The following is a 72,089-nucleotide window of genomic DNA, read 5'->3' as shown; positions in this document are numbered from 1 at the left end:
CTAGAGTATGTAACTGAAAGGTTAATGGTTGATGATCCGCATACTGAGTTATGATGATTCAGGGCTATCCCTGATGGATGTAATCAAAAGTTGTCATGGACAGTTGGATGGCCATACTGTTTCGTTGTCAGATGTTTTCTAAAAATGAATGGTGACTTGAAATGTGACTTTGACTTGAATCACAAGCACAACAGAGTTGTGGGAATGACACTAATGTTCCCACTTGAGTAAGTCTAGGTAAATAAAGAGTCTTGGCTAGTAAGTGCTTATGAAATAAAACTGGTTGTATGCAAATGAACCTAGAGCTTAGAACCCCTTTACTATAGTTGATAGTGCATACACTAATATTAGTTTGCGAGTACTTTAAAAGTACTCATGGCTTTGTCCCTGGCTATTCAAATGTCCAGACTATGAAGAGGAGCGCCAGTACCAGGAAGGTAGACAGCAGGACGTCTATGATAACTAGGACTACCTCCTGACGTCAAGCGTTGCCCGTGGAACAGATGGACCGCTACTACGTTTCTTCCACTTTGTGTTTTGTAATTGATCATTAGATCAACTATTATTGTAATACTGGATCATGTGATCCCTTGTTGTAAGACGATTATGGTTTGTAATGAATGATGTTCTGTGATATCAATTGTTATGTCTCGCAAAAACAATATTCCTGGGATTGCGATGTATGGCATAACAGGCATCTGGAATTAAAAATCCGGGTGTTGACAAGTTGGTATCAGAGCCATTGTTTGACCTTAGGAGGCCCTAGTTAGAATGGTGATGAGGACATCCCTACTACACCACTACCTCCGTCATTACCAAATGAAGATGAACCTGATGTGAAGCTCAAGTCCAATGAAGTTCGGATTGGACCTATTACAAGGGCTCGTGCGAAGCTACTTAAACAACATGTGAACTTGTTCCGAAACGATACCTTGATTGATGAGAACTTTATACTGCCTAAGTCATGTTACTTATGTATCATCAGGTATGAAGAGGAGAGAAGCATCGCACGAGGAGGAGAGAAGCAGTTGGACGTGAAGAAGGACGTGAAGCTGGACATGGAGCTGGACATGAAGATATCTCATGGACGCGCGAGGAAGGAGCGGGAGGCATGCGCGAGAGGAGAAAAAGAAGTCCAGGCCGGCCCAGCACCCGGTCAGACCGGCCGCCATGCAGGCGTGCCGTCCCTGTCCCGGTCCAACCGGGCGGCACGTCGGATGCGTCCCGGCGCCAACCAGATGCGACGCTGATGCCAACCGGGCGGGTTACTGCAGAGCAATTCCCGCGCCTGGTCAGCACCCGGTCACTGGCCCGGTTTGAACCGGCTGGCCCGGTCCCAGGCCCGGTCAACCGGCCGCCACGCTGGCCGTGTCCGAGTCTGTCTCGACCAGATCTATTCTGGGTCGGTTATTTTTGTATCTTTTCGACCAGAAGTCGTCTGGGACGCCTATATAAGTGCCCATGACGCCCCCTAGCTATTTTAGACCACATTTAAGATAAACCCTAGTTCTTAGTTGTTTGCTATGCAAAACTATTGAATCCCAACTCTCCAATTCGTTGCGATCTGGAGTTTTATTGCTACTGAAAGTTTGTGTGATCTGCTATTCCATTGGGGATTAGAAGATTGCAATCTACCGCTTCGTGGTCGGCGGCTACGTGCGCAAGTGTGTGGAGTTGTGAATATCTGGCAGGGTTGAGAGTTGTTGCATTGGCGACAAGAATCAATCGAGAGACTTTGTCGGCGTCATACAAGTTATCCTCCTCAAATCATCGATTCCATCCACTGCTACCATCGCGCGTTCATCACCACCCGTCGCTTACTGAGAAGATTGGGCAATCCCTTATCATCTTGGTATCAGATATCCAGTTTTCCTCGGTAAGCCATCCACAATCCACCCCATAGTTGAGTTTTGAGTGTTTTCCTATCCAGAAAAAGCCATAAAAAGTTAGGGTTAGGGTTTGCCATAGCCTTAGATTGTACTAATTTTGAGTTTTAGTTGCTTTTCGTAGTTGTTTTTGCGTATCTTTTTCTTCCATCTAGTATTGTTAGGGTTTGAGTCCACTATCATCTAGTGTCAGTTTTTGTTATTCCGAGTCCACATAGCGTACAGTGTGCTTGTTCCCAACCATAGACACAGCCTTTCGATATAAAGTGATTAGGAACTTCCCCATAAGAGAGTAGTTTTACCGCTCGACAGGCTGCTCATTAGGTTCTTGGTGCTTTGCAATTTTTGTTGGCCGTGTTATCAAGGAGTTGTGTCATAAAATCAAAAAAAATAGAAAAGAAGCAAAAAGAGCTACATAGCTGCGTGTTATACAAAAAGAAAATCCAAAAGGAAAAGTGAAGTGCCATAAGAATCAAGTGAAGGCCTCAGTTTACTTTACTGCACCCGTAGTTGAGCAATCTTGTGCCTGTTTCGTTGAGCTTTGCTAGCGTCTCTCTAGTGCATTGCAACCTTTCCTACATATAGTTGCATTGCCACATTTATCGCCTTGTGTGAGTATCATTGGTTGTCTACGGTCAGCGTTAGAGCTTGTTATTGGTGCAAATAGGTAGCCCACCTACAACCCCACATATATCCTGCTTTGTCGTGTGATTTGTTCTTCTACCCTTGATATTCGCTTCGCTACATCCGTGCACTAGTTCGTTAATCCACGTTGGTAAGAAATACTAATTCACTTTGGAGCGGTAAGATTTACCTTTCTTATCAGTTTTGAGTGAGTTGTGAGAGTACCACCAAAGATGTTTGTTTAGTGCACTAACCTACTAATCATGTCTTCTGAGGATGTTGATATGATGCAGAAAAAGGATCCAGCTGCAACAGTTACTTGGGTGGAATATGAGGCACTTCGTGATCATCTACAAAGAGAAATCTGTGTTGCTAATAAAGCATTGGATAAAGATATTCAGAGTGTCCACTTGAAGGTCGATGAAGCTACTACAGCGGTTAACACCGTTCAAACATCGATGACGACTCTTCAAGCATCTATACAAACGTTGACTAACACCGTTGGTGAAATACGTACTATGGTACAACCACAACAACCACCACCTGATGAAGATGGCAATGTGCAAGGTGACAATGCGGACGCTACTAATGCTCAAGGACGTGGTATGGGTCGTGGTATTGGCCGTGGTGTTGGTGATAATTTCTGTGGTCGTGGTTTTGTCCCCGTCGGAGCCCAACGTATTCCACAACAACAAGAAGATGATTTGGGTAAGCCCAAGTTCTCAATTCCCAGATTTGAAGGAGGTACTGATGTTGAAGAATATCTCACATGGGAACTGAAGATTGAGAGATTATGGCGTTTACATCCTGACTATACTAAAGATAGGAAGAACAAGCTTTCTTCCTCTGAATTTGATGGCTATGCATTGCGTTGGTGGGATGGACTTGTTCGTGCTCGAGAAGATGATGGTGAGCTGCCAATTATCACCTGGCGTGTTATGAAGGCGTCAATGAGAGCTCATTTTGTGCCTACCAATTACTTGTGTTCCGTCTTTGACAAGTTGACCCAATTGAAACAAGGTGTCATGACGGTTGATGTTTACTACATGGAGATGGAGATGCTTATGCAACGTGCCCGTGTCCCTGAGTCTCTTGAGATGACACTACAACGTTTTCTGCATGGTCTCAGGTTTAACATCAAAGGTATTGTGCGTCATCACAATTAAGCTACTATGAATGAGCTACTACATCATGCAAGAGAAGCTGAGTCACAGTTGGCTGAAGAACTGCAAATGAAGGGCCGTGATACAGGCGCTGGGCGTTACATGCCTCGGATGTCGCCCTCCATAGAGCCATCATCGCGTCCTGCGGATGTTTCTACTTCGTCTAGCAAGCCGGTTTCCAATGTGTCAACCACAAAGAAGCCCGTTCCTGCAACAAGTGGAACTAGTTCTAACATGTCGACATCGCGCAATCGCGATATGGCTTGTCATACATGTGGTGGCAAGGGTCACTTCAAGCGATATTGTCCTAACCGCAAAGTTATGATCATTAATGAGGACAATGAGTATGAAACTGGAGATGATGTTGATCCCAATGCTCCAGATGAGGATGATTACGACAGTGATGGTTATGATGCTTTTCCTTCAGAAGCTCAAACTATTGTTGTCTCGCAGTGTGTTCTTAATGTGCAGTCAATTGCATCTACACAGCGCTGTAATTTGTTCCAAACAAAGGCACTACTTGGTCCTGACAAGGCTTGCAAGGTCATTATTGATGGCGGGAGTTGTCGTAATTTAGCAAGCAAAGAGTTATGTGCCAAGCTGAAACTGAAGTATCTATCGCACCCGCATCCATATTATATTCAGTGGTTGAGCAATAATGGTGAGATGAAGGTGGGCCACATGGTGCGTGTTGATTTTGAGATTGGGCCGTATAAGGATTCCATTGACTTTGATGTGGTTCCTATGACGGTATGTCACCTGCTGTTGGGCCGGCCATGGCTCTTTGACCGTTCTGTGCAACACAATGGCCGCGCCATTACATATCACTTGGAGTTCAAGGGCAAGAAAATTAACTTACATCCTATGTCACCGCAGCAAATTGTCAATGAGTCTCGTCAGAAAATTGAAGTAAACTTGGAGGATGCATCTATAGATAGGAGAGAGAATTGTAATGCCGTGAGTGATATAACAAAAAGTGAGAGAGTGAATTCCTTAGTCTCATTAGCCACCAAACAAGACATGAGAGAATTTAGTGAGGACCCTACAGCCATGCCTATTGTGCTCATGTACAAGGGTACGGTTTTGGTTTCTAACGACATGACCCCTCTTCCTCTTGGTGTTTCTAATGTTTTGCAGGAATTCCATGACGTGTTTCCGGAGGAGGTACCCGCGGGACTACCACCATTGCGTGGTACTGAGCATCAAATAGACTTGATCCCCGGCGCCTCGCTGCCCAATAGGGCGCCATATGGAACGAATCCCGAAGATACGAAGGAGATACAGAAGCAAGTACAAGCGCTACTCGACAAAGGTTATATCCGCATAAGCCTTAGTCCTTGTGTTGTTCCTGTTATTCTAGTTCCTAAGAAAGATGGTACATGGCGTATGTGCGTAGATTGTAGAGCGATAAACAACATTACTATTCGATATCGTCAAACTATTCCCCGTTTAGAGGATATGGTAGATGAATTGACTGGTTCTTCTATTTTCACTAAAATTGATTTGCGTAGTGGTTATCATCAAATTAGGATGAAAGAAGAGGATGAGTGGAAAACAGCCTTTAAAACAAAATTTGGTTTATATGAGTGGTTAGTAATGCCTTTTGGTTTAACTAATGCACCTAGCACTTTCATGAGACTGATGAACCATGTTTTGCGTTATTTTATTGGCAAGTTTGTGGTTGTGTATTTTGATGACATATTAATCTACAGCCGTAATGAATCTGATCATACTATACATATTCGACATGTTTTGCAAGTGTTGCGTGATAGTAAACTCTATGGTAATCTTGAGAAGTGCACATTTTGCAAAGATAACGTCATATTTCTGGGTTATGTTGTCTCTAAGCATGGAGTAGAAGTAGATGTGTCTAAAATTGAAGCTATTCAAAATTGGCCTACTCCCATGAATGTGAGTCAAGTAAGAAATTTTCATGGTCTTGCTGGGTTTTATAGAAGATTTGTGCCCAATTTTAGTACTTTTGCTGCACCTTTGAATGAATTGACTAAAAAGGGTGTTGCATTTGAGTGGGGCATTGCCCAAGATCATGCTTTTGATGAACTAAAACGATTGTTAACTTCTGCGTCGTTGCTTGCACTTCCTGATTTCAATAAGCAATTTGAGATTGAATGTGATGCTAGTGGTATTGGAATTGGTGGTGTGTTGATGCAAGAGGGTCGCCCAATTGCATATTTTTCTGAGAAACTTTCTGGTGCTAAGTTGAACTATCCTATATATGATAAAGAATTGTATGCTTTAATTAGAGTTCTTGAGGTTTGGCAACATTATTTGGGGCCAAAGGAATTTATCATACATTCTGATCATGAAGCTTTGAAATATCTGAAAGCCCAATCTACTTTGCATAGGCATCTTGCTAAGTGGGTTGAGTTCATTGAGTCTTTTCCATACATTATTAAGCATAAGAAGGGAAAAGATAATATTGTTGCTGATGCTCTATCTAGGAAAACTATGCTATTAACTCATCTTGATGTTAAAAACCTGGATTAGAAGTACTATGTGATTTGTATGCCACTGATCATGATATTGCTGAACCATACCGCTTGTGTGTTTTGGTAAAGCATGCGAAAAATATCACATACATGATGGGTTCTTGTTTAGAGCTAACAAACTATGTGTTCCAGAATCGTCTGTGCGTTTGCTCTTATTGCAGGAATCACATGCTGGAGGTTTGATGGGTCACTTTGGGCGTGATAAGACGCTACTCATGCTAGCTGACAAGTTTTATTGGCCAAAGATGAGGCGGGATGTGGACAGGTATGTGAAGAGGTGCATTACTTGCAACAAGTCCAAGTGCAAGCTGAAGCCTCACGGTTTGTATACTCCTTTACCGGCACCTACTACACCTTGGGAGGATATTAGTATGGATTTTGTGTTGGGTTTTTCGCGTACTAAAAGAGGCCATGATTCTATATTTGTGGTAGTGGACAGATTGTACGACTACATATTGCTAACCTGTTTTTCAGGGAGATTGTACGACTACATGGAGTCCCGAAGACTATTGTTTCTGATCGTGATGTGAAGTTCATGAGCTACTTCTGGAAGACACTTTGGGGAAAGCTGGGGACAAAAGTTACTTTTCAATACTACTTTTCATCCCCAAACTGATGGTCAAACTGAGGTGGTGAATCGAACCTTGTCACAACTGTTGAGATCCATGATCAAGAAGAACCTGAAGGAGTGGGAAGAGTGTTTGCCGCATGTGGAGTTTGCTTACAACAGGGCGGTACATTCTACCACGGAGCTGTGTCCTTTTGAGGTGGTGTATGGTTTCAAACCCATTACTCCACTTGATTTGTTGCCTTTGCCCATACATAAGCGAGTTAATATGGAGGCATCCAAGAGGGCAGATTTTGTGCGAAAGATTCATGTGAAGAGTAAAGAGTTGATAGAGAAGAAAGGCAAGAGCAATGCTGCAAGGATGAACAAGAAGCTCAAGGAGATGTTGTTCAAGCCTGGTGATATGGTCTGGGTACATTTTCGCAAGAATAGGTTCCCGAAGCTGCGGAAGTCCAAGTTGCTTCCTCGTGGTGCTGGTCCTTACAAAGTGATTGCCAAGATCAACGATAATGCATACTCGATAGATCTTCCACTTGATGAGTTTGGTGTCAGTAATTCTTTCAATGTTGCTGATTTGACACCATATGACGGAGAAGACCTTGGAGCATCGAGGTCGATGCGTTTTGAAGGGGGGAGATGATGAGGACATCCCTACTACACCACTACCTCCGTCATTACCAAATGAAGATGAACCTGCTGTGAAGCTCAAGTACAATGAAGTTCGGATTGGACCTATTACAAGGGCTCGTGCGAAGCTACTTAAACAACAGGTGAACTTTGTGGCACCCCCGGGATCAGGGTTAGACAAATACCAGATCTTCGTCTGATATAAGCGTAACCTAGAGCTCGAGAGACTACAGTGAGAGAATCGGTAACACAACAGTGACTGTACGACTTAAGAACTAATACTAGCCCATAACTGAGCGAAAAAAAACCAAAGTATTACAAGCAGAGGTCACTAACCTGACATACATCAATCAACGGAAGCAAAGTTATGCTATTAGACATAGCAAGATAGCCAAAAAGGCCTAAGAGGCCAGTAGCTTAACGGTGACGTCCCAGCCCATAGATTCCAGGCTGACACCTGGGAACCCCAAGCTACTCGTCGATGTTGACTAGAAACCACCATCTGTCTGAGCGACTTCTTCTGAAACAAAAGCATGCAAAGCTGAGTACAGGGACTCAACAAGACTTAGTACAACCTTTTAGCAAAGCGGGTATGCGGGCTTTCTGTAGAGCTTCTTTTGCATAAAGCCAGTTTTCCTTTGTAAGATAAGAGAGAAGAGAAGCTCGACTACTCAGAACCTTTAAAAGGGGATAAGAGAGCGATATCTCTATCTCTATTAATCAACATATTGTATCCACCAATCTTCATCATCTTGAACCACTATCCTCGGATCACCCCCTCAACACCGGGAGAAGGTATCCGTAAACACACATTGATTGCCAAGTTTTACGAATAGGTTCAAGTTGTCTATGATCACAGAATCCATTCCCAAGTCGTCTGTAACCGTGGACACGGCTTTTCGAAAAGATTTAACCCTGCAGGGGTGCACAACTTTACCCACACGTGCCAACCGACTCTTAATTCCAAGCTATTAGCTCTCTTCCTTGGAAAGCTGGCAGAGGGTGGTCGACCACGACTTTTACCTTGCTGTCGCCGAGACCATGAGTCACGCGCTAAGGATTGTTCCGCCGTAACGGGTCAAGTCCCGAAGTCGGTCCTTAACGATGTGAGGCGAGGTGGGTTTCACCAGGGAATCTAACCCAAGCCACCTCGGCCACGCTTACCTATCTGTATGCTATGCACCTTTTCACAAACCTTTTCGATGCATATGTCCAAATAACACGCAAATTATGTGACTCATGGAATCTACTAGGCAAGTTAGTGAGTCGAGAGGGTACCATAATAGGGCCTCGTGTGGTGATACGTCCAAAACGTATCTACTTTCCCGAACACTTTTGCTATTGTTTTGCCTCTAATTTGTGTATTTTGGATACAACTAACACGGACTAACGCTGTTTTCAGCAGAATTGTTCTGGTGTCTCGTTTTTGTGCAGAAATTCAACTTTCAGGAAAAACCCCGGAATTAATGTCAAAGGGCCTATTTTCCCAGAAGATTCACGGAGCCAGAAGGGCAGGCCTGGGGGAGGCCCAGGGCCCCCACACCATAGGCCAGCGCGGCCTGGGGGGGCGCGCCGCCCTACTGTGAGGCCGCCTTGGCCAGCCTCTGATGCCCCCCTCTGGACTATTTAAGGGTTTCGATCTAAAAACACGAGGGGGGAAATCGAAGTCGCCAGAAGCCATCCAGAACGCCGCCACCATCGCGAAACTCCGTCTCGGGCCAGAAACTCCGTTCTGGCACTCCACCGGGACGGGGAATTGGAGGAGATCATCGCCATCATCACCACCGACGCCTCTCCATCGACCAGCAATGTTTCCCCCATCCATGTGTGAGTAATTCCCCCGCTGTAGGCTGAAGGGGATGGTAGGGATTGGATGAGATTGGTCATGTAATAGCATAAGATTGTTAGGGCATAGTGCCTAGTGTCCGTAATTGGTACTTTGATTATATTGTTGCAACTTGTTATGCTTAATGCTTGTCACTAGGGCCCGAGTGCCATGATCTCAGATCTGAACATGTTATTGTTTCATGATGATATTCATTGTTTTATGATCTTACCTGCAAGTTGTATACACATGTCGCTGTCTGAAACCCGAGGCCCCAAAGTGACAGAAATTGGGATAACCGGAGGGGAAGGCGGTGATGTGAGGATCACATGTGTTCATGGAGTGTTAATTCTTTGCTCCGGTGCTCTATTAAAAGGAGTACCTTAATTTCCAGTAGATTCCCTAGAGGCCCGGCTGCCACCGGCTGGTAGGACAAAAGATGTTGTGCAAGTTTCTCATTGCGAGCACGTACGACTATATATGGAACACATCCTATTGATTGATTAGTACTTGGATACCGTTTTATTACTATATGCAAATGCCCTGCTTTGATTGTTACATGAGTTTCTCTCATCCATGCAACGCCCGTTCATCCATCCCTGTGCCTACAGTATTTTAATCCTGCTGTTTACTATAATCACTACTGCTGTCTTTGTTACACTGCTGCTGTTATTTCACTACTGCTACTGCTATGAAACTGTTACTACTGATAAACTCTTGCGAGCAAGTCTGTTTCTAGGTGCAGCTGAATTGACAACTCCGCTGTTAAGGCTTTCAAGTATTCTTTGTCTCCCCTTGTGTCGAATCAATAAATTGGGTTTTACTTCCCGTGAAGACTGTTGCGATCCCCTATACTTGTGGGTCATCAAGACTATTTTCTGGCGCCGTTGCTGGGGAGCATAGCTTTATTTGGAAGTTCTGGATTGATATTGTTCGCTGCAAATTCTCCATCATGGGTAAATCTCGCGATCCTAAAGTCGCCATATTACCATCCACTATAAGAAAAGGTACAACTCTGAGTACCTCTGCTGCTCTTGATTCACCTTCTGTGATAAGTCAACTTGTTTCACCACCACAAGCTTCACATGCTGGTACTTCTGTTGAATCTGAAAACTATTATAATTTTGATGATGCTTCTGCTGTGCTTGATGATAGTAGTTCATTGGGATCTTTTCTAGATGCTACAATTGCTAGGTCTAGACAAATTGAAAATACTGAAACTCCTAATGAAAATGCTGCTACACCTGTTAATTCACCTGAGTCTGTTGAATACTCTAGTGATGATCCTGATGAGGATTATGTGGAACTTGATAAGGGCTAAGCCCAAGGGTGTGCCCGATCTTCACGGATTCGGATGGGATTCGTGGGGGTGGTGGATGAACACGAAGAACACGGGTGGATTTCGGGATGGATCGAAGATACAAACGCAACACACACACACAACCGGTTGTTCTTCGTTGGCCCGATACACCAACCCAATGGAATTGCAAGAAAAAGACCCACAAGGAGTAGAATCCCTCACAAAAGATTGGCAATAGCAATGGATAGAGTTCCAAAGAGGAAAAGAGTGCAAATAGATAGAATTGCAAAAGCAAAAGATCCACAAACACCAGAATTCCTAGAATGGAAGAGATCCATCACCTAGAAGAATAGATAGCTTCATAGATTGGTAGATCTAGAAGGGTTTCCCACATGGGTAAGAGCAAAGCTCAAGTTTCTTCTTAGTTCATCTCTAACCCTAATCTGGAGGAAGGGGTGAGGTATTTATAGGCCCAGATTCGTACAGGGGTAAAGTCGGCATTACATAAATTATCCTGGTGCATAGATGCGAAATCAACGGTTGAGATGGAGTCAACCGGGATGGGGTCGGCAGTGCCGGTGGGGCCGGCAGTGCCGCTGGTTCGAGGCCGGTAGTGCCGGTCTTGGCTCTCGTCGCGTCTTCAGCTGGAGGGGCCGGCAGTGCCGGGGTGAGCAGGCCGGCAAGGAGCTTGAGGCCGGCGAGGCCGGGTGAGCAGCCGGCAAGCAGCTGGTGCCTGGAGGCCGGCAGTGCCGGCCCTGAGGGGCGTCCTTCAGCTGGAACTCTTCTTCTCCTTCTTCCTTGTCCAGCTTCGGGTCTGCTGCAGCGTCCTTCTCTCGAGGTTCGTATCTGATAACACAGAGTATCGGCCTGAGGTAGCAGTCCATCCAATGGGGTATCGAGATCAAGGGTAGTGAGGATTGAGTTCACCTTATCATGTAGCGCTTTGACTCGAGCCCGTGTCATCGGTCCACTTGGGGGACTTGTTGGTCTTGAGGCGGTGGTGTCCGAAGGCCACCCCGTATCATCTCCCCCCCCCTTGGGAAAGAGTCGTCCTCGACTCGATGTTCTCCTCATCGCCATGATAGGGTGATAGGTCGGACACATTGAATGTGTTGCTCACCAAGTACTTGGAGGTGGGGATGTCGATGACGTAAGCGTTGTTGTTGATGCGTTTGAGGACCTTGAAGGGGCCATCTCCTCTTGGCTTGAGCTTCGAGTTGCGTTCATGAGGGAATCGTTCCTTCCGGAGGTGGATCCAAACGAGGTCTCCTTCTTGGAATATGCGTTCCTTCTTCTTGGTGTTGAGGCGGTTAGCTTGACGAAGCACATGTTTTTGAATGGTAGCTCTTGTTTCTTCATGTAGTTTCTTCACGGCGGCGGTGCGCTTGTCGAAGTCCATGTTCGTCCGCTCATGAAGGGGAAGTGGTAGTATGTCGAGTGCCGTGAGCGGCTCAAACCCGTAGACGACCATGAAGGGACTCCTTGATGTTGTCGAGTGCTTGGCGCGGTTGTAGGCGAACTCCGCGTGTGGAAGGCACTCCTCCCATGACTTCAAGTTCTTCTTCACGAGGATGCGTAGGAGAGAGGAGAGGCTTCGATTGACCACTTCCGTTTGTCCGTCCGTTTGCGGGTGCGAGGATGATGAGAATAAGAGCTTCACTCCAAACTTTGCCATGAGCGACTTCCAAAGATAACTCATGAACTTGACATCTCGATCCGACACAATGCTTTGCGGTACTCCATGTAGGCGAACAATTTCCCTGAAAAACAATGAAGCAATGTGTGAAGCATCGTCGCTCTTATGGCAAGGTATGAAATGAGCCATCTTAGAGAATCTATCCACTACCACAAATGTAGAATCATGACCATGCTTAGTGCGAGGCAAGCCTAGAACGAAATCCATGCTAATATCGGTCCATGGTGCATATGGAACAGGCAATGGAGTGTAAAGACCATAGGGGTTGGAGGTAGACTTAGCTTGTAAGCATGTTGTACACCGTCGGCAAAGGCGCTCCACGTCGTGGTACATTCTTGGCCAATAATAGTGAGTGGAGAGCATGGCATATGTCTTCTCTCGTCCAAAGTGTCCCATAAGACCACCACCATGCGATTCTTGTAAGAGCAAAAGGCGAAGCGAAGACATAGGAATACAAAGTTTGTTGCCCTTGAACAAGAATCCTTGGTGCAAATAGAAATCATCGATGCCCTTCTCACTAGAACACTTTGCAAAGATTGGGCCAAAGAAGGTATCGGAAGCATATAAGTCTTTAATTTCATCAAGACCCAAAACACTAATATCCAAACGAGTGAGTAAGAGGGTGAGTTTGCGGGAAAGAGCATCCGCCACAACATTGTCCTTGCCCTTTTTGTATTTGATTACATATGGAAAGGACTCAATGAACTCAACCCACTTTGCATGTCTTTTGTTCAAGTTGTGTTGACTTTTCAAATATTTCAAAGACTCATGGTCGGAGTGGATAATAAACTCTTTTGGCCAAAGATAGTGTTGCCAAACTTCAAGAACACGAACAAAAGCATAAAGTTCCTTGTCATATATAGGATAGTTGAGGCATGCGCCATCCAACTTCTCGCTATAGTATGCCACGGGTTTTCCATCTTGCATAAGCACTCCACCAATACTGAGTCCACTCGCATCACATTCAATCTCAAAAGTTTTGGAAAAGTTTGGAAGAACAAGAAGTGGTGCCTCGGTAAGTCTCTTCTTCAACTCATCAAAAGCTTTTTGTTGTGCCTTGCCCCACACAAATGGAACATTCTTTTTCGTAAGCTCATTCAAAGGGCAAGCAATGGTGCTAAAATCTTTCACAAAGCGGCGGTAGAAACCGGCAAGTCCATGAAAACTTCGAACTTGACCAACATTGGTAGGAGTGGGCCAATTGTGGATGGCCTCAACCTTGGAAGAATCAACTTCAATCCCATTAGCGGAAATCACAAAGCCAAGGAAAACCAACTTGTTTTGAGCAAAGGTGCACTTGGGGAGGTTAGCATAAAGCTTTTCATGACGCAAGATGCACAAGACCTCTCTCACATGTTGCACATGGTCCTCGAGGTTTTTGCTATAAATGAGAATATCATCGAAATAGACAACCACACTCTTGCCAATGAGAGGACGCAAGATGTGATTCATGAGTCGCATGAAAGTAGATGGAGCATTTGAAAGACCAAATGGCATGACAAGCCATTCATAGAGACCAAGTTTGGTCTTGAATGCCGTCTTCCATTCATCACCTATTGCCATGCGGATTTGGTGGTAGCCACTACGCAAATCAATCTTAGAGAAAATCGTGGCACCACTCAATTCATCAAGCATGTCATCTAAACGCGGAATGGGATGGCGGTATCGAACGGTAATGGCATTGATGGGGCGACAATCCATACACATTCGTTGCGTCTCATCCGGTTTAGGCACAAGAATCATGGGAACCGCACAAGGGCTTAAGCTTTCACGAACATACCCTTTTTTGAGGAGGTCTTGTATTTGACGTTGGATCTCCTTTGTGTCTTCGGGGTTGGTGCGGTAGGCGGCGCGGTTTGGTAGTGGTGCGCCGGGTATGAGGTCGATGCGGTGCTCAATCCCTCGAAGCGGTGGTAGTCCATGAGGAAGCTCGTCGGGGAAGACATCGTGGAATTCCTTCAAAAGAGACAACAAAGATGAAGGAAGTGTTGTTAAGTTGTTAGTCTCCGAGGATGGCCCCTTGCAAATGAGCACGTAGTGCAATATGGTGGATGGGTTGTGGTGCAATTCTCTCATCTCACTTTTGGTAGCTATGAGGACACTCTTCATCTCACTCATATATGGCTTGTGGCGCTCACTTTCCTTTTGGTGGGTCACTCTCTCACCACTCATCGCACTAGTGATGGTAGCTTCCTTAGCCCTCGCTAAAGCCTTTGCATTGTCCGCAATTACTTGGCTAGGAGTCATTGGGCCGGCGTAGGATGAATGTCTTGTCGCCGACCTTGAAGCTATAGGCATTTGTGTAGCCATCATGGCTTGCTCTTTTGTCATATTGCCAAGGGCGACCAAGTAGCATGTGGCACACCGTCATGGGCACTACATCACAATCAACGGTGTCTTCATAGGCGCCAATCTTGAAGGATACGGAGACGGTGTGTTGTATCTTGACATTTCCATTGTCACTTAGCCATTGCACATGGTAAGGGTGGGGGTGTTTCCGGAGTGTGAGGTTGAGCTTGGAGCATAGTTCGGTGCTTGCAAGATTGTGGCAACTCCCTCCATCGATTATAACCTTTATTGACTTGCCATTGATTCCGGCTCTTGTTTGGAAGATGGTGCACCTTTGATCTTCATTGGGTAGTGCATGGGTTGTCAACACTTTGGTCACCACAAGGGATGGACTTGCATCATGCACACATAGGACTTGCTCTTGGTCTTCCAAGTCATCATCCTCAAGATTGGTTGCGGCTTGTACCAAGGCTTCATTTTCTCCTTCACTCAAGTACTCCACATCTCCATCATCTCGAGTTATCATAACTCTTGTGTTCTTGCATTCAAAGGATTTGTGTCCTTGAGCTCCACACTTGAAGCAAGTGATGTTACTAGATCCCGTGGAAGCTTTGGAGGACATAGTTGGTTGATCCGGCTTGAAGCTTGTTGTCTTGAAGGCACTTTTCGTTTGCTTAGGAGGATCCTTGGGAGCAATAGCACTTGTGTTCTTGATGCTTGAGGAGGTGGTTGTTGCATATCTTGCGGCGAAGAAGGACTTTGTTTTTTCACTTGCTAAGTCTTCTCGCACTTGGCGCTCGGCTCTTGTTGCTTGATGAAGCAATTCAACCATGTTGGTGTAAGGTAAGAATTCCACTATCCTCTTGACGGGAATGTTCAATCCATTCAAGAATCTTGCCATTGTTTGCTCTTCTCGCTCATCCACATTGGCACTCATCATGGTCATGTGCATCTCCTTGTAGTATTCCTCAACGGACTTGAAGCTTTGCTTGAGTTGAGTAAGCTTGTTGAAGAGGTCGCGTTGATGGTGGTTGGGCACAAAGCGCTTGTGCATGACTTCTTGCATCTCTTCCCATGTGTCAATGGGCTCTAGATCTTCCTTGTCACGCTTCTTGTTCACTTCTTCCCACCAAACATTTGCATATCCTTCAAACTCGAGTGATGCCATGGACACTTTCTTTGCTTCGGAGAAGTTGTGGATGCGGAAAATCTTGTCAACCTTGAGAACCCAAGAGAGGTATGCATCGGGGTCTTCTTCTCCGTGGAATTTGGGCATGGTGAATTTGAGCTTCCCAAAGATTTCCTCTTCATTGCGGTCATTGCGTCTAGGAGGTGGTCTTGCATCATCTTCATCCTCATTATGGTTGCGAGGTTGTTGAGGTTGTTGAGGTGGATCCTCGTTTCCATGGCGGCGGTTTGGAAGAGGAGGACGCCTTCCATGAGGTTGCCGGGGGTGTGGCATGACACTAGCTTCACTTGAGGCGTCTTCTTCATTTTGGTTCCTTGCTTCACCTTGGTGAGCATGAAGTGCTTGATGAGCTCGATAATTGAGAGGGTTGTGTCTTCTATTGTCCCTATTGTTCCTTCTTGCGCCATCATCTTGCGGAGCATCAATATTGATGATTTGGCGTTCTTGGATCACTTCTTGGTCGACGTCATGAGGTGGGTTCCTTTGAGCATTGGCCACTTGAGATGGGCGCGGTTGCCCTTGTTGTTGACGTGTCTCTTGCTCATGGCGAAGACGTTCTTGCTCACTTGCATGAAGGAGAGCTTGATCATGACGAAGACGTTGTTGTTCCTCTTCGAATTGAGCTTGGCGATGTGCTTGTTGTAGTCTCTCTTGTTCAAGTTGAGCACGTGCTTGCTCCACATCTCGAGCTTGTTGTTGAAGTACTTGAGCATCCACATTATGGTGGTGTGGGTCTTCATTAGAAGCATGGTAAGACGATGATGAAGCTCGGTGTCTTGAACTATGAGAGCGCGAAGACCTTGAGTGTTGGCTTCGGTTGTTGGCGATGTTGGCAATAGCTTGCTCAAGGCGTGCCATCCTTTCTTCTTGCCTTCTCATGCTCGCCATGTTTTGTTGACCTTGAGTAGCAAGTGTGGCCCTCATATCATGGGCTTGAGCATCAAGCTTGTCATGGATGTCTTGCACTTGGACATTGAGGTCCCGTCTTTGCACTTGAGCTCGTTCTTCATAGCGTGCAACGGTCTCATCGATCCTTGCCGTGAGGTCATGGATACTCTTGTTGACGGCTTGAGTAGCTATCCAATGTTGGTGCCGTGTCATCGGTAGTTGGTTCCCCTCTCCACTAGACATGGTTACTACTAAAACAAGAACTATGTTGTGGGGTTATAGGAAAGCTCACAAGTAAGTCAAAGACTCACAACAAAATTGGAAAGGTGTATCAAGGTGAGGAACAACTGGTTACACACACAAAAACAAAACTCTATATGGTGTTAGGTACGGATGTGGAAAGCCAAATGGAAGAACCAAACGAAAAGTCTATTGTCAAAAGTGGGTAAGATCCAAAAGTCACAAGTCAAAGGCGGTGATCACAAAAGGCATACACAATGAGGAACACACGCGTGGGACAAAATGGGGTTAGCGCGACTTGGAAAATGAGCAAGAACAAAATGGTCCTAACGAAGACTACTAGCTCGGTGTCACGCTAACGAAAGAGAGACCGTGGCTTGGTTGCAAAATTGAGAAGCAACAAGATTTGCGCAAGACGCATCTCTTCTCTTTTCTCTCTTTTGCTTAAAAGCTTTGGACTCTTTTTTGTATAGGTGTCACTCACACACTTTCCTTTTTGTATTTCCTTTTCCCTTTTCTCTTTTTTTTCTATGTAAGTATGTCACACTTCTTTTGCTTATCTTTTCACACGAGCTTGCTTCGAAGCTTTGCTCAACACACGCACACCCTCACGGTCGGGACGCTTGCGCAATGCTTTGCAACTCTAGAAAGCCACTCTCGATAGGAAAGATACGCAAAAGACGCTAGGGCTACAAGTTAGGAGCAAGTTATACCACTTGATGATGGTGGCCGACGATCTTGAACTTGCTATGGTGGTGAAGGTGTCAAATGAACCGCTTGAATCCTCGGGGTGCCGTCGTCGTTGTCGATGTTGCGGAAGCTTGTGGTAGCTGAAATGGCACTCAAAACCGAAGACCAAACAAAAATGGGAAGTGCCAAAACGAAAACGAAGAAAGTGTGAAAAATTTCGGGGCCAGCGGCAGTGCCGGCGTTTGGGCGGCGGCAGTGCCGGCCTGACCGGCAGTGCCGGCGATTTTGGGGCGGCAGTGCCGGCCTCAGCTGCTGTTCGTCGATTTGGCGGAAAACTGACCCGAAAATCTTCGATTTCGTGGGAAAATTGGCACAAACTGGTGGGAAAAGATGGGGGAATAGTAGATCAACACCAAAGACAAGTTTCTATTGGAACAAAACCACAAATAACTCAACAAATCGAGAGATCGATCCAAGGCCAATTTGGGGCTATTTTTTGGGAAAAAAATTTTGGATTTTTTTTGTGTGGGCGAAATTGGTGGAATTGGGGGATGTGGGGGTCAAATCCGTGGCAACCAAGGAGCTCTTGATACCATATGATAAGGGCTAAGCCCAAGGGTGTGCCCGATCTTCACGGATTCGGATGGGATTCGTGGGGGTGGTGGATGAACACGAAGAACACGGGTGGATTTCGGGATGGATCGAAGATACAAACGCAACACACACACAACCGGTTGTTCTTCGTTGGCCCGATACACCAACCCAATGGAATTGCAAGAAAAAGACCCACAAGGAGTAGAATCCCTCACAAAAGATTGGCAATAGCAATGGATAGAGTTCCAAAGAGGAAAAGAGTGCAAATAGATAGAATTGCAAAAGCAAAAGATCCACAAACACCAGAATTCCTAGAATGGAAGAGATCCATCACCTAGAAGAGTAGATAGCTTCATAGATTGGTAGATCTAGAAGGGTTTCCCACATGGGTAAGTGATATGGGGTGGCCCGATCTTCTCAGTAAGCTTGCGGTAATGGTGATGATGGTGATAGATAACTTGGTGTCGCCGATGATCTCTCCTCGCTAGATCCCTGATGCCAATGCAGCAGCTCTCTACCCTTCGGATATTCACGACTTCACACACTTGCGCAACGCAGCCGTCGACCACGAAACGGTATAATTGCAATTCACTTATTCCCAATGGAACAGCAGATCACACTTAACTTGCAGTATATAATCTCCAGATCGAAACGAATTGGAGACAGGATTCAAGATGAATGCTTGCAGCAGTCTCAAGAACTAGGGTTTATCTAAAACGTGGTCTAACCCCTCTATGGCGCATCAGGCGCTTATTATATGGGGGGTGCGGCTGGCCAAAGGCAAACCGACCTGACCTGGTCCTCTAACTTGGTTCGACTCAACCAAACGTGATACAAACTGACCCAATGGTTGGGTGCAGCCAACTAGGCGCGCAGGCCTTATGTGTATGGCGCACAAACATGTGGTGGTGCGCCATATGCAGCCTCCTGCGTGATGTCCTCCTCCTCATGCTGGTCGCCGGCCTCCCTCTCCTCCCTCGCGTCCATGTGCATGATCATCACGTCTTGCTCCAGCTCCTCGCTCCCTCGTGCTATGCCTTCTTCTCCCATGAACCTGAGTATGCAAACACACAAAGACTTAGGCAGTAAACAATTCTCATTAACAAAATAATCAGATTCTATTAGGAGCAAATTCACCTGTTGTTCTATTAACTTTGCACGAGCTCTTGTGATAGGTCCAATTCTGATTTCATCATTGGACTTCTTCTTTGCAGCAACTTGCTTGTCATCATCATGAAGTGGAGATGGAACAATAGTAGGGATGTCCTCATCATCTCCCCCCCCTTCAAAAGGCGTCGACCTCGACGCTCCAAGGTCTTCTCCATCATATGGTGACAAATCAGCAACGTTGAAGCTGTTGCTAACGCCACCAAACTCAGCAATAGGAATATCAATTGAGTAGGCATTGTCATTTATCTTGGCTAGCACCTTGTAAGGACCAGCACCACGCGGCCTCAACTTGGACCTTCGCAGCTGTGGGAACCTATCCTTGCGCGAGATGCACCCAAACCATATCTCCAGGCTGAAACAAAACTTGCTTTCTTGATTGGTTTCGTGTAGCAGCAATGGTCTTGCCTTTCTTCTCAATGGCCTCTCGTGTCTTCTCATGAATTTTCTTCACATAATCTGCTCTTTTTGATGCCTCCATATTAACTCTCTCATGCAATGGAAGAGGCAGCAAATCTAGTGGTGTGATTGGCTTGAAACCATACACCACCTCGAAAGGACAAAGCTGAGTAGTAGTGTGCACCGCTCTGTTATATGCAAACTCAACATGTGGCAAACACTCCTCCCACTCACGCAGATTTTTCTTGATCATAGCTCGCAGCAATTGTGACAATGTTCTATTCACCACCTCCGTTTGACCATCTCTGTTTGGGGATGACATGTTGTGCTGAACAGTAATTTCGTTCCCAGCTTGCCCCATAGTGTCTTCCGAAGTAGCTCATAAACTTCACATCCCTGTCGAAACAATTGTCTTGGGCACTCCATGCAAGCGAACAATGTCCCCGAAAAACAGATTAGCTATGTGCGACGCATCGTCGCTTTTGTGGCATGCAATAAAGTGTGCCATCTTAGAGAATCTATCCACTACCACAAATATACTATCATGACCTCTTTTAGTGCGTGGCAAACCTAACACAAAATCCATACTTATATCTTCCCATGGTGTGGTAGGTGCAGTAGTGGAGTATACAAACCGTGAGGCTTCATCTTGGACTTGGACGTGTTGCATACAATGCAGCGCCTAACAAATCTGTCCACGTCACGCCTCATCTTGGGCCAATAAAAATGATCAGCGAGCATGAGAAGCGTCTTCTCACGCCCAAAGTGACCCATCAATCCGCCGACATGTGATTCCTGCAACAATAGCAAACGTACCGACGATTCTCTGGAACACATATTTTGTTAGCACGAAACAAAAATCTATCATGTATGTGGTACTTGTCCCATGCAGTTCTAAGCATACACAAACGATATGGTTCAGCAAAATCATGATCAGTGGCATACAAATCACACAAGCTCTCTAAACCAGGAATTTTAACATCAAGATGTGTCAATAGCATGTTCTTCCTAGATAGAGCATCAGCAACAACATTTTCTTTCCCTTTCTTATACTTGATTATGTAGGGAAACGACTCAATGAACTCAACCCACTTAGCTAGGCGCCTATGCAAGTTAGATTGAGCTTTCAGATATTTTAAAGCTTCATGATCAGAATGTATGATAAATTCTTTTGGCCACAAATAATGTTGCCAAACCTCAAGAACTCGAACAAGCGCATACAATTCTTTATCATACACAGGATAATTCAGTCTAGCACCAGAAAGTTTCTCGCTGAAATAAGCAATAGGTCTACCTTCTTGCATCAACACACCACCAATTCCTATACCACTAGCATCACATTCAACTTCAAATTGCTTAGAAAAATCTGGTAGTGCAAGCAATGGTGCAGAAGTAAGCAAACGTTTCAGCTCATCAAATGCATGATCTTGTGCAGCGCCCCATACAAAAGGCACTCCTTTCTTAGTTAATTCATTCAATGGTGCAGCAATAGTACTAAAGTCTTTCACAAAACGCCGATAGAAACCAGCAAGACCGTGAAAACTGCGTACTTGACTAACATTCATGGGAGTAGGCCAATTTTGAATTGCTTCAATTTTAGATGAATCTACCTCTACCCCATGCGCAGATACAACATATCCCAGAAATATCACTGATGAGGACATCCCTACCTCACTACTACCTCCGTCATTGCAAGATGAAGATGAAGCTGTGAAGCTCAAGTCCAATGAAGTTAGGATTGGACCAATGACACGAGCTCGTGCGAAGCTACTTAAACAACAGGTGAACTTGTTTCTAAACGATACTTTGATCGACGAGAACTTTATACTACCTAAGTCGTATTACTTATGTATGATCAGGTATGAGGAGGAACCAAGCATCGCACGAGGAGGAGAGGAGCAGCTGGACAAGAAGCTGGACGTGAAGCTGGACATGGAGCCGGACATGAAGACATCCCATGGACGCGCGAGGGAGGAGCGGGAGGCATGCGCGAGAGGAGGAGTTCTTCAGGCCGATCCCAGGCCCGGTCAGACCGGCCGTGGCGCCGGGCCACCCGGTCACAAACCGGATTTTGAACCGGTGCCATCCGGGCCACATCCAGGGAACACGGACCCTTCGTCCGGTTTCCGCCCGGTCACAGACCCGGTTTAGGACCGGACCACCCGGTCCCAGGCCCGGTTGACCGGCCCCCAGACCGGCCGAGTCCGAGTCTGTCTCGACCAGATCTATTCTGGGTCGGTTATTTCCGTACTTTTTCGACCTGAGGTCGTCCCGAACGCCTATATAAGTCCCTGGGACGCCCCCAAAGTTGCTTGAGACCACGTTTAAGATAAACCCTAGTTCATAGTTGTTTGCTAAGCAAAACTATTGTTCCCCAACTCTCCAATTCGTTGCGATCTGGAGTTTTATGCTACTGAAAGTTTGTGTGATCTGCTGTTCCATTGGGGATTAGAAGATTGCAATCTACCGCTTCGTGGTCGGCGGCTACGTGCGCAAGTGTGTGGAGTTGCGAATATCTTGCAGGGTTGAGAGCTATTGCATTGGCATCAGGAATCAATCGAGAGACTTCGTCGGCGTCATACAAGTTATCCTCCTCATCATCATCGATTCCATCCGCTGCTACCATCGTGTGTTCATCACCACCCGTCGCCATCGAGAAGATCGGGCCACCCCTTATCATCTTGGTATCAGATTTCCAGTTTTCCTCGGTAAGCCATCCACAATCCACCCCATAGTTGAGTTGTGAGTGTTTCCTATCCAGAAAAAGCCATAAAAAAAGTTAGGGTTAGGGTTTGCCATAGCCTTAGATTGCACTAATTTCGAGTTTTAGTTGCTTTTCGTAGTTGTTTTTGCGTATCTTTATCTTTCATCTAGTAGAATTGTTAGGGTTTGTGTTTTCTCTATCATCTAGTTTATCATATCGTGTCATTTTTTTGTTACTCCAAGTCCACATAGCGTACAGTGTGTTTGTTCCCAACCATAGACACAGCCTATCGATATAAAGTGACTAGGAACTTCCCCAGAAGAGACTAGTTTTACCGCTCGACAGGCTGCTCGTTAGGGTTTTGGTGCTTTGCATTTTCTGTTGGCCGTGTTATCAAGGAGTTGTGTCAAAAAATCAAAAAATCTAAAAAAAAAGAGAAAATTGAAAAGAAGCAAAAAGAGCTACATAGCTGCGTGTGTTATACAAAAAGAAAAATCCAAAAAGAAAAGTGTTGTGCTAGTTGAATCAAGTGAAGGCCTAAGTTTACTTTACTGCACCCGTAGTTGAGCAATCTTGTGCCTGTCTCGTTGAGCTTTGCTAGCGTCTCTCTAGTGCATTGCAACTTTTCCAACATATAGTTGCATTGCCCCATTATATCGCCTTGGGTGAGTATCATTGGTTGTCTACGGTCAGCGCTAGAGCTTGTTATTGGTGCAAATAGGTAGCCCACCTACAGCCCCACATATATCCTGCTTTGTCGTGTGATTTGTTCTTATACCCTTGATATTCGCTTCGCTACATCCGTGCACTAGTCCGTCAATCCAAGTTGGTAAGCAATACTAATTCACTTTGGAGCGGTAAGATTTACCTTTCTTATCAATTTTGAGTGAGTTGTGAGAGTACCACCAAAGATCTTTGTTTAGTGCACTAACCTACTAATCATGTCTTCTACCGAGAATGTTGATGTGATGCAGAAAAAGGACGCCGCTACACCAGTTACTTGGCGTGAATTTGAGGCACTTCGTGATCACATGCAACGTGAAATACGAGTTGCTAGTGATGTGTTGGACAAGGATATTCAGAGTGTTCACTTGAAGGTCGATGAGACTACTACAGCGGTTAACACCGTTCAAACGTCGGTGACGACTCTTCAAGCATCTATACAAGCTTTGACAACCGCCGTTGGTGAGATACGTACAATGGTGCAACAACAACCACCACTTGATGACGATGGCAGTGTGCAAGGTGACAATGCTGAAGCTGCTAATGCTCAAGGGCGTGGTGTTGGTCGTGGTCTTGGACGTGGCGTTGGAGATGCGTTCCGTGGTCGTGGTTTTGTCCCCGTCGGAGCCCAACGTGTTCCTCAACAACAAGACGATGGTTTGGGTAAGCCCAAGTTCTCAATTCCCAGATTTGAAGGAGGTACTGATGTTGAAGAATATCTTACATGGGAGCTGAAGATTGAGAGATTATGGCGTTTACATCCCGACTATATCAAGATAGGAAGATCAAGCTTGCTTCCTCTGAATTTGATGGCTATGCATTGCGTTGGTGGGATGGACTTGTTCGTGCTCGTGAAGAAGATGGTGAGCTGCCTATTATCACATGGCGTGCTATGAAGGCGGCAATGAGAGCTCGTTTTGTGCCTACCAATTACTTGCGTTCCGTCTTTGACAAGTTGACCCAATTGAAACAAGGTGTGTTGACGGTTGATGCTTACTACATGGAGATGGAGATGCTTATGCAGCGTGCCCGTGTCCGTGAGTCTCTTGAGATGACACTACAGCGTTTTCTGAATGGTCTGCGGTTTAATATCAAGGGAATTGTGCGTCATCACAGCTACGCTACTATGAATGAGCTACTACATCATGCAAGAGAAGCTGAGTCACAGTTGGCTGAAGAACTGCAAATGAAGGGCCGTGCTACGTGCGCCGGGCGCTACACACCCAGCGCGCCGCCCTCCATGGCGCCGTCTTCGCGCCCTGCAGATGTTCCTACTTCGTCTAGCAAGCCGGTCTCTAGTGTCACCAACACAAAGAAGCCCGCTTCTGCAGCAAGTGGAACTAGTTCTAACATGTCGACAGCGCGCAACCGTGATATGGTTTGTCATACATGTGGTGGCAAGGGTCACTTCAAGAAGGATTGTCCTAATCGCAAAGTTATGATCATTAATGAGGACAATGAGTATGAAACTGGAGATGATGCTGATCCAAATGCTCCAGATGACGATGATTATGACAAGTGATGGGTTTGATGCTTTCCTTCGAAGCTCAAACTATTGTTGTCTCGCAGCGTGTTCTTAATGTGCGATCAAGTGCATCTACACAGCGCTGTAATTTGTTTCAAACAAAGGCACTAGTTGGTCCTGATAAAGCTTGCAAGGTCATTATTGATGGCGGGAGTTGTCGCAATCTAGCAAGCAAAGAGTTATGTGCCAAGCTAAAACTGAAGTATCTACCGCACCCGCATCCCTATTATATTCAGTGGTTGAGCAATAATGGTGAGATGAAGGTGAGCCACATGGTGCGTGTTGATTTTGAGATTGGACCGTATAAGGATTCCATTGACTTTGATGTGGTTCCTATGACGGTTTGCCATCTACTGTTGGGCCGGCCATGGCTCTATGACCGATCTGTGCAACACAATGGCCGCGCCAATACATATCACTTGGAGTTCAAGGGCAAGAAAATTAACTTACAGCCTATGTCACCGCAGCAAATTGTCAATGAGTCTCGTCAGAAGATTGAAGTAAACTTGGAGGATGCATCCATAGATAGGCGAGAGAATTGTAATGCCGTGAGTGATATAACGAAAAGTGAGAGAGTGAATTCCTTAGTCTCATTAGCCACCAAACAAGACATGAGAGAATTTTGTGAGGATCCTACAGCCATGCCTATTGTGCTCATGTACAAGGGTACGGTTTTGGTTTCTAACGACATGACCCCTCTTCCTCTTGGTGTTTCTAATGTTTTGCAGGAATTCAGCGACGTGTTTCCGGAAAAGGTACCCGCAGGACTTCCACCATTGCGAGGTATTGAGCATCAAATTGACTTGATCCCCGGAGCATCGCTGCCCAATAGGGCGCCATATAGAACGAATCCCGAAGAAACGAAGGAGATACAGAAGCAAGTACAAGCGCTACTCGACAAAGGTTATATCCGCATAAGCCTTAGTCCTTGTGCTGTTCCTGTTATTCTTGTTCCTAAGAAAGATGGTACATGGCGTATGTGCGTAGATTGTAGAGCGATAAACAACATTACTATTCGATATCGTCATCCTATTCCCCGTTTAGAGGATATGCTAGATGAATTGAGTGGTGCTGCTGTTTTCACTAAAATTGATTTGCGTAGTGGTTATCATCAAATTAGGATGAAAGAAGGGGATGAGTGGAAAACCGCCTTTAAAACAAAATTTGGTTTATATGAGTGGTTAGTAATGCCTTTTGGTTTAACTAATGCACCTAGCACTTTCATGAGACCGATGAACCATGTTTTGCGTGATTTTATTGGCAAGTTTGTGCGTGTGTATTATGATGACATAATAATCTACAGCAGCAATGAATCTGATCATATTATACATATTCGACATGTTTTGCAAGTGTTGCGTGATAGTAAACTCTATGGTAATCTTGAGAAGTGCACATTTTGCAAAGATAAGGTCATATTTCTGGGTTATGTTGTCTCTAAGCATGGAGTTGAAGTAGATGTGTCTAAAATTGAAGCTATTCAAAATTGGCCTACTCCCATGAATGTGAGTCAAGTTAGAAGTTTTCATGGTCTAGCTGGGTTTTATCGCCGTTTTGTGCCCAATTTTTCTACTATTGCTGCACCTTTGAATGAATTGACTAAAAAGGGTGTTGTCTTTGATTGGGGCGTTGCCCAAGATCATGCTTTTGATGAACTGAAACGATTGTTAACTTCTGCACCGTTGCTTGCACTTCCTGATTTCAATAAGCAATTTGAGATTGAATGTGATGCTAGTGGTATTGGAATTGGTGGTGTGTTGATGCAAGAGGGTCGGCCAATTGCATATTTTTCTGAGAAACTTTCTGGTGCTAAGTTGAACTATCCAATATATGATAAAGAATTGTATGCTTTAATTAGAGTTCTTGAAGTTTGGCAACATTATTTGTGGCCAAAAGAATTTATCATACATTCTGATCATGAAGCTTTGAAATATCTGAAAGCCCAATCTACTTTGCATAGGCGTCTTGCTAAGTGGGTTGAGTTCATTGAGTCTTTTCCGTACATTATTAAGCATAAGAAGGGAAAAGATAATATTGTTGCTGATGCTCTATCTAGGAAGACTATGCTATTAACCCATCTTGATGTTAAAATTCCTGGATTAGAGGTGTTATGTGATTTATATGCGACTGATCATGATTTTGCTGAACCATACCGCTTATGTGTTATTGGTAAAGCATGGGAAAAATATCACATACACGATGGGTTCTTGTTTAGAGCTAACAAACTATGTGTTCCGAGAATCGTGCGTGCGTTTGCTCTTATTGCAGGAATCTCATGTCGGAGGTTTGATGGGTCACTTTGGGCGTGAGAAGACGCTACTCATGCTCGCTGATCACTTTTATTGGCCAAAGATGAGGCGGGACGTGGACGGGTATGTCAAGAGGTGCATTACTTGCAACAAGTCCAAGTCCAAGCTGAAGCCTCACGGTTTGTATACTCCTTTACCGGCACCTACTACACCTTGGGAAGATATTAGTATGGATTTTGTGTTGGGTTTGCCGCGTACTAAGAGAGGCCATGATTCTATATTTGTGGTAGTGGACAGATTTTCTAAAATGTCACACTTTATTGCCTGCCACAAAAGCGACGATGCGTCGCATATTGCTAACCTGTTTTTCAGGGAGATTGTTCGACTACATGGAGTCCCGAAGACTATTGTTTCTGATCGTGATGTGAAGTTCATGAGCTACTTCTGGAAGACACTTTGGGGAAAGCTGGGACAAAGCTACTGTTCGGTACTACTTGTCATCCCCAAACCGATGGTCAAACCGAGGTGGTGAATCGAACCTTGTCACAACCGTTGAGATCCATGATCAAGAAGAACCTGAAGGAGTGGGAAGAGTGTTTGCCGCATGTGGAGTTTGCTTACAACAGGGCGGTACACTCTACCACAGAGCTGTGTCCTTTTGAGGTGGTGTATGGTTTCAAACCCATTACTCCACTTGACTTGTTGCCTTTGCCCATACATGAGAGAGTTAATATGGAGGCATCCAAGAGGGCAGATTTTGTGAAGAAAATACATGTGAAGACTAAAGAGTTGATAGAAAAGAAAGGCAAGAGCAATGCTGCAAGAATGAACAAGAAGCGCAAAGAGATGTTGTTCAAGCCTGGTGATATGGTCTGGGTACATTTTCGCAAGGATAGGTTCCCGAAGCTGCGGAAGTCTAAGTTGAAGCCTCGTGGTGCTGGTCCTTACAAAGTACTTGCCAAGATCAATGATAATGCATACTCGATAGATCTTCCAGCTTGATGAGTTTGGTGTCGGTAATTCTTTCAATGTTGCTGATTTGACACCATATGACGGAGAAGACCTTGGAGCGTCGGGTCGACGCCTTTTGAAGGGGGGAGATGATGACGACATCCCTACCTCACTACTACCTCCGTCATTGCAAGATGAAGATGAAGTCATGAAGCTCAAGTACAATGAAGTTAGGATTGGACCAATGACACGAGCTCGTGCGAAGCTACTTAAACAACAGGTGAACTTGTTTCTAAACGATACTTTGATCGACGAGAACTTTATACTACCTAAGTCGTATTACTTATGTATGATCAGGTATGAGGAGGAACCAAGCATCGCACGAGGAGGAGAGGAGCAGCTGGACAAGAAGCTGGACGTGAAGCTGGACATGGAGCCGGACATGAAGACATCCCATGGACGCGCGAGGGAGGAGCGGGAGGCATGCGCGAGAGGAGGAGTTCTTCAGGCCGGTCCCAGGCCCGGTCAGACCGGCCGTGGCGCCGGGCCACCCGGTCACAAACCGGATTTTGAACCGGTGCCATCCGGGCCACATCCAGGGAACACGGACCCTTCGTCCGGTTTCCGCGCCCGGTCCTGGAACCCGGTTTAGGACCGGACCACCCGGTCCCAGGCCCGGTTGACCGGCCCCCAGACCGGCCGAGTCCGAGTCTGTCTCGACCAGATCTATTCTGGGTCGGTTATTTCCGTACTTTTTCGACCTGAGGTCGTCCCGAACGCCTATATAAGTCCCTGGGACGCCCCCAAAGTTGCTTGAGACCACGTTTAAGATAAACCCTAGTTCATAGTTGTTTGCTAAGCAAAACTATTGTTCCCCAACTCTCCAATTCGTTGCGATCTGGAGTTTTATGCTACTGAAAGTTTGTGTGATCTGCTGTTCCATTGGGGATTAGAAGATTGCAATCTACCGCTTCGTGGTCGGCGGCTACGTGCGCAAGTGTGTGGAGTTGCGAATATCTTGCAGGGTTGAGAGCTGTTGCATTGGCATCAGGAATCAATCGAGAGACTTCGTCGGCGTCATACAAGTTATCCTCCTCATCATCATCGATTCCATCCGCTGCTACCATCATGTGTTCATCACCACCCGTCGCTTACTGAGAAGATCGGGCCACCCCATATCAATCACTTTATCTTTTGCAAATGTGCACTTCTCAAGGTTAGCATACAATTTAGCATCACGCAGCACTTGCAAAACTTGTCTAATATGCGCACAATGTTCAGATTCAGTGCGGCTATAAATAAGTATATCATCAAAATATACAACCACAAAACGACCAATAAACTCTCGCAAAACATGATTCATTAAGCGCATGAATGTGCTAGGTGCATTAGTAAGACCAAAAGGCATAACTAGCCACTCATATAAACCAAATTTAGTTTTGAAAGCAGTTTTCCATTCATCCCCTTCTTTCATCCTAATTTGATGGTATCCACTACGCAAATCAATCTTAGAGAAAATAGCAGCACCACTCAATTCATCTAGCATATCCTCTAAGCGTGGAATAGGATGACGATATCGAATAGTGATGTTATTAATAGCTCTACAATCTACGCACATGCGCCATGTACCATCTTTCTTAGGCACCAAAATAACAGGAACAACACAAGGGCTAAGAGAAACACGAATATACCCCTTGTCCAGAAGCGCTTGTACTTGTTGCTGTATTTCCTTTGTCTCTTCGGGGTTGGTCCTGTACGGAGCACGGTTTGGAAGAGTGGCACCAGGAATCAAATCAATTTGATGCTCAATTCCACGCAATGGTGGCAGTCCTGCGGGCACCTCCTCCGGAAACACATCGTCGTACTCCTGCAATACATTAGAAACACCAAGAGAAACAGGTTGCATATCATTAGAAACTAACACCTCGCCTTTGTACATAAGCACAAGTGGCATGGCTGTAGGATCCTCTCTAAATTCTACCATGTCTTCTTTGGTGGCTAATATAAGCAAACTAGGCACTCTCTCACTTTTCGTTATATTTTCACTCACAGCTATTACATTATTTTCTCGTGTAGGTGGCTGTTCTAGCTTCACTTCTGTTTTCTGACGAGACTCATTGACAATTTGCTGCGGTGACATAGGCTGTAGATTAATTTTCTTGTCCTTAAACTCCAAGTGATAGGTATTGGCTCGGCCATTGTGTTGCACATGGCGATCATACAGCCATGGCCGACCCAAAGTAGGTGACAAACAATCATAGGAACGACATCAAACTCAATGGAATCCTTGTATGGTCCTATCTCAAAATTCACACGCACCATATGATTTACCTTCATCTCTCCATTATCACTCAGCCATTGGATGTAGTAGGGATTTGGATGAGGTAAATATTTCAGGTTTAGCTTGGCACATAACTCCTTGCTTGCTAGATTGCGGCAGCTACCTCCATCAATGATTACTTTGCAAGCTTTGTTTGGGCCAACTAGTGCTTTTGTTTGGAACAAATTGCAGCGCTGGAATCAGCATGTGGCGTGACACTCAAAGCACGCTGCGAGACAACAATGGTAGGCGCCGGGAAGCAAAGGCATCCATGCCGCCCTCACTTGTGTAACCATCATCATTGGAATCATACGGATCAGCGTCATCTCCAGTCTCATACTCATTATCATCATTAACAATCATCACCTTTCTGTTTGGACACTCTCGCTTGAAGTGCCCCTTGCCACCACATGTATGGCATTGCATATCTCTATTACGAGCTGTAGACATGTTGGAACCAGAGCTAGGCGCAGGAGCTGCTGGTTTCTTTGCATGAGAAACATTGGAGGCTGGGTGAGAATGTGAAGAAGAGGGGCCTCTGGTGGCACCCTCCATAGGCGCTGCAGATTGGTGTGGCGCCCGCTAGAGAACCTCCCGGAAGAAGTATATCGTGCCTTGATTTGAGCCTCTTGACTAGCTGCGATTCAGCCTCCCTTGCATGATGCAAAAGCTCGTTCATATTGTTGTAGGAATGATGCCTAACAATACCTTTGATGTTGTACTTCAGCCCATGAAGAAATCGCTGCATGGTCATCTCAATAGATTCTCGAACACGTGCACGCTGCAGCAACATCTCCATCTCCATGTAATAAGCATCAACAGTCATGGTTCCTTGCTTCAACTGTGTCAATTTATCATAAACAGTACGCAGGTAATTAGTGGGAACAAAACGAGCTCGCATGATCTCCTTCATATTGCGCCATGTAAGAACAGGAAGCTCGTTGTTATCTCGTCTTTCCGTCACAATGCTATCCCACCAACGCAAGGCATAACCATCAAATTCTGAAGAAGCAAGCTTGATCTTCCTATCTTCAGTGTAATCATGCAAACGCCATAATTTTTCAATCTTGAGCTCCCAAGTAAGGTACTCCTCCGCATCAGTGGAACCTTCAAATCTGGGAATCGTGAACTTGGGCTTGCCCAATCCATCATCCTCCTGAAATGGCACACGCCGAGCACCAGGTGGTGGTGGTCGACCCTGTCCTGGAAAACCACGCCCACGTCCATTGTTGCCCATCATGTTTTCATTATCTCCATGGACACTATCAACATCGCCATGGTCCTCATGGTGGCGTTGCTCAACAGTTACACGCAGCCCATTGACGGAAGTTGTCAATTGTTGTATGCTTGTCTGGAGAGCAGTGACTTGCGCTTGCATAGCATTGACTGTAGTTTCAGTGGCATCTACTTTCATTTGCACAGCTTGAATATCAGCGTCAATGTTTTCAGTGGATCTAGTAATAACCCCTTGCAAATGATCACGGAGAGCTTCATATTCCCTCCATGTAACAGTAGCATCATCAGCCTTTTTCTGCATCACATCATCAACACCACTAACAGACATGATTAGTAGGTTAGTGCACTAAATCAAAAATCTTTATGGTGGCACACTCACAACTCACTCAAAACTGACAAGAAAAGGAAATCTTACCGTTCCAAAGTGAATAGCAAATGCGTACCCATTCGGATAAAGGACTAATGCACTGATGTGATGAAGTGAATTCCAGGGTATAAGAGCAATCACACGACAAAGCAGGAGTATATGGTGGAGCTGTAGGTATGGAATCCTAACTACACCAAAGACAAGTCCTAGTGCTGATCGTGTGAACAAAACACCCAAGGGAAACACACACGTGGAGATAAACGTGGCAAAGCAACTATAAAACAGGGAATGTTGCAATGCACAAGAGAGACACTAGCAATGCTCAATGTAACAGGCACAAGATTGCTCAATCTACGAGTGCAGCAACTTAGATGTATGCTTCGGCCGGCTTCTCACTTTTCTGTTTTTGATTCTTTTCTCTTTTCTCTTTTTTTTTCACTTGTTTTTGACTCTCTTTATAAAACCAATTCACGGAGTACTGTAGCTACAGTAAATTTGCACTCAAAAACCCTAAACAGAGCAGCCCGTGGAGCACAAATATGCTAGTCTCAAATAGGTAAGCTCCTACACAATTATATAGTAGAAAGGCTGTGGCTATGTTTATCAAAAGATGCAGAAAGGTACGCTATGTGGACTCGGTTTTGAAGGAAAACGAGAAAAACTCGGATTTGTACCACGGCAGAAGAACGCACGTAACTCGTGCCGCGGCAGACTCGGAGCAAGCTTGCCAACGCTGGACCGGACCAGACAAAACGTGGCGCGGTGTCTGATCGGGAGCGTTCGCTTCCTACGCGCGAGACCAGACAGATCGCGTCTTTTGTCTGATGGCGAGCGATCGAAGTGGACTCGAAACCTAAAACCGACTAGAACCTAGACTCCTACGGAACAAGAAATAGATCGGATCAAAGAAGGAAAACGACCAGCAACTAAAACCAATCTACGATGCAATCTAGGCTATGGCAAAACTATGAACCCTAATTTTTTTTTTTGGCTTTTCTGGATAGGACGAAAATCAAAACTAAACTACGGATGATCTGGTGGATTGCTTACCGAGGAAACACTGGAAATCTGATACCAAGATGATATGGGGTGGCCCGATCTTCTCAGTAAGCTTGCGGTAATGGTGATGATGGTGATAGATAACTTGGTGTCGCCGATGATCTCTCCTCGCTAGATCCCTGATGCCAATGCAGCAGCTCTCTACCCTTCGGATATTCACGACTTCACACACTTGCGCAACGCAGCCGTCGACCACGAAACGGTATAATTGCAATTCACTTATTCCCAATGGAACAGCAGATCACACTTAACTTGCAGTATATAATCTCCAGATCGAAACGAATTGGAGACAGGATTCAAGATGAATGCTTGCAGCAGTCTCAAGAACTAGGGTTTATCTAAAACGTGGTCTAACCCCTCTATGGCGCATCAGGCGCTTATTATATGGGGGGTGCGGCTGGCCAAAGGCAAACCGACCTGACCTGGTCCTCTAACTTGGTTCGACTCAACCAAACGTGATACAAACTGACCCAATGGTTGGGTGCAGCCAACTAGGCGCGCAGGCCTTATGTGTATGGCGCACAAACATGTGGTGGTGCGCCATATGCAGCCTCCTGCGTGATGTCCTCCTCCTCATGCTGGTCGCCGGCCTCCCTCTCCTCCCTCGCGTCCATGTGCATGATCATCACGTCTTGCTCCAGCTCCTCGCTCCCTCGTGCTATGCCTTCTTCTCCCATGAACCTGAGTATGCAAACACACAAGGACTTAGGCAGTAAACAATTCTCATTAACAAAATAATCAGATTCTATTAGGAGCAAATTCACCTGTTGTTCTATTAACTTTGCACGAGCTCTTGTGATAGGTCCAATTCTGATTTCATCATTGGACTTCTTCTTTGCAGCAACTTGCTTGTCATCATCATGAAGTGGAGATGGAACAATAGTAGGGATGTCCTCATCAGTAAGAGCAAAGCTCAAGTTTCTTCTTAGTTCATCTCTAACCCTAATCTGGAGGAAGGGGTGAGGTATTTATAGGCCCAGATTCGTACAGGGGTAAAGTCGGCATTACATAAATTATCCTGGTCCATAGATGCGAAATCAACGGTTGAGATGGAGTTAACCGGGTGGGGCCAGTAGTGCCGGTAAGGCTTGGCCGGCAGTGCCGCTGGTTCGATGCCGGCAGTGCCGGTCTTGGCTCTCGTCGCGTCTTCAGCTGGAGGGGCCGGCAGTGCCGGGGTCTGGAGGCCGGCAGTGCCGGGGTGAGCAGGCCGGCAGTGCCGGGGGCTTGAGGCCGGTAGTGCCGGGGTGAGCAGGCCGGCAGTGCCGGTGCCTGGAGGCCGGCAGTGCCGGCCCTGAGGGGCGTCCTTCAGCTGGAACTCTTCTTCTCCTTCTTCCTTGTCCAGCTTCGGGTCTGCTGCAGCGTCCTTCTCTCGAGGTTCGTATCTGATAACACACAGAGTATCGGCCTGAGGTAGCAGTCCATCCAATGGGGTATCGAGATCAAGGGTAGTGAGGATTGAGTTCACCTTATCATTTAGCGCTTTGACTCGAGCCCGTGTCATCGGTCCACTTGGGGGACTTGTTGGTCTTGAGGCGGTGGTGTCCGAAGGCCACCCCGTATCAGAACTTGATGATGATTTTATTGATAAATGCAATGCTACTACTTATGCAAGAAAAATTAAAAAGTTTCTTGCACAACATACTGTTAGATATAAGTTGTCTCCTGATCCTAAATTTGCCACATCTCCTATAAACATTAAGGGTAAGGATTATGATTTTTCTCTTGATCTATCTCATATAGCTATTGTTGAGAAAACACCCTTTTGTGGTACTGAAAAAGAAAGTGGTGTAGAACACATGAATGAGCTTTCTACTTTGAGTAGCTTGTTTTCTGATGATGTCAAGATGCGTACTTATTTTGTTGCTAAAAATTTTCCTTTCTCATTAAAGGATGATGCTAAAACTTGGTATAATAGTTTGCCTCCTGGTTCTATTGATAGTCCAAGTGGTTTGCTTGATGTTTTCTTTCGGAAATACTTTCCTGCTAGTGCTCAACATATTGCTTTGCAGAAAATTTATAGCTTTGACCAGGAAGATGGAGAGAAATTGCCTGAAGCGTGGACAAGATTTTGCTCTCTTATTCGAGCTCGACCTGGACATGATTTGGAAAAGCATGATTTACTTGATATATTTTATAGTGGACTAACTATTGAGTCTAGGGCATATTTTTATAGTTGTGCTGGTTGTGTTTTCAGGAAAAGAACTCCAGACGAAGCTGAAGAATTATTGGCTAAAATAGGATGGAATCATGATGATTGGGCTACACCTGAACCAGCCCCGACGCCGATATTAAAGAAGAGGGGTTTGATTAAATTAAATGATGAAGATATGAGGGAAGCCAAGAAATCTCTTAAGGAGAAAGGTATTAAATCTGAAGATGTGAAGAATTTACCTCCCATAGAAGATTTATGCAAGATAATTCCCCCTTCATCCATGATTGAGGCAAACTCTCTTCAACGTTTTACTAGGGTAGATATTCCGTATTCAAAACCTCCTGCTCAATGCTTAGATGAGTTTGATAATTATATTGTTAAGCAAGAAAATTTTAATATGAGAGTAGAGAATCATTTAATGGAAAATTCTCAAGCTATTAGTAATTTGCATGATATTGTGGAGAGAACCTCCAATGATGTTAAGATGTTTGTTAAACATTTTCATATGGTTCAAACTCAAATTGATCAACTCACTAAAGTGCAAAATGACTTGTTAAAAAATAGTTCTAGAGAAAAACATGCTTATGAAGTAACAAACTAGAGGCGGTGTTTCCACTGAGGATCCTCTATATCCTGAGGGGCATCCCAAAAGAGTTGAACAAGATTCTCAATGAATTGAACCTAGTGCTCCTTCTAAGAAAAAGAAGAAGAAGAAAAATAAAAATGTTGTAGAATTCTCTGAACCTGTTAATGATCCTAATAGTATTTCTATTTCTGATGCTGAAACTGAAAGTGGTAATGAACATGATAAAGATAATGATAAGAATGATGCTTCTGATAAAGAAGAAGTTGAAGATGAACCTGAAAAGCATGCTAAAAATAAAAAGTATACTAAAGAAGATTTTATTGCTAAGAAACATGGTAATGAAAGGGAACCGTGGGTTCAAAAGCAAATACCTTTTCCTGCTAATTAAGAAATTAAAATCAAAGGAAGAAGAACACTATAATAAATTTTGCGATTGGATGAAACCTTTATTCTTGCAAATCCCTTTGACTGATGCTATTAAATTGCCTCCTTATTCAAAGTATCTGAAAGATAGTGTCTCTAACAAAAGGAAAATTCCTAATGAGGAGATTTCCACTATGCTTGCTAATTACACTTTCAATGGCAAAGTTCCAAAGAAGCTGGGCGACCCAGGTATACCGACTATTCCTTGTTCTATTAAGAATAATTATGTTAGAACTGCTCTATGTGATTTGGGAGCAGGTGTTAGTGTTATGCCTTTTTCTCTTTATAAGAGACTTTATTTAGATAAGTTGATACCGACTGATATATCTTTGCAAATGGCTGATAAATCTACTGCTATTCCTGTTGGTATATGTGAGGATGTTCCTGTTCAAGTTACTAATAACTGCTTGATATTAACTGATTTTGTTGTGTTGGAAATGCCTGAAGATGATAATATGTCTATTATTCTTGGGAGACCTTTTCTTAACACCGCAGGGGCTGTTATTGATTGCAATAAAGGAAAAGTTACTTTCAATGTCGATGATAAGGAGCATACCGTTTATTTCCCCAAGAGGATTGATAAAGTATGTGGAGTTAATACCATTTCTAATGTGAGAACTATCAAAGTGGGAGCTATTGATTGTCCTATATATGAGCCTAAAGAAGGATATCAAAATATTATGATTGGATCCATATCAATACAATTCAAGGTAACATGATTGATTTGAGGTTTATTTCTTCTTATGCTATGTAAAATTTATTTGGTGGCAAGACTTGATCAACCTTGTTAACAAATACATTTTATATGCATAGAGGAGCAAAACAACATTTCTTTCTTCCTCCACTTGTTCTACTTGCTGTAGCACTACTTGTTTTGCAAAGTTCTTTAGTCAATTAGAGATTTCAAAATCTTTTCCTGCTCAGTAATAATAAATTTAATACCCAGAAATGTGCATTTTTCAAAGTTTTCAAAAATTCACAAAAATTATACCGTTGGTCTTATTTTTCGAAGAGGCATCTGGGAGCACCTGGGGATGACCAGTGGGGCACCCCAGGGCTGCACCCCACCAGCCGGCGCGGCCAGCATGGGGGGCGCGCCACCCTGTGGTGTGGGCCTCTCCTTGCCCCACTACTTCATCTCTTTCTCCCATCTCATTCTCTCTCCCGAAAAAACTCGCACCAGCTTTCTCTCACTCGCGTTTCTGCTCAAGAGCTCAAGATTTCTCGATCTCTTTGCTCAGCCCAGATTTCTGTCTGAAATTTGGCACATTTGCTCTCAGGTATGTGACTCCTCCGATTATCCAAGTAGAATTTTGTTTGGTTGAGTATATCTTGAATATTTTGCTACTGTAGGTAACATGTTTAGTGAGCTTGCATGCTTGTTCTAAGTTGTAAAAACTAGTTTTGATGCATGTTTAGTACTCTAGCAAGTTCCTATAGTAGTTTCCCTCAATTATATGTCACCAAATCAAATTTTATAATGTTTGTTGAAAAATTTAAGAAAATGGAGTGGAATAGTCATCAACTAAACAAACAAGAATTGGAGGTGCAACAAGTTATGAGAGTTCACCGCGAAGAGGGAGTATACGCTTCTTACTACCCATGCGTTGATTTTATAAGGAGTGCAGGAATCTTGCAAGATGTTCAAAATTTGATTTCCAATGCAGGGTTGGGAAGTTTTATTGTTGGTGAACCATACCAATATGCAAAACTGACCATGTCTGTAGTGCAAGATTTTGAATTCAATTGGTCTCAATCTAACCCCATGGTTCGATACAAAATTTATAATAAAACTGTCAACTTGCCTTTTGATGATTTTTGTGCAGCAATTAGAGTGCCACAATGGGGATCATGTGAGAAGATAAGGGGACTACCACAAGAGCTCTTGAGTCTTGTCGTTGTGGTGAACGAGCAGATGCCATGGGATGGCTTAAATTGGGGCCGAATGGGCGCAAGAGGATTCGGGGGAGGGTTTGTGATTAGATGGGATGAACTTCCGGATGCTTTCCTCAAGAACTCAGCCAAAGGCAGTGATACAAGAAGAAACACACAAGGAAGAACTCTGCTCTAGATCACTCTCTTCATTGATCTCCACAGGACACAGGTTTTTGGATACAAGGTTCATCTAGAGATCGACCATCCCGGATACGGGTGTGCCCCCTCTCCTTATATAGGGGAGAGGGTGGCTTACAGAGCAAGAAACCCTAATGGCATCTTTGACTGGACAAACTACTTTACAAAGTAACTTTAATCATAGATGACGCCGGGGTCTTCTTTAATCAGGGAGGCTGACGTCCTCCGGCTTCTTTCAGCGTCATCTTCCTCTTTGGCGCCAGGGCTTCGTTTAAAGCTACTTTGCTTAGCTCATCTTTGTCCTCTAGCTCTGAAGAGAATCTTTGACCAGTCCTGCCGACATGCTTTTCTTACCGGTAGCCCGGTGTCTTCTTTATCCGGTTCCGGTATACCCCTCTTGGGAATACCGACTTAGCTTTACTTAGCCAAACTCTTATCTTTGTGCTCCGGTATAAACATTAAACCGGTATCTTGATGGCTCAAACCATCCGGTTTGGCATGCCTTTGGCATACCGGGTGATGAGGTCTAAGACCCCGTGTGTGGCCCGATCTCGCGGATTGACTTCGAAACCAAGGGGGAAGATGGGAAAACGCGAGGAACACGAAGAACACGGCGATGAACACGAGGAACTCCGAGACTCACGCACACACACACCCCGATACACCCGATGCTTACCTCCGTGGCTCGATGGACCACGCCAATAGAATCTCCGAGGAAGAGACACGCGGTAGAATTCCTCGGGGAGAGATTGGGATTGGAGAAGAAGAGCTTGGTGAGGGAGAGAGAGTATCTTGTACTAGAATCTCACTCAACAAGTTCCAAATCAACAACCAAGGTGCCTTGATTACAGAGGGATGATACCCAAGGGAGACTAAGCTCAAATTTAGGTTTGAGTTCAAAACAAGTCTAAAGAGCTAAAGGGGCGTCCTGGGGGTATTTATAGGCTTACAAGGCATCACAGGCCGAAAAGGTAAGTTCGGGCCGAAAATATAACTTAAGTCGTGCAGGCCGGTCAGGAGGCCGGTCAGACCGGGCCTGTGACCGGGCAGGCCGGTCGAGGCCGGTCAACTGGCTTAGACCGGGCCGGCCGGTTTCAGACCGGGCCTGTGACCGGGCGGCGACCGGAGGAGGCTCCGGGTCCCGGGGATGGCGCCCGGATGTCACGAGCGCGAATCCGGTTCTTGACCGGCGGCGGGCGGTCAGAGGCCGGTCAGACCGGGTGATCCGGTCGAGGAGCCGGTCGACCGGGTTCGGACCGGCCGACCCTCTTCACTTCCTTGCGCGCAACGGGCGACTTCCAGTCCAGCTCCATGTCCATCTTCGTGTCCATCTTCTTGTCCAGCTGCTCCTCTCCTCCCTTTGACCATGGCGTATCCTCCTCTTGGTAACCTTGATGCTCCTTGTACCTAATGACACATAACACGTCGGCATGAGGTAGCAATCCATCCAAAGGTGTACCAAGATCAAGGGTGGTGAGGAGCGAGTTCACCTCATCATGGAGTGCCTTTACTCGGGCTCGTGTCATCGGTCCACTTGGGGGACTTGTTGTTCTTGGTGTGGAGGTGACCGAAGGCCACCCCGCATCATCTCCCCCCCCTTGGGAAAGAGTCGTCCTCGACTCTTGCTCCTCTCCATCTTCATGATATGGCGACAAGTCCGCAACGTTGAAGGTGTTGCTCACCAAGTACTTGGAGGTGGGAATGTCGATGACGTAAGCGTTGTTGTTGATGCGTTTGAGAACCTTGAAGGGGCCATCTCCTCTTGGCTTGAGCTTGGAGTTGCGCTCACGAGGGAACCGTTCCTTCCGGAGGTGGATCCAAACGAGGTCTCCTTCTTGAAATATCCTTTCCTTCTTCTTGGCGTTGAGGCGGGTAGCTTGACGAAGCACATGTTCTTGTATGGTTGCCCTTGTCTCTTCATGTAGTTTCTTCACGTCGGCGGCGCGCTTGGCGAAGTCCATGTTCGTCCGCTCATGAAGGGGAAGTGGAAGTATGTCGAGTGGCGTGAGCGGCTCGAACCCGTAGACGACCATGAATGGACTCCTTGATGTAGTCGAGTGCTTGGCGCGGTTGTAGGCGAACTCCGCGTGTGGGATGCATTCCTCCCATGACTTCAAGTTTTTCTTCACGAGGATGCGTAGGAGGGTGGAGAGGCTTCGATTGACCACTTCCGTTTGGCCGTCCGTTTGCGGGTGCGATGATGATGAGAATAAGAGCTTCACTCCAAACTTTGCCATGAGCGTCTTCCAAAGATAACTCATGAACTTGACGTCTCGATCCGACACAATGCTTTGTGGTACTCCATGTAGGCGAACGATTTCCCTGAAAAACAATGAAGCAATGTGTGAAGCATCGTCGCTCTTATGGCAAGGTATGAAATGAGCCATCTTAGAGAATCTATCCACTACCACAAATATAGAGTCATGACCATGCTTAGTGCGAGGCAAGCCTAAAACGAAATCCATGCTAATATCGGTCCATGGTGCATGTGGAATAGGCAATGGGGTATAAAGACCATAGGGATTGGAGGTAGACTTAGCTTGTAAGCATGTGGTGCACCGGCGGCAAAGGCGTTCGACGTCGCGGTACATTCTTGGCCAATAGTAGTGGGTTGAGAGCATGGCATATGTCTTCTCTCGACCAAAGTGACCCATAAGACCTCCTCCATGTGATTCTTGCAAAAGCAATTTTCGAAGCGAAGACTCGGGAATGCAAATCTTGTTAGCTTTGAACAAATAGCCATCATGCAAATAGAAATCATCCACTCCTCGCTCAACGGAGCACTTCTCAAAAATGGGAGCAAAGAAAGAATCGGAAGTATAGAGTTCTTTGATCTCTTCAAGTCCCAAAACATGAAAATCCAAACGAGTTAGCAAAAGGGTGTTTTTGCGGGAAAGAGCATCCGCCACAACATTGTCCTTGCCCTTCTTGTATTTTATCACATATGGGAAGGACTCAATGAACTCGACCCATTTTGCATGTCGTTTGTTCAAGTTGTGTTGGCTTTTCAAATATTTCAAGGACTCATGGTCGGAATGAATGATAAACTCTTTTGGCCAAAGATAGTGTTGCCAAACTTCAAGAACACGAACCAAAGCGTAGAGCTCCTTGTCATATATAGGATAGTTGAGGCGTGCGCCATCCAACTTCTCACTATAGTATGCCACGGGTTTGCCCTCTTGCATAAGGACACCACCAATACCAAGCCCACTAGCATCACATTCAATCTCAAAAGTTTTGGCAAAATTTGGAAGAACAAGAAGTGGAGCTTCGGTAAGGCGTTTCTTCAACTCATCAAAAGCATTTTGTTGGGCCTTGCCCCAAACAAACGGAACATTCTTCTTGGTAAGCTCATTCAAAGGGCAAGCAATGGTGCTAAAGTCTTTGACAAAGCGGCGGTAAAACCCGGCAAGTCCATGGAAGCTTCGGACTTGGCCAACATTTGTAGGGGTAGGCCAATTATGGATGGCCTCCACCTTGGAAGAATCAACTTCAATCCCATTAGCGGAAACCACGAAACCAAGAAAAACCAACTTGTTTTGAGCAAATGTGCATTTAGGGAGGTTAGCATAAAGCTTTTCATTTCGCAAGATGCACAAGACTTCTCTCACATGTTGCACATGGTCCTCGAGGTTTTTGCTATAAATAAGAATATCATCGAAGTAGACAACCACGCTCTTGCCAATGAGAGGACGCAAGATGTGATTCATGAGGCGCATGAAAGTAGATGGTGCATTGGACAGACCGAAAGGCATAACGAGCCATTCATAGAGACCGAGTTTGGTCTTGAATGCCGTTTTCCATTCATCACCAATAGCCATGCGGATTTGATGGTAACCACTACGCAAATCGACTTTAGAGAAAATCGTGGCACCACTAAGTTCATCTAGCATGTCATCTAAACGCGGAATGGGATGGCGGTAACGGACGGTAATGGCATTGATGGGGCGACAATCCATACACATCCGTTGCGTCTCATCCGGTTTAGGCACAAGGATCACGGGAACCGCACAAGGGCTAAGGCTTTCGCGGACATACCCTTTGGCGAGGAGATCTTGAATTTGGCGGTTGATCTCCTTGGTCTCTTCGGGGTTGGTGCGGTAGGCGGCACGGTTTGGGAGCGGAGCGCCGGGTATGAGGTCGATGCGGTGTTCTATGCCGCGGAGTGGTGGTAGTCCATGAGGGAGCTCGTCGGGGAAGACGTCTCGAAATTCCTGCAAAAGAGACAACAAAGACGGAGGAATGTTGGTTAAGTCGTTAGTCTCCGACGCGGGTCCCTTGCATATGAGCACATAGTGCAATATGGTGGATGGGTTCTCTTGGAGCTCTCTCCACTCACTCTTGGTGGCTAGAAGGACACTCTTGGGCTCACTCATGTATGGCTTGTGGCGCTCACTATCTTTGTGGTGGGTCGCTCCCTCTCCTCTCATCTCACTATGGTGGGTGTGGAGTTGTGCCCTCGCTAAAGCCTTCGCATTGTCCGCGATGATTTGGCTAGGAGTCATCGGGCGCAACTCGAACTTCTTGTCGTTGACCTTGAAGGTGTATGTGTTGGAGAGTCCATCATGTATAGCCTTCTTGTCATATTGCCAAGGGCGGCCAAGCAACATGTGGCACACCGTCATGGGTACCACGTCACACTCGATGGTGTCCTCATAAGGGCCGATCTTGAAGTTGACGGTGACGGTATGTTGTATCTTGACGTTGCCCTTGTCACTCAACCATTGGATATGGTAGGGGTGAGGATGCTTGCGGAGAGTAAGGTGGAGCTTCTCACACAACTCGGTGCTTGCAAGGTTATGGCAACTTCCACCATCTATGATGACCTTGATCGACTTGCCACCAATTCCGGCACGGGTTTGGAAGATGTTGCACCTTTGGTCTTCCATAGCATGAGGTTGTGTGGTTAGCACCCTTGTGACCACAAGTGAGGGACTTGGGTCATGCTCACATAAGAGAGGATCTTCTCCACTATCTTGTTCATAAGCTTCTTCACTTGCCACGGCGGCTTGCACAAGGGCTTCATATTCATCCTCATCAAGAGTCTCGATGTCACCATTCTCCATAGTGATCATGACCTTGGTGTTCTTGCACTCAAACGATTTGTGACCTTGGGTGCCACACTTGAAGCAAGTGACACTAGAGGGTCCCGTGGATGCCTTAGAGGAGGCGGTGGAGGAGACCGTTTGCTTCATGCGACTTTGGATAGTCGGTTTCTTGGAAGGTGTAGAGGATGCGTCGGCCTTGGCACTTGTAGCATAAGGAGTTGATGTAGTAGGAGGAGTCGATGTAGCGAGCTTGGATGAGAAATAGGACTTGGCCTTGGAGTACTTGATGTCCTCAATCACTTGGCGCTCGGCCTTCGATGCTTGGTGGACTAGCTCAACCATGTTGGAGTAAGGTTGGAACTCGACAATCCTCTTGATGGGATAAGTAAGGCCATTGAAGAAGCGAGCAATGGTTTGCTCCTCGGATTCTTGGATGTTGGCTCGCATCATAGTGAGCTCCATCTCCTTGTAGAACTCCTCAACGGTTTGGGTGCCTTGCTTCAACTTTTGGAGCTTGTTGAAGAGGTCTTTCATGTAGTGCTTTGGGACAAAGCGAGCATGCATCTCCTTCTTCATATCTTCCCAAGTGTCAATTGGAGGTTCACCCTTTTCTTCGCGAAGAGTGAGGACTTGCTCCCACCAAGTGTTGGCGTAGTCGTCAAACTCGAGTGATGCCATAGCCACTTTCTTGGCCCCGGAGTAGTTGTGGATGCGGAAGATCTTGTCCACCTTGAGTGCCCATGAGAGGTAAGCTTCGGCGTCGTCTTCACCTTTGAACTTGGGCATGTTGAACTTGAGCTTGCCATACATGTTCTCTTCATCCTCCAAGTTTCTTCTACGAGGAGGGGCGCCGTCAACTCGTGCGGCTAGAGGTGGAATAGGAGGTCTTCTATGGCCAACCATAGCATTGGGTTGGCGTTGGAGTTGAACACTTGCTTCACTTGGTTCACGGTGAGGATGTGGTTGAAGATCTTGTCGCGGTTGAGGACGATGCTCAATGTTGGGTCTCTCATCTTGATCATGGTGTAGTTCTCCTCGTCCACGTTGATCATGGTGAGGGTGGCGACGAAGATCTCGCCGAGGTGGATCTTGAGGATCTTGGTCTTGGGGATGGCCATCACGCCCATGGTGGGCATGGCGATCCGCTTGGTGACGATCTTGGTGAAGGCCTTGAGCTTGTGGAGGACGCTCATGTGGACGAGCATGGCGATGTATTTCTCCACGCCTAGAGTTGGAGTGAGAGTCTTCATGACGAGCATGTTGGCGATGAGGTCGATGATGGTCTTCACGCCTTGAGGAAGAGCTTGGGGATGAAATGCCACCATGAGAGTAATGGTCTTCATGCCTTGAGGAAGAGCTTGATGAAGAGGAAGTAGAACGGTGTCGACGATGGCGACCCAAGTTGGTGATGGCGCGCTCGAGGCTATCCATGCGCCGCTCCATGTTGGCATCATTGGCCGCCATTTGGCCATTCAAGTTGTCCGTAGCTTCACGAAGAAGGGCCAAGTCTTGGTTGACGGTGGAGAAGTTGTGAGCCACCTCATTGTATTGCTCATCGATGCGCGTCTCGAAGAGAGAGAGTTGCTCCTTGAACTCTTGTCGTTGCGTCCATAGGTTGTGTTGAGTAGCCAACCTCTCGGTGTTGCGGAGGATCTCTTCATCCCTATTGGTATCTCCGTTCCTATCCATGATGGAAAGACAAGAACTATGTTGTGTATGTTAGTGGAAGGAGACTACCTCGCACTCTTACCACGGTAAGATAGTATTGAGGCAATCCACCAAACCGAAAACAAGATCAAGTGTATCGAACACACGCAAAACCACACGCAAAAGCTAGCAAATATGGTGTTAGGCGAGTGTTGTGGAAAGCCAAAAGACAAATCCAAGATCAAGTATGTTGTTAAAAGTGGGTGAGGTCCAAAAATCCAAATGTCAATGTGAAGATCACTATAAACACGGAAAAAGATGTGGAACACACACACGAGATAAATGGGGTTAGTGCAACCAAAAGTGAGCGGAAAAGTGTATGTATAAGTGCTCGGTGTCACACTAACACAAGGAGAGCCAAAGCTTTGGTTGCAAAGGAAGAGACAACAAGATTCACACGTGGCCTCTCTTCTCCTATCTCTCTTTGCTTAAAAGCTTTTTCTCTTTTGTATATGGCGGCACTTGCACTCGTTTGTATCTTTGGTGGCACGTGGACACTTTTGTGTATATGGGCGTATGGATGTATGGATGTATGGATGTATGGTGCTACTCGCACTCTTTTTGTGTTTTTGGGGCTTTTTGACGCAGTATGTTAGCGTTAGCCTCGCTTTTGCTATCTTGCCACACGAGTGTTTGCTTGGGTGCCTTACTCAACGCGACACACACACCTCACAATGCGGGGCCACGTGCAATGTCTCGCAACACTAAACAAGCAATGCTCGATGGGATAGATCGCAAAAGGAAGAGGGGTTACAAGGTGACCTGCAAGTTATACCTGCGATGGTGGTGGTGGTGGTGGTGGTGGTGGTGGTGGAGATCGCCGGATGTCGAGGTCGAAGGGGGCGTTGCGTCGCCCGGTCGGAGGCCCGGTTGGACCGGGTTCGGACCGGCTTGCCCGGCTGCCGCCCGGTTGACCGGGTCTTGGGCCGGCTCGGCCGGTCGAGGGCCCGGTTGACCGGCTGCTCAACCGGATTTCGCGGGATGAGCTTTCTCTCTCTGTTCTTCACGAAAACCAAGCCAAATCGACCAAATCGAAGGGAAACGATGGAATTGGAGGCTAAAAGTTGGGGAAATAGTAGATCAAGCACAACAACACCAGATCCACGGACCAAAACCACTCAAAACGCAACCAAATCACAGATCGGTCAAGAGGCAATTTAGGGCTATTTTTGGGGATTTTTTGGAAATTTTCTAGGAACGAAATCGGGTGGGTGGGGGGTCAAATCCGCGGTAACCAAGAGCTGCTGATACCATATGATGAGGTCTAAGACCCCGTGTGTGGCCCGATCTCGCGGATTGACTTCGAAACCAAGGGGGAAGATGGGAAAACGCGAGGAACACGAAGAACACGGCGATGAACACGAGGAACTCCGAGACTCACGCACACACACACCCCGATACACCCGATGCTTACCTCCGTGGCTCGATGGACCACGCCAATAGAATCTCCGAGGAAGAGACACGCGGTAGAATTCCTCGGGAGAGATTGGGATTGGAGAAGAAGAGCTTGGTGAGGGAGAGAGAGTATCTTGTACTAGAATCTCACTCAACAAGTTCCAAATCAACAACCAAGGTGCCTTGATTACAGAGGGATGATACCCAAGGGAGACTAAGCTCAAATTTAGGTTTGAGTTCAAAACAAGTCTAAAGAGCTAATGGGGCGTCCTGGGGGTATTTATAGGCTTACAAGGCATCACAGGCCGAAAAGGTAAGTTCGGGCCGAAAATATAACTTAAGTCGTGCAGGCCGGTCGGAGGCCGGTCAGGCCGGGCTGTGACCGGGCAGGCCGGTCGAGGGCCGGTCAACCGGGCTTGTGACCGGGCCGGCCGGTTTCAGACCGGGCCTGTGACCGGGCGGAGACCGGACGAGGCTCCAAGTCCCCTGGATGGCGCCCGGATGTCACGAGCGCGAATCCCGGTTGCTGACCGGGCGGGCCGGTCAGGAGGCCGGTCAGACCGGGTGATCCGGTCAGGGAGCCGGTCGACCGGGTTCTGGACCGGCCGTCCGTCTTCTCTTCCTTGCGCTCTTCGGGCGACTTCCTGTCCAGCTCCATGTCCATCTTCGTGTCCATCTTCTTGTCCAGCTGCTCCTCTCCTCCCTTTGACCATGGCGTATCCTCCTCTTGGTAACCTTGATGCTCCTTGTACCTAATGACACATAACACGTCGGCATGAGGTAGCAATCCATCCAAAGGTGTACCAAGATCAAGGGTGGTGAGGAGCGAGTTCACCTCATCATGGAGTGCCTTTACTCGGGCTCGTGTCATCGGTCCACTTGGGGGACTTGTTGTTCTTGGTGTGGAGGTGACCGAAGGCCACCCCGCATCACCGGGGGTCATTCCCCCAACATTAGTCTCCGAAGCTGGTATAGTCTGGTGGATTCTATCCAACAGACCATGCCAGGTTCTCACATCTTAAGGTACCGGTTTAATCTTTCCGGTGGTTAGCTTGGATCCGGCATCTTTGCCCGGACTCACGTCTTCTCTCCTTGCAAGGTATTTTCCGGTATCTTATTCTCCGGTATCTTAGTCATTAAACCTCTCCTCGGCGAAGTCGAGAATTTCTCGGGTACAGTGCCTGTCAGTGACATGCGCACTGTACCTGACGCGCCAGTGTCAGGGGTCACTTCCCTTCGGCTTCTGCGCCCGCAATAACTGCGGCACACCGGATCCTGGCTGCCGCTCCGGATCCGTGTGGCTTCCATGTGGCTTTCCGTGTTCCGCGCGTGTATCGTTGCGCCACGTGGCGGCCCAAGGAGCGAACCGCCGCGGCCCAGCGGTTTTTGGCCCACTACCTCCTCTTCCTTTATAAGGGGAAACCGCTCCTTCTTCTTCCTTTCTTCGCATTTCCAACCTCCTCGCACACAGAGCTCTTCGCCCTCTCGCGTCTTCGCCGCTTCCGTTCGCCGCCCGAGCTTCGCCGCCCGGCGAACCTCCGCCGCTGCTCCGCCGGTCCTTGCCGAGCTTCGCCGCGCGGAGAATCCTCGCGGTGCTTTCCTCGCGGCCGCGGCATTGGTGCTTCGTCAAGCTCTTCTCCGCCTCTCCGTCACCGGACTCCCTCGGCCACTGCGAGCTCGCCGCTCCACCGGCGAACTTCTTCCTCAGCAACTCCATCGCCTCAGGTTAGGCTCAACTCGCTATTACCCCTCTTTTCCTTGCTTTCCAGATCTTAGGCCGGTAGAATATTTACTTCCTCTTTTCTTTTGCTTTTTCTCTTACTCGTAGACCTTCGCGCAAGGGTGGATCTTGGGGATTCTGTTTTTGGGTCGATTCTCATGTCTAGCGAAGAGTCTTCCTCCGCGTCATCTTCTAGTAGTCACCATAGCGAATCTTCCGACGGGCTAACTGCCGATCTTGCCCGGATGGATGCCGATGCCGTGTAATATCCCAGGTATTGGGGTTACAAAAATAGAGGAAACAGATGTGTGCATTGCATTCATGCATAGAAAATCTGGGGAATTTTCGCGCTTTAAAGTAAAACAGTCACAGTAACTGAAGTTTCACTTGACCTTGGTGGAATTGAAGTAGCTCATCAAGTCAAGCGCTATAAACCTCAATATGACTTTGTCAAAACTTTGTTTTGGGAAGAGATGATTTGATCTAAGGGGTTAGATCAAATAGAACTAATAATCAACACAACAACACTTTACTCAATGATCAACTACTTGATCTTATAACAGATCATAATATGGTAATCATTGCCACAACACATGAACACCAATTCAATTGTAAATCCAGTAACAATAATTGGAGAAACTATTCTTCACTCATCTCCTCCATGTCTTAAACTAATCCATGCTCTTATCATAAACCCTATGATATCCATTCTACTTTAATCTTGGAAACAAGACAAGGAGATCCAACTAAGGAATACAACTCTTCTCTATTCCAAATTATTAAGCATCAAACCTAGAGAGGTGAGAGTTCTATTAATTATTAGAGAAGCAATAACAAACCTTGAGTTAAACCCTGGATATACATCTGGTTGCAAAAAAAAAAAACCCTGGATATACATCCATGTAAACAAAACCTCATCTTAAGAACATAACCTTAGGATACTAATCAAGACCATCCCTAGAAAGAGAACCTTTTATGTTGAACATAGATATTGATGATCACATCATTATCTATGGAACCAAATCTTAAGATGGTATTAAAAGTCCTTTCCTAGATGAGAGAGAGACCACTCATACCAATTTTAGCTTTACCTATTTAAGAATAAAGGACAACCTTTGAATTAAAGTATTAGGTTGAAAACCATTTCTCTTGGAGTGGTGGGATAACCTAATATCACATGGAATAATACCATACCCCTTAATTGATAAGGTGAGGAAGAGACTAACCCAATTAAGCTAGACAAATGAAACCTTAGCCTAGATACCTAAGGAGATATTAGGAGTACCCCATAAACCCTAGAATAAACATTCTTAAATGAGAAAGCTCAATCTATGGTGTTATACTCAAGATAATTGAGACAACCCTAACCATGCCCATTCAAGAAACTATAAAAGAAGGTATATATTTAATTGATCAAGACAACACTTGATCTTGGGAGTGAGAAAACCATTCAAGGAGAGATACCTTAGGAAGTCCAACCTTGATCATTATAAATTGTGTAATGATCATAAACCCTAAGAATTTTAAGTAAAGATATTAAGAACAAGATAATCATATGTAATATATGATCATGCTTTGAAGATATGTGAGGATAAGTTAAACCCTACTAGTATAAGTAGATCCCCTTTCCACATGAAATTATAGGGAGATCACTAGTAAGAAACCCTAGGCTTATATCTCAATCCCAACTTGTGAACCACTTAGTGATCATAAGTAGAATCTTACCACATCCCTACTTCATTTGTTCCTCAATTAGAGAACTTAAGAAACCTTAGTGCCAAACCCTATAATTAATATAGTGAGGAACCATTATCCTTATAACTAGACCAAACAATGATGAGAGTAGTACCTATATTTCATTGTGCTATTAAAATATGATAATAATGCTAACCTTGAAATAGGATAAACCTTACAATATCTTAGAAATAATTCTTCACATAAAATCATGGTCCAATCCCTCCTCATTACCATTCATCTTAAAAACCTAGCCTTAATCCAAATATATGTGAACCAACAATAATGCTAAGTACTAGCAAACACTAATAATGTGTTCACCATGCACATGTTAGAAATTTCAAATCATTTAAATAGATCTGGTTCCCAAATTAAAAAGGGAATTGAAATAAACACCCAACTCATGTTTATTTTCCATTTGGCATAACTCTCACACCAATCCCAATTTAATTAAACGATAGATACTCGTTGAGCAAAACACTTATGCAATAAGCATTACTATTAAATCTTATGGAGATTCAAATATTTTAGAACCTGCAAGCATAACCTGAATTCAAATTTGAATTCAAACAATAAAATTAGAAACCAGAAAATAAATGAAATAGAAAACAAGAAAATAGAAAAGGACTTACCAGACCTTACCTGGCCGTGGAGCAACCCAGCAGCAGCCCACCAACGAGGCCTAGCCCAAAATCAAAGCCAACCCAACTCTCTGTACCGATTCGATAAGAAGCAGAAAAAAAAATAGAGAGCCATCGTCTTCGTTCTCCTCTGAGAGGTCGACACCGCGGCGAGCTCCGTCATCGTCGCCATTCCTGACCACCGCGGACGCCAACGACTAGCCCAGAAACAATTACAATGCTCTCCATGTCCGAGTATATCCTAAAGCGTCCAGATTCGTGCACCGAACCTTGCCGACATCGCCGGCGCATCTGAGCCACCGCCGGTGATGGAAAAGACGATTCCGTCCTCGCCAAGCCCTATAAAAGCATCACCAACACCGCCTGGAAACCCTAGAACCTTTAAGCCTCTTCATTTCTCCCCAATCCACCTCTATCTCTCGAACTCATCCGTGAACTGTCGCCGGAGTCGGAGAAGAACCCGACGATTGGAGCCATTGCAGCAACCTAGAAGAGGCCGGGGAGGTGCGCCTCGACATTTACATCAATCTGGCGGAGTAAAGCATCCAGGGGAGCTTGGTGGTGGGCTAATTTTGAAGCCCCCTTCTGCTCGGGATCGCCGGCAATCGCGACCTCACCACCATCTCCGACTACCCCAGGCTTCACCGAGCTCGCCAACAGCCTCAGGTTGATCTTGCGCATCTTATGCACCTATTTACGCGTCTTAGGATCAAACGTAGCCCAATCCCGATAGTTGGCCGGAGTTTGCCGCCGCAGGGACGCTCGCCGGAGCTGTCTCCGGTGACCATTTCCTGGCGGCGAGACCACCATCGTCCTCAGCGCGGCAAGGCGAGTCTAGCGGAACTAATTGGCCATCCTCCCGTGGCCTAAAACATCGTCGCCGTCGTTCGCTGACCCGACCGGCGGAGTTCGACCGGCGAGGCGACGTGGTCAGAGACCCCACCGTGGTGTTGACTTGGTCAGGCCACCGTGGCGGCTGACCTGGCAGCAGCCCCACCAGTCAGTGACTGGATGGGTGATGTAGCCCCGCCTAACGACGACGCTACACCATGGCCACGGAATCCCCCAAGTGGACCGACAACCCGAACCTATGCGATACATGAGAAGGTGAACTCATTCCTTTCGACACTCGACGTCGACAATACATTGGATGGTATACTACCTCATGGATATGTGTTATGTGTCATTAGGTACGAGGGTCGACAAGGAAGGGAAGAGGAGCCACTCACTTGGTGCAAGGGAGAAGAAGAGAAGAAGAAAGGAAGAGCAAAGGAGAAGAAAGAAGAGAAGAAGAGAAGAGGAGAAGAAGAGAAGAAGAGAAGAGAGAAAGAGAGAAGGGGGCGGAGCCTCCACCCATGGGGGGGCCGGAGCCTCCAGGCTCCTTCTTGGCCGCGCGGGAATGAAGGGGAGACCGGTACCTCCGGGTGGAGGCTCCACCCGAGGTACCGCTCAGCCCTTTTTCCTCCCAGTACATGCTGATTTGCTCCCCGGTACCTCGGGTGGAGCCTCCGGCCGAGGTACCGCTCGCGCGCCCGAGCCCCCTGGATACTTTGCTTCGTTTGATGCATTTTCCGGTACCTCGACCGGTACCTCCGCCCGTGGTACCGCTCGCATGCGTTTTAGCTCAGATCTGAACCGTTGATTGTAATCGAGTGGCTGTAACTTATTTAGCTCTTTCCCCAAACTGCCCTTGACTTGAATCTGGCTATATGTATCTCGTGTACTCCTCATTTGTAAGGTTAGACAAGATTTGGCTTAGAATAGGATTTGAGCTATGTCTCCCTAGGGTATCATCCCTCTGTAATCAAGGCCACCCTTGTTGTTGATTGAGTTTGTGAGTGAGATTCTAGTGTGTGCACTCTCTCTCCCTCACCGATTCCGTCTCCAACACCGTATCTCTCACCTCGGAATTCTACCGCGGTCTCTTCCGTGGGTGATTCTATTCGGCGTGGTCCATCGAGCCACGAGGGTAAGCATCGTTGTATCGGGTTGGTGTGCGTGTGTGTGTCCCCGTGTTCATCGTGTTCATCGCGTTCGTCGTGTTCTTCGTGTTCTTCCGCTTTTCCCCTTTCGTTTCCGGGTCAATTCGCAAGATCGGGCCACAAACGGGGTCTTAGACCTCATCATATGGTATCAGAGCCAGAGATACCGCATCATATGGTATCAGCAGCCTTTGGTTTCCGCGAATTTGACCCCCCACCCACCCAATTTCATCTCTGAAAAATTTCCCAAAAAAATCCCAAAAAAATAGCCCTAATTTGCCTTTTGATGGATCTGCGATTTTGTTGCGTTTTGAGTGGTTTTGGTCCATGGATTTGGTGTCTCTAGTGTTGATCTACTATTTCCCCCACTTCTTAGCCTCCAATTCCATCAATTTTCGAGATTTGGGTCGATTTGGCTTGCTTGTGGGGAAGAACAGGAGAGAGGAAGTGTGCACGCGTGCTGCCAGGGAAGAAGAAGGCACGAGCGGTACCTCCGGGTAGAGCCTCCAGCCACGCACGGGTGGAGCCTCTACCCCAGGTACCGCCCGTGGTACCGCTCATGCGTCCAAGCTCCCTGGACAAATTCGGCTGAAACAAACGAATTAGCGGTACCTCTGTCCGGTACCTCCACCCGGCACTACCGCCCGCCCTAGGCCACCACCGGTACCTCCACCCTTCACCACCGGCCATCACCACTACCCCCTCACCGCCGGCCATCACCACCACCCTCTCCACCGCCGGCTATCACCGCAGCTCCTCCCCAACTCCGGTAAACACCGCCGCTGCCCCACCACCACCACTCCTATCCGCAGCCGACAAGCACCGCCACCCCCCTTGATCACCGGCAAGCACCGCCACCCCCCTTGATCACCGGAAAGCACCGCCACCCTCCCAAACCATCGGGAAACACCATCGCGGCAAACCACCACCACCGCCGCCACCGCAAGCTCACCGATACCGCCATCGGCATACCACCGGCAAACACCGTCATTGCCCCACCACCACCACCACCGCCGCTAGCTCACCGATATCACCACCGGCATACCACCGCCATCGACGCCAAGCTACTTTGACCCGACTTTTCTTCCGCTAACTTGTGTTTGCTTGTTACGGTTTGAGTGCCTTGTTTGTGAAACTAACCCGCAGCTCCGAAGCAAGCGACGACATCCTCGGCACCCCGGACTTGCAACCGTACTCTTGACATCACCACCTTCATCGCAAGTTGTGTGTTCCGACACCGCCTAACATTTTCATCTAGGTATAACTTGCTCCCCACCTTGTAACCCCTCTTCTTTTGCGATCTATCCTATCGAGCATTGCTTATTGAGTGTTGCGAGACATTGCACGTGGCCCCGATTGTGAGGTGTGTGTGTAGTGTGGAGTCAAGCTTCTAAGCAAAACTCGTGTGGCAAGATAGCAAAAGCGAGGCTAACGCTAACATAGTGCGTGAAAAAGCCCCAAAAATACAAAAAGAGTGCGAGTAGCACCATACATCCATACATCCATACATCCATATACCCATACATACAAAAGTGTACAAAGTGCCACCATAGATACAAAAGAGTGCAAGTGCCACCATATACAAAAGAGAAAAAGCTTTTAAGCAAAAGAGAGATAAGAGAAGAGAGGCCGCGTGTAAATCTTGTTGTCTCCTCGTTTGCAACCAAAGCTTTGATCTCTTCTTGTGTTAGTGTGACACCGAGCACCCTTGCTTAAGGGCTTCTTACACTTTTCCGCTCATTCCTTGGTCGCACTAACCCCGTTCATCTCGTGTGTGCGTTCCATATACTTTCCGTGTTTATAGTGATCTTCACATTGACATTTGGATTTTTGGACCTCACCCACTTTTAACAACATACTCGATCTTGGATTTCGTCTTTTGGCTTTCCACCATACTCACCTAACACCATATTTGCTAGCTTTTGCGTGTGTTTTTGCGTGAGTACCCGATACAATTGTTCTAACTCTCGGTTTTTTTGGATCGCCCCGATCTTATCATACCACGGTAAGATTGCGAGGTAGTCTTCTTCCACTAACATACACCATATAGATACCATCGTGCTAACATGTATAGCGACGGAGACGACACGGAGGAGTACATGGAGTACTTCGAGGAGGACACCTCCTCAAGCACCGCGGATGTGGAGGAACATGTGGAGCTCGACACCGACTATGGCTCCACAACCATCATCGACGTGTCCGACCGCGAGGAGCTCTACACCGACTATGGCTCCGCGAGCATCGCCGACATCTCCGACATCGAGGAGCTCGCCAACGACCATAGCTCCCCAAGCATCATCGACATGGACGATATGGTCGAGCACCACCTTGAGGATGACATCGAGGAGCTCTACATCGACAATGGCTCCTCACACACGGACGACATGGTGGAGAACCACCTCGAGGACGACATCGACGAGCTCTACATCGACAATGGCTCGCCTCTCATGGACGACATGGTGGAGCAACGCCACGACTTCGACATCGACACCACGGCGGAGCCTCACCTAGTCTCCACATGGAGCAAAGACGATGCGCCCTCGCATCCATACTTGGCCAAGGGAGCTACATATGAAGATGGAGGACATCCACGATGGCGCCATCATATGGTTCACCAAGAGCGTCCTCAACATGAGCGTCATCGACACACTACTCCGAGCTCCACAAGGCACCACCATGAGAGTGCTTATCCACAAGATCGTCGACTTCAAGTACATCATATGGAGCATCAAGAGCGTCCCCAACATGATCGTCATCGACACTCTTCTCCAAGCTCCACAAGGCGCCACAAGCAACATGCCAAGTCGCATGAGCCATCATCTAGGCATGGCAAGGACCGTCATCGACATACGTCACCACATGAGCTTCGCCGGCACAAGCCACTTCATGATCGCCATCGACCAACATCTTCCACGAGTCTTCGACGACACCACTCAAGCCATGGTGATGATGCACGAAGACGAGAGCCTCGACATGAAGGCGACAAACACCATGATAGGGTGCCTACCACTCCAAGGATAGCAAGTGCACATCGAGCATACCTTCCTCATAAGGCGACTTCCACCTCTTGTGCCACCACCACAATGGCCTCTACCTCGTCACGTGCCTATGGACTCCGATGCTACAAATGCAAGCAACAAGGCCACCCTCCACGGGAATGTCCCAATCTCCTATGTGAGGTGTGCAAGGCCAAGGGTCACGTGGCATGGCAATGCACAACGCCAAGCGCCAAGAAGCTCTACTTCGACGAGCTCAATGCACAAGTCTCCAAGATGCCTATCGCGCCCACACTTCAAGATGAAGATCGCCAAAGTCAACTCAAGGTTGATGTGGATCCGAGCCTAGCTCTCTACTACACCACGACGCCACCGCTTGAGGATGACTTGGGAGGCGATGGAGTTGAGCATGGTGACCATGGGATTCTCCCTTCACCTATGGAGGCGCATGGAGTTGAGATGGTTGAGCATGGGAATTTCCCTTCAACCAAGGAGGCGCATGGAGATGAGAAAGTCGAGCCTACTCCCCTATGCTTCATTGATGAGTTGGTACCAAACCCATGTGAGCATGAGAGCCACCTAGCCCACTTGAGCGAAAGTGATAGTGAGTTGAGTGACTACTACTCCACATGTGAGTTTGAGTGTTTCCAATTGGAGGACATGAGTGATACACCGAGTGAGTTGCGAGAGGTAGATGATAGGTCCATGGAGGACATCGCATTTGCTAACACATTAACCTCTCCCTCGTTTGTGTCTTCTTATGTTGCACTAGGTTCCACGGAGGACGAGTTCCCGCTCATGGAGACGATGTACATGGTGCATGAAGATGATGATATCTCACCATGCTTTCTTCAAGACGGACATGTCGACCACATGGATCCTCCTACTTCCACAACACCTACCTCAAATGAGTCGGACTACAAAGGTAACAACATAGGTGTTGATGATGCCATGATCCCACTAGTGGACATGATGAATTTTGAGTGCATGCATGATCTCGATGATCCATTTGCTACTTCACATGCTACTTTCACTTTCCCATGTGATGCTTTGCTTGATAACATTGTTGATCATGTGAAATTGAGTGCTTGTGATACCATGAACATGCCATGCTATGAGAGCTTCAATTTTTCCACCATTGCTTGCAATATGCCGACCACTTGCTCTTTACCATGTATTGCTTGCAATGATAATGACAAGGATGACATTAGCTTCCGCATGCTTTGCCCCAAATGTTTACACTCTTCCATGATCCTTGCATCCAAGATTGCGAACAATTGCTCTTTCTTATGCTTGGTATGCAAGAATGCTTATTTCATTGTCCACGAGATGGCCCCCATAGCCTTCTCACTTTTTGATGCTCATGAGTTACCACATACCATGAATGCACCTACTTGCCATTTGCACCATCGCCATGCATTCCATACTATGTTGATTGACACTAATGGTGATGTGCACAAGACTTGGACCATCATGATGGATGATGTGTTCATCTACCATGCACACACGCTCTTTGTCTTGTTTATTCCATGTGTAGGTAAACGGACGACCACTTCCACCGCTACGGAGCATGAGCTCACGAAACGCGCAATTGAGAGCTACCCCATCAAGGACCTAACCCGCGGGATTCATGCCAAAGGGTATGTTCCCAAACGCCTTCGCCCTCGTGTGTTTCCAATTTTTCTTGTCGAGCTTCCGGTTTGGTGCCATTCCTCGTCACCCCTTTTGCTTCTTATGCAACATATCTTGAAACATCTTGTTGGCACAATGGTTGTTGTATGTATTGATGATATCACCATACACTCCGAGAATCTCAAGGACCATGTCATACATGAGAGAGACACCTTATGCATCTTGTGCCACATGTCTCACAAAAAGTTGCTCTCCTTTGGATTTCTCATTTCATCTTTGGCAATTGCAATGGATTCTTTGACACTTGAGGATACCCATACTCGGCTCACGCCAACCACACTTTCCCAAGCTAGAAGTCTCCATAACTTTGCCATTGCACATAACAATTTTGCCCCAAATTTTGCCGCCGATACTTGCCTTTTGATTGTTCCATTTGTGTGGGACAATGCTACACACCACATTTTTGACACTTTACAAAGCAAACCTTTACTTGCACAAACTTTTGCCCCACCAAATTTTGGATACATCGACACTCTTTTGGTTCCCATTTTTGCAAAATGCCTCTTGGAGAAACGACTTGATGCTTCGTATTTGATTGAGAGCCTCTTGTTCGCCGATCACCAAATTGGCATCCACAAGCTTTCCATTTGCAAGTTGCTTTTCCCCAAGTGCTTCTTTGACCGCTTCTTCGACAAACAAACTCCAAACTACTTGGTGAGCAAGACGTTCACCCTCTCGGACCTCTCGCCACACCATGGAGATGAGGAGGAACAAGAGTCGAGGACGACTCTTCCCCAAGGGGGGGGAGATGATGTAGCCCCGCCTAACGACGACGCTACACCATGGCCACGGAATCCCCCAAGTGGACCGACAACCCGAACCTATGCGATACATGAGAAGGTGAACTCATTCCTTTCGACACTCGACGTCGACAATACATTGGATGGTATACTACCTCATGGATATGTGTTATGTGTCATTAGGTACGAGGGTCGACAAGGAAGGGAAGAGGAGCCACTCACTTGGTGCAAGGGAGAAGAAGAGAAGAAGAAAGGAAGAGCAAAGGAGAAGAAAGAAGAGAAGAAGAGAAGAGGAGAAGAAGAGAAGAAGAGAAGAGAGAAAGAGAGAAGGGGGCGGAGCCTCCACCCATGGGGGGGCCGGAGCCTCCAGGCTCCTTCTTGGCCGCGCGGGAATGAAGGGGAGACCGGTACCTCCGGGTGGAGGCTCCACCCGAGGTACCGCTCAGCCCTTTTTCCTCCCAGTACATGCTGATTTGCTCCCCGGTACCTCGGGTGGAGCCTCCGGCCGAGGTACCGCTCGCGCGCCCGAGCCCCCTGGATACTTTGCTTCGTTTGATGCATTTTCCGGTACCTCGACCGGTACCTCCGCCCGTGGTACCGCTCGCATGCGTTTTAGCTCAGATCTGAACCGTTGATTGTAATCGAGTGGCTGTAACTTATTTAGCTCTTTCCCCAAACTGCCCTTGACTTGAATCTGGCTATATGTATCTCGTGTACTCCTCATTTGTAAGGTTAGACAAGATTTGGCTTAGAATAGGATTTGAGCTATGTCTCCCTAGGGTATCATCCCTCTGTAATCAAGGCCACCCTTGTTGTTGATTGAGTTTGTGAGTGAGATTCTAGTGTGTGCACTCTCTCTCCCTCACCGATTCCGTCTCCAACACCGTATCTCTCACCTCGGAATTCTACCGCGGTCTCTTCCGTGGGTGATTCTATTCGGCGTGGTCCATCGAGCCACGAGGGTAAGCATCGTTGTATCGGGTTGGTGTGCGTGTGTGTGTCCCCGTGTTCATCGTGTTCATCGCGTTCGTCGTGTTCTTCGTGTTCTTCCGCTTTTCCCCTTTCGTTTCCGGGTCAATTCGCAAGATCGGGCCACAAACGGGGTCTTAGACCTCATCAATGGGTAGATTAACCGGGTGTGTTTAGGATTTTCCATTTTTAGTTTTAAATCCATTAATTACTGCAACTTTGCAAATTCATATAAAATTCAATATAGCTCAGAAAAATATAAATGATACATCAGAATTCACAGAAAAGGAAACTCTACCCAATAAAAATATAATATGAAATTTTTATTTTTAATAAAAATTTAATTGTTTTATACTTAATAATTAAATCTTTTCTTTTATTCCGAATTAAATTAAAATTCAATAAATAGGAAAACCTTCTAAAATGAAATAAAAACCAGTAAGAAAATAAAGAAAACATTAAAGCTAATTTTCTTTATTATTTGTTAAATCATTATTAGAGAGATTTAAACCCTAATTAATAATTACCTTAATTATTAAATTCATTAAAAATAATAAAATGTCAAATCCAGTATTATTTTTATTTCAAACTCATTAATAACTCCAACTTGATAATGAAGTTATTAATCCAAGAATTATAGGGTAATTAGAAAACCCTAGTTCCATATGGTAGAAAAACAGGAATTCATCATTTCATGTGTAATCCTAAACCCTAGGTTCATTTAGAACCCTAGCTTTATTATTACATGAGAACCTTAATTTGCCTCCAACCTAAACCCTAGGTTGAAACTTATGATCATAATACTTACTTTGTATTCAGGGATACATAGTAGCAACTAAATACTTGCCTTGCCACATAAAATGTAGAAGACCTAACACTAATATATGGGTATCCCATGTGTTCATCAGACCTAAATAATCAAGTAGGGTTAACCAAGTGAAAACCCTAGATCCAGTTACCAAAGCCATCATCATTAATTATCCCTATTTAGCATCACACCATTGTGATGAACTCCATCAGCAACCATGCTAATATTGACATCATATCCCATACACAGTAAACCCTATTAGTGTGAGATAATTATTAAACATCCTATTTAGGAAACCACCATTCCTTACTTAGTGAATCCAATAACAAAACCTAGACCACCTCAACCTTAATTGTAATACTTCTTATTAATTTAGAAGTATGTTCTTCAAAAGTTATTCTTTTAAAGAAAATAAGGAATCATCATCAACCCTGCTTATAAGGACCTATAAACCCTAGCCAGCTATCACCAGCAAGATAAACCAACCTTGACAACAACCATGTATAATGAATTGCTTAGGATACCTAGGTTTATCTTAACCTTACAAGCCCTAGGTGTTGATGAATCCAACTTTGTTGGGATCCATCTACTACTTACTCCAGCAACCAATTAGAACCATAGAAAACCATAGAACTCCACAACCCTAATTATCATACTTGTTCTTTATCAAAGAACATGTTCTTCAAAAGTTATTCTTTTGAAGTATATGATAATTAATCATTAACCATGCCATATAGTGCTAAAACCAACCACTATTCAATACATGTTAGGATTATACCAAATGTTATTGTTATGTGCTATTGGTGTTATTATTATGATTTATTTCAACACCTGTTTATGATAACAAGCAACCAATTCTTAATAAACACCTTGTTTGTGAATCACTCTAAAAGTGCAACACACCCTGAACCAATCATTACAACTCACTAATCCTAAATCATCAGGGTTAGGTCACGCTTAGAGCGATTGCATCTCATTCTTATGCATTATTGCATCCTTGCCAATCTTTTAAACATCATCCTTACCGGACGATGATGCTATTTCAGAATTTGGAGTTATCACAGATCGAAGACCTTGTCTGCATAATCTTGCAGTCAAGAAAGGCAAGTTCATCACTTGCTCATGTCATTTGAGTATTTCTATCAAATTACTTGCAAAGTACTATGGTTATCACTATTGCATAAAAACCAAAACCACTATTTTCATAACTATGAATATGACTATGTGGTGGGCAATGGAACCATGGATTGTGTTGATATGGTGGAGGTTCCATTGCAAGGGTTTATATCCATCTAGGATTAAACAACAAATGTCGCCAGTGATTCTTGTGCCGTAATACCCGTGTTAACCATAAGATCCGGAGTGGGACGGAGTAGTCAAAAGTGTTTCCACCTCTCGTTCATCAACGGATGCGCTTTACCGTAGACACTTGTATCTGTCGGTGGCAAGCGGTAGGTCGGGAAGCCTTAAGTCCCCACGGCATAGTCTCAGACACTTGTCACTCGAAGAACAAGCGGTAGGCTGGGGAAGCCTTAAGTCCCCACGGTATTGCGGTCTATGATGGGTTGCAGCTACCGGCGTAGGAGTGTATGGTAGAGCCCAGCACTGTCGTCGTGGTCGGGGTCCACCTTGAAATCTACAGGAATAATGGGACCGGCGTGGACCCAGGGTCGGCGCATGCAACAACGGGTGGGTGTTCGAGGTAGCGGAGGAACATGATTGGCTAGACCTTATACCGGGCCTCACACCATAGGAAGTGTGGACGGGTTGCGCGCCCGGTTGGCACCAAGGATTAAGATCTCTTATGGGTAAAGCAACACACCTCTGCAGAGTGTAAAGAACCGTGACCTGTCACTCCCTGTTCCGGGATATGGAACTGCGAACGCGGCCGGAAAGGAGCTCCATGAAGTTCTAGTAAACCGGTGAAGGCTGACGGACATAGCTCTTCTGAATAAAAACAACCTTTTGAAGAAATGGTTATGAAAACTTGCATTGGTATTAGACTTTCTGGTCTAATGCTGTAGCTAGTGCATTAAACACCTCTTTCCTATAATGAACTTGTTGAGTACGCTCGTACTCATCCCACTCTTAAATCCCCTGCTTAGGTATGGAGGCATCAAAGGAGGATCTACAGTGCAACTCGAAGGCCGAGGAGTCAACAACTACCTCAAAAGACAGGAACCTGTCAAGAGAGACAGATACCGCATCCACAAGGAGAAAACTTAGTTTAGCCATAGAAGGGAACTAGTTCCCTAAACCTAGCTCCTATTTAGCTAGAATCTATTTATAGCCTCTATAGCTAGTTAAATACTCTACAAATAGAGTTCGTGATAGGCTTAGACCATGAGTCGTTCTTCTGGAGTTTATTTGCAGTTTTACCTCATTGTAAAGTAGGAGGCGGTGCTGATCTTTTGTAACAGAGTCTGTATGTAATTCTATAGACATACCTTGGACCCGCATATGTTTCTGTTGTACCACTCTGAGCGATATAATACTAGTGGAACGGTGTTTCATTGGTGTTATATCAGACTTGCATACTACACCATGCAGTGGTATGCCGGGTCACCACAGTTGGTATCAGAGCAAATGCTTTGACCCTAGGATTAAAACCCTTTAAAGGAGACCTATAGGATTGGTAGTGTCTATAGGAAGCTGTCTTAGTTAAACCAAATATTCTTATGACTTGAGATGGATATTCACTTGAGAATAATCCTGACACACTTGAGTCAACATTTCTTACCTATCTTTCCTAAGTGAAGTTAGTTAGCTAATCCTAAACATGTAGCACATCAATAAGTTCTTAAAACAATAGATGGGTAGATTACAGTTGGTATACAATACATGGTAGTCCAAAGAGAGGATACAACCATAAGGAAGATATCCTATTGAAGATGTGTACCAACACAAGTTATGATTAAGTAAGAATTATTCAGACATGTAATAAGAGTAAATCAAGTGATGAAGATAATTAAGAAATCCTAATAGAAGATGAAGACCAAGTTAAGTAATGAGTAATTAAAATTATCTAGACATGTGAAACAATTGATAGTAAGTGATAACTCTGAGTTATATGAGGTAGTATAGACCATGATGAGTCAATCATGGGAGGCAAGGAAGAGAGATAGAAATAATATATGTCTACTTACATAGTAGAGTTGCTAATCATATATGATTCATCTGAGGATCATTATGTGATGAATATCTAAAGTATTTAGGAGGAGTACAATAGGAAGCCAAGTGCTAAACAAATAGTGCAAGAGCTGTGTTCCAAAAATATGGGAAGTGTGCCAAGCACATCATGACCATAGTCTCATGTTAAGTACAAACACTTGGAAGTATAGGAGTTATATTCCAATAGTTATGTGTTTAGAGTAGCAATGTTAGAACCCAGACATATCATGTGAGATAATCCTCAATAAAATAAAAGTTAAGTCGTACTTCCAAAGAAAACTAGATTAACTTCCACTATTCTAGACCACTTTGTCTCAAGTTTATCTCATTGCAATTGTGCAATTCAGGTAAATGTCAAGACAAATAGTAGAATGCCAACTATATGTGCTAAGTATCACGATATAAACCTATAATATGTGGTGTTATATACTACACATCAGAGCCTGATGTTTAGAGATGTCTTACTCAACTAGTATATTCAGTGATACGGGGTGGCCTTCGGACACCACCGCCTCAAGACCGACAAGCCCTCCTCGTGGTCCAATGACACGAGCTCGAGCCCAAGCACTACGCCAAGAGGTGAATTCGCTCCTCTCCACGTACTCCTTTGACACCCCTTTGGATGGCTTGCTACTTCATGCCAATACCCTATGTTCAATCAGGTACATCGACCAAGAAGCGAGCCATGAAGACCAAGCCAATGGAGAGAGAGCTGGAAACGATGAAGATGGAGCTACAGCTTCCAGGCCGGAACTTCCGCCCCCCAGGACCGGAACTTCCGGCCAGATGCCCCCCAGATGCCCTCCAGATGCCTTCCAGCGCCCAGCGAAGTGGAGCAGGCCGGAACTTCCGCCCCGAGGGACCGGAACTTCCGCCCACCGGAACTTCCGCCCAAGTTCCGCCCAAGTTCCGAAAGTCGGCGAAAACGCCCCTGGATGTTACTGCGGGACAATGGCGCAATTCCGGAACAAGGCCGGAACTTGGCCGGAACTTCCGCCCCGACCGGAACTTCCGCTGTCAGGACCGGAACTTCCGCCCCTGGCCGGAACTTCCGCCCAAGTTGACCGGAACTTCCGCCCCATCGAACTTCAGCACAACAGCACTTTTAGTTGTAACTTGCCCCTTCGCCCCACCTACTATAAATAGCCTTGTTGGCTCAGATCTGAGATTTAGACTTGATGTAAGAGAAAACATGAGTTATGCTCCTTCCCGCGGGAAACCCTTCTAGATCTACGAATCTACGAAGTTATCTACTCTTCTAGGCGATTGACCTCTTCCATTCTAGGAATTCTAGTGTTTTGGATCTTTTGCTTTTGCAATTCTATCTATTTGCACTCTTTTCCTCTTTGGAACTCTATCGATTGCTATTGCCAACCTTTTGTGAGGGATTCTACTCCTTGTGGGTCTTTTTCTTGCAATTCCGTTGGGTTGGTGTATCGGGCCAACGAAGAACAACCGGTTGTGTGTGTGTGTGTTGCGTTTGTATCTTCGATCCACCCCGCCATCCACCCACGTTCTTCGTGTTCATCCACCTCCCCCACGAATCCCATCCAAATCCGTGAAGATCGGGCACATCCAAGGACTTAGTCCTCATCATTCAGGCTTATGATGGTGTGTATTATATGCACAAAGCTGAAATCTTCTTGGATTTTGTTGGGTTTTCATTGTTTGACTAGATCCATACATGAAGTTTGACTTTGATATGCAAATGCATGTTGCAATATCAAGTTCTTACTTGATGCTATAGATCCAGAGGGTAATGGTATTCGTGTGAGGAAGTGACGAACTCTGAAGATCTTAAGGACAAGATGAAGGTTCATCAGAAAAAGGAAGTAAAGTTGTGGGAAGTAACCACAATACTCTGAAGATAGTACCAATCAGAAACTCATGCTTTTCCTCAATAGAGGAGTACTTTAGTACATAAGAAGCATGAAGGTGAGAAATATTATGATTATGGAGAAGTAGAAGTAGAACCATAATCATTATGGAAGAGGGAATGCATGGGAAATCACTTAGGATACTATATTCATAGTGTCAGCTAGTGGTTTTTCTGCAAAATAAACCCTGAATGAAGGAAGATGATTTATGAAACCATAGCAGATATAAGAAGACCATAGTTGATATCAGAAGACCACAATTGGTATAGGATCAATACTGCGAGATAGAGTAGAAGATGTCTCGTCCAATTGATCAAAACCTATAATAGAATCCAATTTTTTATAACAAATAGCCATAATTGGTATCAAGTAGTCCACCATTGGATTATTTGTACCAAGAAATTGTGAACAAATAAAAAACTTTGTTAGCCAAATAACACGGACCTATAATCATTTAGACGAAGGATTCACATTGGATGTCCATAATTGAGTGGATACACCACAGATATTCTTCACAAGACCTAGAAAAGTACAAACCATAAGCTAGACCTAGACCAATATTCTAATCATAAGTCTAATAGTTGGAAGAAAAGGAGTTGAAGAGCAAAAGAAAACTCTAAGGGGTAGAGTAAAGATTGAGTTGGATGTACAATGACTCAATACTTTAAGCTTAATAGGAGCAGAATGTCTGAACCGAGAGGAAGTTCGATCTTATTTTCATAAGATTGTTGAACATTAATTTCAGATGGATGTCGGACCAGAAGCCGAGGTTTATACCTCGAGGAAGTAAGAAGTGGACTATAACTTGAGAAAGTGAGTAATATTTACTCAGAAGTACGGAAGCTCAAGTAAGTCAAGCATAAAGAAGTTAGACGAAGAAATTACCGTAGATCAAATAAAGGTCAAGAAGGCCTAAGACCGAAGGAGATTGACCATACCAAAACTAAAGTCTATTTGAATGATTCCTTTCATGGAACCTAAATAACCCAAAAGAGTTATAGGTATCAACTATAAACCATGATCTGATTGCGACCGGAAGTTCCGCCTGGAAATACCGGAAGTTCCGCCCCCGGACCGGAAGTTCCGCCCCTCAGGACCGGAAGTTCCGCCTGGCCGAAATTTTGACAGCAACCTTCGTTTTTCGTTTTGGTACTAACCCCCTTGTGTTTGGACTTCGGTTTGCGTGCCATTTCAGCTACCACAAAGCTTCCGCAACATCGACAACGACGACGGCACCCCGAAGATTCAAGCGGTTCACTTGACACCTCCACCATAGCAAGTTCAAGATCGTCGGCCACCATCATCAAGTGGTATAACTTGCTCCTAACTTGTAGCCCTAGCCTCTTTTGCGTACCTTTCCTATCGAGAGTGGCTTTCTAGTGTTGCGAAGCATTGCGCAAGCGTCCCGACCGTGAGGGTGTGCGTGTGTTGAGCAAAGCTTCGAAGCAAGCTCGTGTGAAAAGATAAGCAAAAGAAGTGTGACATACTTACATAGATAGTAGTATCCTTACATAGTGAGAAAAAGAAAAAGAAAGAAAAATACAAAAAGAAAAAGAAAAAGTGTGTGAGTGACACCTATACACAAAAGAGTCCAAAGCTTTTAAGCAAAAGAGAGAAAAGAGAAGAGAGGCGTCTTGCGCAAATCTTGTTGCTTCTCAATTTTGCAACCAAGCCACGGTCTCTCTTGCGTTAGCGTGACACCGAGCTAGTAGTCTTCGTTAGGACCATTTTGTTCTTGCTCATTTTCCAAGTCGCGCTAACCCCATTTTGTCCCACGCGTGTGTTCCTCATTGTGTATGCCTTTTGTGATCACCGCCTTTGACTTGTGACTTTTGGATCTTCCCCACTTTTGACAATAGACTTTTCGTTTGGTTCTTCCATTTGGCTTTCCACATCCGTACCTAACACCATATAGAGTTTTGTTTTTGTGTGTGTAACCGGTTGTTCCTCACCTTAATACACCTTTCCAATTTCGTTGTGAGTCTTTGACTTACTTGTGAGCTTTCCTCTAACCCCACAACATAGTTCTTGTTTTAGTTGTAACCATGTCTAGTGGAGAGGGGAACCAACTACCGATGACGCGGCACCAACATTGGATCGCTACTCAAGCCGTCAACAAGAGTATCCATGACCTCATGGCAAGGATCGATGAGACCGTTGCACGCTATGAAGAACGAGCTCAAGTGCAAAGACGGGACCTCAATGTCCAAGTGCAAGACATCCATGACAAGCTCGATGCTCAAGCTCATGATATGAGAGCCACACTTGCTACTCAAGGTCAACAAAACATGGCGAGCATGAGAAGGCAAGAAGAAAGGATGGCACGCCTTGAGCAAGCTATTGCCAACATCGCCAACAACCGAAGCCAACACTCAAGGTCTTCGCGCTCTCATAGTTCAAGGTCAAGAGCTCCTACACCGTCTCGCCATGATTCTAATGAAGACCCACGCCATCATAATGTGGATGCTCAAGTACTTCAACAACAAGCTTGAGATGTGGAGCAAGCACGTGCTCAACTTGAACAAGAGAGACTACAACAAGCTCATCGCCAAGCTCAATTCGAAGAGGAACAACAACGTCTTCGTCATGATCAAGATCTCCTTCATGCACGTGAGCAAGAACCTCTTCGCCATGAGCAAGAGGCACGTCAACAACAAGGGCAACCGCGCCCATCTCAAGTGGCCAATGCTCCAAGGAACCCACCTCATGACGTCGACCACGAAGTGAACCAAGAAAGCCAAATCATCAATATTGATGCTCCGCAAGATGATGGCGCAAGAAGAAACAATAGGGACAATAGAAGACACAACCCTCTCAATTATCGAGCTCATCAAGCACTTCATGCTCATCAAGAGGAAGCAAGGCACCAAAATGAAGAAGACGCCTCAAGTGAAGCTAGTGTCATGCCACATCCCCGGCAACCTCATGGAAGGCGTCCTCCTCTTCCAAACCGCCGCCATGGAATTGAGGATCCACCTCAACAACCTCAACAACCTCACAACCATAATGAGGATGAAGATGAAGAAAGACCACCTCCTAGGCGCAATGACCGCAATGAAGAGGAAATCTTTGGGAAGCTTAAATTCACCATGCCCAAATTCCACGGAGAAGAAGACCCCGATGCATACCTCTCTTGGGTTCTCAAGGTTGACAAGATTTTCCGCATCCACAACTTCTCCGAAGCAAAGAAAGTGGCTATGGCATCACTAGAGTTTGAAGGGTATGCAAATGTTTGGTGGGAAGAAGTGAACAAGAAGCGTGATAAGGAAGATCTAGACCCCATTGCTACATGGGAAGAGATGCAAGAAGTCATGCACAAACGCTTTGTGCCCAACCATCACAAATGCGACCTCTTCAACAAGCTTACCCAACTCAAGCAAAGCTACAAGTCCGTTGAGGAGTACTACAAGGAGATGCACATGACCATGATGAGTGCAAATGTGGACGAGCGAGAAGAGCAAACAATGGCAAGATTCTTGAATGGATTGAACATTCCCGTCAAGAGGATAGTGGAATTCTTGCCTTACACCAACATGGTTGAATTGCTTCATCAAGCTACAAGAGCCGAGCGCCAAGTGCGAGAAGACATAGCAAGTGCAAAAACAAAGTCCTTCTTCGCCGCAAGAAATGCAACAAATACCTCCTCAAGCATCAAGAACACAAGTGCTATTGCTCCCAAGGATCCTCCTAAGCAAATGAAGAGTGCCTTCAAGACAACAAGCTTCAAGCCGGATCAATCAACTATGTCCTCCAAAGCTTCCACGGGATCTAGTAACATCACTTGCTTCAAGTGTGGAGCTCAAGGACATAAATCCTTTGAATGCAAGAACACAAGAGTTATGATAACTCGAGATGATGGAGATGTGGAGTACTTGAGTGAAGGTGAATATGAAGCCTTGGTACAAGCCGCAACCAATCATGAAGATGATGACTTGGAAGACCAAGAGCAAGTCCTATGTGTGCATGATGGAAGCCCGTCCCTTGTGGTGACCAAAGTGTTGACAACCCATGCACTTCCCAATGAAGATCAAAGGTGCAACATCTTCCAAACAAGAGCCGGAATCAATGGCAAGTCAATAAAGGTTATCATGGATGGAGGGAGTTGCCACAATCTTGCAAGCACCGAACTATGCTCCAAGCTCAACCTCACACTCCGGAAACACCCCCATCCTTACCATGTGCAATGGCTAAGTGACAATGGAAATGTCAAGATACAACACACCGTCTCCGTATCCTTCAAGATTGGCGCCTATGAAGACACCGTTGATTGTGATGTAGTGCCCATGACGGTGTGCCACATGCTACTTGGTCGCCCTTGGCAATATGACAAAAGAGCAAGCCATGATGGCTACACAAATGCCTATAGCTTCAAGGTCGGCGACAAGACATTCATCCTACGCCCCATGACTCCTAGCCAAGTAATTGCGGACAATGCAAAGGCTTTAGCGAGGGCTAAGGAAGCTACCATCACTAGTGAGATGAGTGGTGAGAGAGTGACCCACCAAAAGGAAAGTGAGCGCCACAAGCCATATATGAGTGAGATGAAGAGTGTCCTCATAGCTACCAAGAGTGAGATGAGAGAATTGCACCACAACCCATCCACCATATTGCACTACGTGCTCATTTGCAAGGGGCCATCTTCGGAGACTAACAACTTAACAACCCTTCCTTCGTCTTTGTTGTCTCTTTTGAAGGAGTTCCAAGATGTCTTCCCCGACGAGCTTCCTCATGGACTACCACCAGCCGAGGGATTGAGCACCGCATCGACCTCATACCCGGCGCTCCTCTACCAAACCGCGCCGCCTACCGCACCAACCCCGAAGACACAAAGGAGATCCAACGACAAATACAAGACCTCCTCGAAAAAGGGTATGTTCGTGAAAGCTTAAGCCCTTGTGCGGTTCCCGTGATTCTTGTGCCTAAACCGGATGAGACGCAACGGATGTGTATGGATTGTCGCCCCATCAATGCCATTACCGTCCGTTACCGCCATCCCATTCCGCGTTTAGATGACATGCTTGATGAACTTAGTGGTGCCACAATTTTCTCTAAGATTGATTTGCGTAGTGGTTACCATCAAATCCGCATGGCTATTGGTGATGAATGGAAAACGGCATTCAAGACCAAACTCGGTCTCTATGAATGGCTCGTAATGCCTTTCGGTCTTTCCAACGCTCCATCTACTTTCATGCGCCTCATGAATCACATCTTGCGTCCTCTCATTGGCAAGAGCGTGGTTGTCTACTTCGATGATATTCTTATTTATAGAAAAACCTCGAGGACCATGTGCAACATGTGAGAGAAGTCTTGTGCATCTTGCGACATGAAAAGCTTTATGCTAACCTCCCTAAATGCACATTTGCTCAAAACAAATTGGTTTTCCTTGGCTTTGTGGTTTCCGCTAGTGGTATTGAAGTTGATTCTTCTAAGGTTGAGGCCATCCACAATTGGCCCACTCCTACCAATGTTGCTCAAGTCCGAAGTTTCCATGGACTTGCCGGTTTTTACCGCCGCTTTGTGAAAGATTTTAGCACCATTGCTTGCCCTTTGAATGAGCTTACCAAGAAGAATGTTCCGTTTGTTTGGGGCAAGGCCCAACAAAATGCTTTTGATGAGTTGAAGAAACGCCTTACCGAGGCACCACTCCTTGTTCTTCCAAACTTTTCCAAAACTTTTGAGATTGAGTGCGATGCAAGTGGACTCGGTATTGGTGGAGTGCTTATGCAAGATGGAAAACCCGTGGCATACTATAGCGAGAAGTTAGATGGCGCACGCCTCAACTATCCTATATATGACAAGGAACTTTACGCTTTGGTTCGTGTTCTTGAAGTTTGGCAACACTATCTTTGGCCAAAAGAGTTTATTATCCACTCCGACCATGAATCTTTGAAATATTTGAAAAGTCAACACAATTTGAACAAAAGACATGCAAAGTGGGTTGAGTTCATTGAGTCCTTTCCATATGTGATCAAATACAAGAAGGGCAAGGACAATGTTGTGGCGGATGCTCTTTCCCGCAAACTCACCCTCTTACTCACTCGCTTGGATATTAGTATTTTGGGTCTTGATGAAATCAAAGATTTATATGCTTCCGATGCTTTCTTTGGCCCAATCTTTGCAAAGTGTTCTAGTGAGAAGGGCATCGATGATTTCTATTTGCACCAAGGATTCTTGTTCAAGGGCAACAAACTTTGTATTCCTATGTCTTCGCTTCGCCTTTTGCTCTTACAAGAATCGCATGGTGGTGGTCTTATGGGACACTTTGGACGAGAGAAGACATATGCCATGCTCTCCACTCACTATTATTGGCCAAGAATGTACCGCGACGTGGAGCGCCTTTGCCGACGGTGTACAACATGCTTACAAGCTAAGTCTACCTCCAACCCTTATGGTCTTTACACCCCTTTGCCTATTCCATATGCACCATGGACCGATATTAGCATGGATTTCGTTCTAGGCTTGCCTCGCACTAAGCATGGTCATGATTCTATATTTGTGGTAGTGGATAGATTCTCTAAGATGGCTCATTTCATACCTTGCCATAAGAGCGACGATGCTTCACACATTGCTTCATTGTTTTTCAGGGAAATTGTTCGCCTACATGGAGTACCGCAAAGCATTGTGTCGGATCGAGACGTCAAGTTCATGAGTTATCTTTGGAAGTCGCTCATGGCAAAGTTTGGAGTGAAGCTCTTATTCTCATCATCCTCGCACCCGCAAACGGACGGCCAAACGGAAGTGGTCAATAGAAGCCTATCCTCTCTTCTACGCATCCTCGTGAAGAAAAACTTGAAGTCATGGGAAGAGTGCCTTCCACACGCGGAGTTCGCCTACAACCGCGCCAAGCACTCGACAACATCAAGGAGTCCCTTCATGGTCGTCTACGGGTTTGAGCCGCTCACGGCACTCGACATACTACCACTTCCACTTCATGAGCGGACAAACATGGACTTCGACAAGCGCACCGCCGCCGTGAAGAAGCTACATGAAGATACAAGGGCAACAATCGAGCAACAAGTTCTTCGTCAAGCAACACGCCTCAACATGAAGAAAAAGGCACGGATTTTCAACGAAGGGGACCTAGTGTGGATACATCTTCGCAAGGACCGTTTCCCTCAAGAAAGAAACTCCAAGCTCAAGCCCCGAGGTGATGGTCCCTTCAAGGTCCTCAAGCGAATCAACGACAACGCCTACGTCATCGACATACCAACATCCAAGTACTTGGTGAGCAACACATTCAATGTGTCCGACCTCTCGCCATACCATGGAGATGAAGAGACGTTAGAGTCGAGGGCGACTCTTTCCCAAGGGGGGGGAGATGATACGGGGTGGCCTTCGGACACCACCGCCTCAAGACCGACAAGCCCTCCTCGTGGTCCAATGACACGAGCTTGAGCCCAAGCACTACGCCAAGAGGTGAATTCGCTCCTCTCCACGTACTCCTTTGACACCCCTTTGGATGGCTTGCTACTTCATGCCAATACCCTATGTTCAATCAGGTACATCGACCAAGAAGCGAGCCATGAAGACCAAGCCAATGGAGAGAGAGCTGGAAACGATGAAGATGGAGCTACAGCTTCCAGGCCGGA

The 72,089-nt window shown here is 45.9% G+C and overlaps 1 protein-coding gene across 1 annotated transcript; it reads right to left on the bottom strand.

The window, feature by feature from the left end:
- Nucleotides 1-30,587: 30,587 nt before the first annotated feature.
- On the bottom strand, nt 30,588-43,215 carry LOC139832833 (uncharacterized). The gene is made up of 9 exons (XM_071822792.1): nt 43,030-43,215; nt 42,595-42,966; nt 41,988-42,234; nt 40,907-41,540; nt 40,001-40,768; nt 39,278-39,847; nt 33,314-33,467; nt 31,213-31,655; nt 30,588-31,092 (listed from the first exon to the last, which is right to left on the bottom strand). Exons 1-9 carry the CDS (start codon nt 43,213-43,215, stop codon nt 30,588-30,590), a joined length of 3,879 nt encoding a protein of 1,292 aa, XP_071678893.1.
- Between the last annotated feature and the right edge of the window lie 28,874 nt (nt 43,216-72,089).

Source organism: Lolium perenne, chromosome 1 (assembly GCF_019359855.2).
Source record: "Lolium perenne isolate Kyuss_39 chromosome 1, Kyuss_2.0, whole genome shotgun sequence".
Classification (NCBI taxonomy): Eukaryota; Viridiplantae; Streptophyta; class Magnoliopsida; order Poales; family Poaceae; genus Lolium; species Lolium perenne.
Note: the sequence above shows the minus strand (reverse complement) of the source record. Positions and strands in the feature narration are given on the sequence as shown.

Bases quoted from the DNA above. Each gene is read 5' to 3' on its own strand.
- LOC139832833 (XM_071822792.1), bottom strand. From the start codon at position 43,215: ATGAAGCAAACGGTCTCCTCCACCGCCTCCTCTAAGGCATCCACGGGA. The intron at 42,967-43,029 runs GCCGCCGTGGCA...CTCTTATGTGAG, and splicing joins AATATGAAGCCCTTGTGCAA to CATGACCCAAGTCCCTCACT. The intron at 31,093-31,212 runs GTACCTTACTTG...TTGGTGGGATAG, and splicing joins GGTTCCACTGATGCGGAGGA to CATTGTGACGGAAAGACGAG.